Consider the following 68,763-nt stretch of genomic DNA (forward strand, 5'->3'; position numbering starts at 1 on the left):
ATCGTCTTTGTCTCCCCGTAATAGTGGAAATTTCCTTTCATCTGCACAATTATTTAGTGCACTGGACTCCAGACTTACCATTTAGCTTCTCCTCAGTAATTTCTCACATGAGGTCTTTCAGCAAAAGTGGTCATGAGTAATCATACAGAAAAGATTGTTAGACCCTGGGGACCTTTAGCCCATTCCTGCGAATGACTAACATCACGATCATCCAAACCAAAATACCAGAACCGTGCGATGTTGTGTGTCAAGGGCAGGTTCTCCTAAAGTTAAAGACATTTCCTAGAAGCTGCCCTCCTTCTCACAGATTCTCAGGGAGCCCAAGGCAGCTGGCTCAAGCATGGCTAGAGCAAACAGGGCCATGTCCCTATTCATAGAAGTTCATTCCCCTGGGCAGTGAGTGCCTGGATCTGCTCAGTGGTGAGCTGGAACTCTGCAGTTCAGTCCCTAACTCTGAAGGAGCATGTGAAACAGAAAAAAAGGAGATGCAGCCATTAGCTAAAGCCGGTGGATGGCTGTCTTTAAGGATGTTCTTCAAGATGTTGGCTACTGTGAAAGATCTTGGGGATTGGGGTGCCCGGCAAGTGAGCCCATGTGGCTTCTGATCCCCGAGGCAAACACTGACGTTTTCTAGCATGAGCAAGTTGAGTGGTGAGCACTGACTAATGAACAGCTGGTATGAATTCTTGACACTCCTGGAATCCAGAAATATGTTGATGAATTCTGGCAGAAGCCCAAGTATTTGCAAAGTAATGACTAAGGTGGTAATGAACTACAGCTGACTGGTTTGTTCATGTTCAGAGGCTCAGCAGTTTATCCAGCATTTCTGGCCCAGTTCTAGGTCACCTCTTCATGACTGGGAGGTAGCTGGTGCTGGGCAATTCTGTATTCACAGCACCACTGTGAAACAAGGACCCTCAGGAAGAACTGTGCTCTCTTACGTTGCCATATTAAGGCAATCCATATCTGGATTGTCTTCACAGCCTCCTGTGGAGCAGGTATATTTAATACTGTGAAGACAGGCATGTTTCCCAGGATGGGCTAAGAATGCAGACAACAAATTCTGGGGAGAAGATTCATGCAGCTGTCTCGAATTCACCTAAACTCAGCCCAACAAACGGTTTTGCTTTCCCTTTTCCTTTCTCAAAAGGGATTTATTCTAATGATAAGTGAATTTAACTGGCAGGCAAACCACAGATGGGTGAACATGAAAGATTGATGTGGCCAGATGGAGTCATGTTTGATTTAATCTGCCATCAGCAGGCACAGTAGTGACAGCCTTTTCACGCTGTTTTACAGGAACCGAACGCTCTGAAACTTGATTGAAATTATATCACAAGAAATAAGAAACCCCAAGAGAGACAGCAGTAACAGCGAGTGTGAGGCAATGGTAGAGTAATACTGCTACAGAAGGGATAAAACACTTCATCTTGGCCTTCCTTGTGCCTAGATGAGTGGTCTGCTCAGGTGTGGAGCTGGAGGGGAATGCAGGCCCCAAACAGCAAAAGGCATTTCTCAGCAAGTGCCATTTTTTTTCTGCTGCTACAGCCACTTCCCCTCCTCCTGCTACAGGAAAGAGCCCACAGCTATAAACAGAGCCCAGCATGAACCCCACAGCCTACTGCTCTTATACCAGGCATGGTGATAGGACAAGGTGGACTGGCTTTAGTCTAAAAGAGGGGAGATTTTGGTTATATGTTAGGTGGATGTTCTTTACCCAGAATGTGCGAGGTGCTGGCACAGGCTGACCAGAGAAGCTGTGGGTGCCCCATCCCTGGAGGTGTTCAAGGCCAGGTTGGATGGGGCCCTGGCCAGCCTGACCTGGTGGGTGGCAGCCCTGCCCATAGCAGGGAGTTGGAGCTCAGTGATCTTTAAGGTCCCTTCCAACCTAAGCCACTCTGTGATCCTCCCCAGAGCCCATGGCACTCCTGTGGCAAAAAGCCCCGACTGTCAGTGCTTTCCAAGAAAAGCAGCAGTGTTTTGCTAAAAGTTCTGGCTGGGCAGCAGGTTGGCACTGGGTTTCTTTGTTAAAAGATGACAGAGCTTACGTCTTCCGGGAGAAAGAAAAGTCCTATTGATATAATAATATCATGCCAGGCAGACAGCCCTGCCTGTGTAATCCGCCTGGAGCACAATGGCGTGTTGTGACGCGGGCATTGTTCCCAGCTGAAAAGTGGCTGCGGTGTGCCTGCCTGAGGATGTGAGCCTGACTGACAGCTCCACAAAAGGAGATGGAGGTTGGGGAGCCCAAATGAGGGCCAAGGGACAAGGCGGGGGCCCTCGAGGCTGGAGCATCAGCTCTTTATCAGAAATGGGATGGGTGCTCTGTTTGGAAGGAACACGGTGGCAGGGAGCCTGCTCAAGCTGATGTTTTCTTCCCCTGCAGCAGCCAGACTTTCCCGTACATGCTTTGCATAGGATTATTGCTGAAATCCTGATGTTCCAGGGAAACAGCAAAGCCAGACAGAGCCTACAGTAACGAAATCCTAATGCCACTGAGACTTTTTGTCTGCCCTTCCTTGCTTTCCTTAGAATACAGAAGTACTCACCTTAAATGTCCCTTTGGTCTCAGAGAAATTGCTGAGAAATGTTGGTCAAATTGAAGTCTTAATTGTTAACTGGTCACTGACAGTTGCCAAAAGCACTCAGGTTCATAATAAGTACTTTGTTACTGAGAAGAATTAGAAATGCAAATGATAGAAAAACATTAAAATACTGCCTAGCAGGTGGATCTTGGTCATTACAGTTTACTGTTACTATTCTAGCGCTTCCTGTTCATTCAGATATCCTGGAAGCCATAGTAAACAGTGGAAAACGTCAACAAAGTTGTGCTAATTATGGGCACTGCCAACAACAGAACACTTTTTATCTTCAAAGGAAAACATACTGATTGTTTCTGCCTATCTAGTGTTAGCAGCTGGCTTTTGGGGGAACACTAATATATATAAATTCAACAACATTATATAAACAGAATTAGACACTATGCAGAAAACTGGGTAGTCTGTGGGCCTTGTGCCACTCCTTTACAGAAGCAGAGGCAGCTGGGTGTGAGAACAGTGTAGCAGTAACCTGTCAGGATGAGTGTTGAGTCTAGGTGAATAACTAGGAAAAATAACACAGGAATGAAAAGCATCATTCTCCTCTTTGGAGGCTGACATTTAATCAACACTCCTTCCCTAGTAAAACATATTTCTGCATTTTAATGATGACAACTGAACAGAATCTCCATTTCTCACCTGACTTGAAGTGCATCTGTAGCATCTAAGCCTGAGCCATCAGCACTGTCATTAGGCATTCAAGAGTTGGTATGGTGCAGATGGCAGCACACATGCTCGGTAGAGCCAAACTCCCTCTCTGTATACAGGATAGGGAATTATAAGATTTAAATGTCACTTAGCCCTGAATTTAAATGCCACATCACCACATTCTAGACTTCAAAACCAGGCTGACCTTCTCTTTCCACATGGAAAATGAGCATTAAGTGCTATGTATGCAGTTGACTCAAACACTGCTTTAGATGTTCAAAACAGCGGAGCTAAGCCTGGCTGAGACAGCAGCTGAGTACTGAGAGAAGTGCATCACCTGCCGTCTCTGAGACCACTCCTAGCTAAGACACATAATTTCTGACAGTTTTCCATCTAAGTAATGACCAGGCCTGAACACGCTTAATTAGTGAGATCTGATGAGTGTAAAGCCTGGGGTTGTATTAGCCTTGTTTCTAAATTTGGACACGCACTTTGAACTAGTAATACAGGAATTAAAAGCACCATATAAATGGGATTAGACTTGGCTTGCAAAATCTTGGCTTCTTCGTCAGAGGGAATAAAAGACAGCAAGAAAACACGAAGTATAGCAGATGTTTCATACACAAATGGCTAGCAACTGGAAAAACACACCTTTCAACATCTACTTCTGAGCATGTAAAGACATGGTTTGCCTGGGGTCCTGTGGTGGGGAGCATGACAGGTAGGAGGAGGGTCATGGGAGGGCAAAGGCACCCTATGGCATGCTGGGCACAGACATCCCCTTCAGAAGGTGGTACCCTCGGTACAGCTCACACATGCACGGGCTGCAAGGCCTCCAGGAGCACCAGCCTACCTGCTTGAAAGACACGGGGCTGCTCTGCTCCAGCACCATGGAAAGGCCTGGCATCTCCAGCTATGGAGCAGCTTGGAAGGTGCAGTGTGGTCTATCCACCCTGATGTGGGGCAGCTTGGAAAGTCAGGGCCGGTACAGGGGGCTGGAAAAATCCACCTGAGCAAAGTTTCCACGTGGAACAAAAACTATAGTAATAATGACAAAAAATAGGAAATATCCAGGAACAAACATAGTGAGATTTACCCAATGGCTCTGTGTGTTCCCTGGGTCCAGAGCTCCTATCATCGGACATGAGGGATAAGGGCAAAGTAGGCTCAGAGCAGCACTGCCACCAGACATAGCAGGGTGATCAGAGAGAAGATAAAACACCAGAGCCTTCTGCTCAGTGATGTGTTGCAGGGCTTCACCAAGGGATTTTCTGTCTCAGCAGGAGTGCACAAAGAAAATGTGGAAATTGGTGGTTCTGAAAATATGTCAGACAGCACGCAAACCCAAGCAGCATGGATGTACACAGCTTACCACCTCGTACCTGCATCAAGTGTAATTTCATAAGAGAAATTCAAGCTTTTTTGAAGAGAGTTATTTTGTAGGAGAGCATCTTCATACATATAAATTTAGTCTAGCACCTGCGAATCCATGTCCTGGTATGATCTCTTGGCATTAAATGACATTTTTTGCTGTCTTCTGAATATAATAATGGATGTGCCTCTATCTTGCAGTTCTGGGAGCCATGGGTGCTCTTAGAAATGCATGTTCATATTGTTCCTGCCTAGTCTCCAGTGCTATCTCCCTAAGCAAGGATGTCCCAAGCTAGCCAAAATCCTTTCATTGGCATTTCTACTTAGGAGAGGGCTAAATCCACTTCACATGCTATTTTGTCTTCTTTTCCTTATTTATCTACAGATCTTTCAGGACTGGAGTGCTTAGCATAAATCTCACAGCTGACAAACAAAAGACAATATTTAATGTAGTTACTTTCAAATAATCCAGTCAAGTCATCCGGATATTTGTTGCCAAACAAGATCACCAAGGCATAAGAGGCTTGTATATTATTCCCTCTTTTTCTGATGAGTTATTTGCTTTGTACTTAGAGCAGTCTCTAAACATTTTCTTTATAATGTAAAGGACTTTTACTCACGTAAAGAATTCTCCATCCTTCACTTTACAGATGTGATTAAACAGTTCTTGCCTTCAGAGATTTTTATCTAGACAGAGAAATATCTGAGGTATCTAAAATATTATAATGGAGGTTAGAAATAGCACCAAGAACATCGGGCTTTTTAGGACTCATTCAGTCCGCTGCAGAGAAAGAAATTCTTTAGCTTCAGAAAAGAGTGTTTAATGGTCTTGGACAAAGTCAAAAGCCAAAAACATCTCCTGGAAGTTTGAGAAACATTCCCTTTTTCTATTTACACGTTTGTTTTCCCACTGAAAAGTAGCTGTAGAAAAACATCTTGAAATGGTTTGCTATGAAGACTTTCCAAACATTCCTTAGAGACATTTTATATGGAGCATCTATATCGTAAAGTGGGAAGTCCGACATTCTGAAACAGTTTTTCCCCTTGTCTTATACTCTTCCACATGAATATACACCCAGAAAGTGGTTCTATTCACACGCCAATAAAAGTCACATCAGATCCTCCCTTTGTCCCAGCTGACTATCGAATGAGCTGCTGGTTGCTGTGTTCATAAAGGTGGTGGTGCTCAGCATTTGCTTCCTCTAAGAAACCATTCTCCTCCATGAGTATCTGCTGACTTGTTTCCCTCCAGACTTCTGCATTTTATCACATACCTCTGGCTTTGAGCACTGGGCTCTGTTTCACTTGCAAATCTGTGGTCTGGATCACAAAGATAAATGCATAAATTTTATTTGAGGTTTTAAGATGTGTGTGTCATGGGAGCTGCAACCAACAGAGCTGTGTTAGTGGCTCAGAGATGCAATGCTGAAATCTTTGCTTGCCTGGGCTATGTCTCTGTTGCTTTTTGCTCAGTCAAGTTTTGTAGTTCCTTTTACCTCAGTATTTTTGAATCCATTTCAAATTCATTGCTGAAAGGATCTTTTTTTTCTAGACTTGACTGTACCACTGGTAAATGTGGTGACATCAGCTATAGTTCATCCGTGTTCAAGTGCAGCAACCACTTCTAATAGTAGCCTAAAGCAACAGTGGAACAACTTATAAAATAGAAGGCAATTCAAAAATGTGCAGTCATCTTCAGGAAGATCAGTATTTTAGTCTAGAAGAAATTTCCACAGCCAAGGAGATTTTTATTTACAAAATACTATAGCATGTGGGTACTCACAGACTATTTTTTTCTTAATAAATGAAGATATTAGTACTTGAAGATAAGCTCCCTTGATACCCATTTGGCAGGCTAGAAATAGATAACAAAGCTTGTTCTCTGCTACCTCCTGAGTACATAAGTGTAATTCATAAATATGAATCTTCCACAGAAAATGAGACACTTGAGATGTTAGTGAACCTCCTGGAAGAAGGTTTCCAGAGAAGTGCCTCTCAGCTGCCTCCCTTCCAAGACTGTTTTGCTTCCAAGACCACAGCTGTGCTCCTGCCTGCACTGCTGATCTTAATTCCTTCTTCACAAAGTCAGAGTTTCTCCTTCCAGCAGGTAACCCTTCTTGGTGGGAAGGACAAGGCCCATTGGGGGGTTTATCCCAACAGCAGACTCTGACTCTCTTTGCACACATCCAAGTTTACAGCCATTTCTCTGCTCTCCTATTTCAGTGTTCCATGACAGACTGCACATGGGGGCTTTTTTACATCTTTCCCAAGCTGGACACAGATGGGGAACAACATATGCCTTGTTCACTTAGCAGTATCTCACCACAGCCATAGACCATATCAGCCAGTCTTTTCATTTGGATTAAATTAGGGTTTTTCTTCTCTCTCTTTGCACCTTTTTCCAGCAATAGCTATATAACAGGTCAGCAGAACAATCCTGCCCATCCCTTGCCAACAACTGATCTCACCTTGATATGTGTCTGCCGCACTTCCATTTTTACAAGAGTGCAGTTCCTCTTGTTTTCTGGACAGGCTGCATGTGTTGTGAGGAGCAATATATTTGGCTCCCCTTTCAGCAGTTACAGCTCCCAAAATTGAACGAGTCTGAAGTAATTCTGCCTTATCATTTTAATCTCCACATCTGCCTTTGAGCCATTTTTCTGCCTTCAATACACACAAATGTAACATTTCCTACTGATGTCACTGACATTCTCCTCCCTCCCCAGTTCATTAATAAAGTTGTTAAAAACCTTTCATTGGCCTTCAGGATGATTTACTACATGTTGCTGCTTCCATGACTAAGGGGGACTGCTAGCAGGTCTGGAACATCTCCAGTCTATCTCCATAGTTTCAAGTCCCACCTACAAGATAGACTACTTACAAGACAGAAACAACATAATATCACAGTTTTCAGCAGCTACATGTTGATTAATCCTTTCTCATTTTCCTCCCTTCTTTCAGAAGCTGTTTCTTCGTGATGCTACTTTCCCCTCGAAGTTTAGCAACAGCCACGAGACTCCCCTGGCTACAATATTCATATACTTGGAGAGCCGTGGCAAAGAAATTCTTCATTCTTAAAGTATTTCTTTTTACTTCTTTTGCTGTCAAATTGGGTCTTGCTGGCATGTTCTCGACAGTGATTCCAACCATGTTAGATGGTATTTCTCAACAGCAATGCTGAAAATTACTCACTTCTACGAAGCTTTTCTCTTGTTTCTGCATTAAAATTTGTAAAAAAAACTATCTAAATTTTCATTATCTACCACTATAAACCAGACAAAGACCTTATAAACCAAATGTTTTGCTCTTTCTGATCCTAATGTTTACACTTGAAAATCACAAGATATATGTAGCAAAGGAAAAATACATGAACTTTTTCAAGATTCTCCATGTCTCACTCCCATCTTGTTAGAAGCAAGAGCATCATCTCTTGCTTGTAGTGACAAAGCTACTTCATATTGCCCTTGTTGGATGTTTTGGATGAAGATTTCTTTGTAAGCATCACTCTCTAAGCTGGAGGTGTGGTAACAACTTCAGGTTGTGCTTTGAGAGCAGGGTGAGGAGCAGTGCTTAGGCTAGGAAGGAGTGGCATCTCAGAAATGCCCATCTACCATCATCCAGAGACACACGGGGGTGGGCAGGATCTCATATGTAGTTTTTGACTGGGACAGAACATCACGGTGTAGTTCAACACAGATGGATTTTAAAAGACAAACTGCAGAGGACAGTGAATCCTATGTCCTAAAGTCATATTTAATAAGAATCATCCATCTTTTCTTAATTTCTTTCCCCAAACTGACACACCGATCATGATGGCCTGGTCAAGCCAAAAGAGAAAGTGAGAGAGCATTATAAAAATTAGACCCAGAACTTCAGTGCTGAATTACTGTCTTAAGGGTGGACAATGTGAGTGTGTGTTCTCTGCTGATGACAGCCTGCATCCTCCTCAGCAGCTGTGGTTTCATTATAGTATCATATGACCCCCTGCCGGCCTCATTTTTCTCCTGAGCATTTCTTACACCGCCAATTTTTCTGCTTTTTCCCTCAGGATTCTTCACAAAGTCACTCTCTTTTGTGAGGAAAAAAGTCACTTTTTGCAGCAGAGGATCACCCCGCATCGACCAGGACTGCCCAGTATTGTTCCTCTCCTGCTGCAGCGTTGGTGGCAATCCCTGGCAGAACCCGACTGTATCTCTGGCTAATGAGTTGTCAGAAATTCGGCTCCGTCCCTCGCCTCCCGGGCAGGTTATTATTATGAGGGCTGTCAGTGGCGGGTGAGGATGGGGCAAGCCGTCCATTCTGCAGTCAGCGGGGAGCTGCGAATCTGTTCACAGGGGATCAGCGGGGTGCTGTGGGAACTGGTCTGCCCTGCAAGCGTCCACCAAGGACGACCATTCAAGTGGGTTCATGGCGAGCTCAGCGCGCCTGCCTCTAATGTATGCCCTAATGAGCCGACGGAGGGTGTTCTGCCTGCCTGAATGTCTTTAGTGTGGCAAAGTGGAGTGGACATTCCCATACAATAGTGGGCTTAAATTCAGCTTCTCACCGACGCCTAATTCATGGGCGGAACGGCTTTTGTGATACCTATAGAACAGAAGTACAGTAGGTCATTTCACTAACTAATTGGAGTTGACAATTGCATATCTGTCCATATCTCAGAGCCATTCACATCATCGCCTCTGAAAATGGAGGAGGCATTCTGAATTTCCACATGTGGTCAGCTACTGGGGAGGGAAAAACATAGGTATCCTTCTGTGCTTCAGACAGCAACAGAGCTTTGCAACAAAAACCATACGTCAGACAATGTCTTTTTCACTCCCTGAATGGCAGGTAGAGCATTAATGGTCACCACTCTCACCTCTGTTCTCCACTTCTTGAGCGACGCTTCATTTTCCCCCTCCATTTTTTGACACCCACGCAGGGAAGCCTGGCACCCTCATCACACTTGCCAGTGATCCCACACAGGGCAGACTGAGAGCCTTAGTCTTGCGCACACCTCCTAGGTGTCATCAGTCCCTCAACAATACGATGGATTAATAGTCCTAGCAACAATGAAAAATGTTCTTGCTTTACAAATAACTTCACAGCTTGCTGAAGACCGGCAGCAGGGATGAGACCAGCCCCAAACCCACACCTACATTGGTATGGTGCATCCAAGATGGCATGTGCTGTAGTCTGTTTGGGCATAGCATGAATGGTCTTCAGTAGACCAACTGGTCTTTAAAACATCAGCCACCGTGCTTGTGGCATTCAGACATTCTTTTGGAAGAATGAACAGTGGTTTGGGCTAACTTGGGAGTTTTTTCCTATGATTTTTTAAACAAAACTTTGTTTTTGTCTGCTTGTCATGCTAAAACCTTCAGGCTTACTCAGAGCAGCCCTCAACCCAGTTAACAGTCTACTATGAAATCATATAATTAAATTAACGTCTTCTTCTCTTCACTGAAAGTTTATTCCACATAGGATCTAACACCTTGAAACTGTCTGATTAATAATTTATGATGATACTGAAGGAGAATGGAAATTGATGTTTCCGTATCTTGGAAGGAGACAAATAAACTTTACGCATTGACCCTATCAACCCAGAAGCGATTCAGTTGTTCTTGATTTGACATGGGGGTTTTCTAAGATGTTGTAGAGACAGAAAGCTGTATACAGCCACAGAACAAAAAGAACAAAGATGAGGTAAACTGCCACAATGTTTTCTTAAGTATATTCAATAAGGGCATTACTTTGCCTAGAATGAAAGAATTTATGATGTTTTTGCTCTTAGGAAACAATGACCTGCTGGAAGTGTGGGAAATACGGTTAATAACAAAAAAAAAACACCCAAAACAACAGTAAATGGAACACGCGTCAGTAAAGACAGCTCAATTTCGTTACGGTGGTGTGATCACAAAAACATTTTCTACCATGCAACTTTTAATTAGTCTCGCAAAAATTATTCTGCTTCACTTATATGGAGTACAGTAAATGGCTATGTAAATGCAGAAGGAATGAAATAAATACGCTTTGTTCAAACGTGGTGACCTTTGGGTGGGAGACAAAGATGATAAGAGAATGAGGTTTCTTTCTGTTTCCCCTTGTATTTATCATGCAGCAAGTCAATGTTCCCTCATGAAATACAGTAATTATGATAAAAAATAAACCGAAGTGAACTTCTTCACTTCACACTTCAACAATCTTCCAGCCATACAGACGCATTCATGCATGTATGGCTGTCATTTCCAATCCAGACAATTTTTGATAAGCTTTAGCGATTCTGAGGTGCTGCCAGTTTGAGTGACAACCTTGATACCTGCAACTAAATGGTTAATCTGTTCACCATTGTTAATGCAACCAGTGCTCTCACACACAACAGAATCCCACATTTTTCTAATGTCTGAAGTAAAATGGTTGTTAGTAAATAATATAGGCTATACATACGCATTATATGTAGTACATAAATATAGATCAGTACTAATGGCATCGACTGCATTGTTTTGCAGTACTGCAGATATACTTATAAAACACATATTAGATCTGAGAAAATATGGAAAGTGCAACATATTTAAAAGTGATATTGAATGGATCTGCTTTTGCCTTAAATATAATTGCATGATGCTTTTCACTGCAGCAACACTCCAGATGTACAACGTAAGTCTGACTCATCTGCGCTCTATGGATTTTTAGTGCAATTCAGCACCCAGTTCCCATGGAACTCAGGGGCATTCTGCCCTTGAAAGTACAGTGATTACTCCCATCCTGCTGCTATTTAAATGCACTTGAGATGATGTGTACTTCCAAATGTGAATAACACAAAAACAGCAAAGGCAAAGGTTATGTAGACAAAGGGTATTCCATTTCCCTCATTTGCTAAACCTATTACAGCTCAGATCAGTGTGCTTAGCATGCACCTTTTGGCCCATCATCTGAGGTTAGAGTCCACCTCGCAACATTACAAATGTTATACTTTTCATTTCTGTAAACTATTGTATACCCACATATTGATTCTGAAACATTGAACTGCAGTATTCCGCACTGATGCTGCAGCATTTTTCATGTGCACTTCATTTATTAATGACGATAACTTAGTTAAAACAACAACAAAAAGTCCTGCAAAAGAACACCATCTTTTCAGAATTAAGGCACTGGAATTCTGACAAACTCGGGACTACAAAAAATGGACCCATAAAGAAAACCTACTGAATGAATTCTATGTCAGAGAAATGGAGATTGGCTATTGATAAACTCCTGAGATACCTCAGTAAATACAGATTCTTAGTTCTGGTATGTGTTGTTTCCCAAACACCTCAGGGAGCAGAACTATAATGTTATGAAGGTCACTGTCAGCATGGCCCGTAGAAACACCCTGTGTCTGGATGGATACCATGTGGTGAGCAGCACTGTGGCAGCCAGGCTTCCAGCTGAACATTGCTGCAAAGTAAGCTGAAGAAAAGACTGTTCACTTGTGGATTTGATATCTCTTGTTAAAGACGTTCTTCATTGTATCATTTAATCCTCAAAATCACCTTTCCCAATGATAAAGAATGATAATAGGATCTTTTTGGAGTAATTCAGGAAGAACCCACAAAACCACAGGGGAGATGAAGCGTTTTATGTCCGCTCCACAGAAGCATCTAAATCCATAAAGTGTTACAGGTATGAACCAGCCCCTCTCCCCTTCTAATTACTTATCTTTAACAACCCGTCAAAACAAGTAGTCGCTTGCCTTCTGAGAAGCATCATATAAAAGGAACACAGTATCAGCCCATCACAATCTACAACTCATCAAACAACCTTAAGGAGAATTTTGGAAGTAAAATGTGTCAGAAAATACTTGACATTAAGCACAGATATTGTAAACCTTTGCCTGTTGTACATTAAAAAAAAAAAAAAGGTACAACAATTTCACATCAAAGCTAGTGCTCATTACATATAACTTACGTTAAACAGATACGTTTATTAAGTAAAGTTGGTAATGCTGTTATTAAGGTTTCACTGTTTTCCACCCTAAGCTCCTCCTTTTTAGCTGCTTATGGCTTTGGCTGGCTTGAGCTTTCTGCATAAACATTTACAGGAGGCAGATCTCTAGAAAAGCTTTCCTGGAAAGAAGGAAATCTGTGCCAAGATGATATTTTTAAAGAAAATTTCAGCCAACAAGGTCACTTCCAAGGATGTGACTTGGATGTCACAATAAATGGTCCTTGCTAAGGGTGTACCTTTGGAAATGCCTGTGAAAATCTGCTTGAGATGCGGCCACCATGCTAACCCCTGAATGTACTCTTCTCCAAATAATAAGTCTGCACGTGCTGGTGGAAGCAAGCTGGCTCAGATAGTGCAGTCTGTTTGTTGGCAGAGAGGCAGGCTTATTTCAGTTGTTTTTGTTACCCAAACTAGCTTAAGTATCTCTATCCTGCACTGCAGTAAACAGTGCATTGAGGTCTAATCTCCTCACTCCTCTGTCCCTGTAAGTGCATCTGCTGCCATGCTCCTGTGCATAAGTGTTGATCACCTACTGACCATCTCCAAACCCTGTTTACCTCCTGACCCTTCCCACAACCTATGGAGTCAGCTGCTAGAGCAAGAATGAACAGCAAGACAGGGACTGGGAAGAAGCAGAAAGTGGGCAGGGAATGACTCATCCTCAGAGGCAGAAGCAACAGGAGGTTGTCTACCCGAAGCTTTGATCTGCAGAAGACACCACATTGAGGTGAATGTCTCTGGCACAACTCAATGCTGCTGAGCCCATTTGTGCTCCAGTGTAGGCAGGTGCCAACAGCTGCTAAAAGGGCCATAAAGGACTCCCATCTTGATTCCCCATGTTCTTCTCCATCCTTTGTGCCATTTGCCTTGTGTGCTAAGTTCTTATTCTCTGGCCATTCCCACAGCCAACTCCTCATTCCCACGACCCTTCCTATCTTGGGCAGGCAAAGTCTCTGGGGTTTGTGGGGTCTGGGAAAAGCTTGCCCACCTACACAAGCTCGGACTCCCGCCAGATGCAGAATGGCAGCAGAACTCTCAGGCTGCACTTTCTAGTTGCTCTGTGGAAGCTCTTCCTCCACTCTGCTCCATGGGGATGCTCACTCAAACATACCTGGCACTACAGTGGGCCCTTGCCTCTCCCTAACCTGGAGATGCCCCCACAAAAGCCCCACCAGATTAGAGAAAAGGCAGAAGGCACTGCTCTCAGATGTACAACTGAGACTGCTGCCTTCCATCTGAGACATGGGCCCTGGGCTCAGGTTCAATCCAAACATGAAATGCAGACATAGCCTCTGGAATACTTTCAGAGTCCAGGGGGTTGGGGATTTTTTTATCTGCAGCCCCTTCCTGGAAGGCAGCTTTCTGCTGCCCCAGGACCAGCACTGGCTCCCCGAGGAGAGGTAAATGCAGCCAGCCATGCACTGCAGAGGATCCCACCCCAAATCCCACTTCCCTTCAGCTATCACAAGAATAGACATATCTGGCCAAATTAATAAAGCCACAACACATTCAGAGCCTCGCAATGTCATGGAGGTTGTTCAGGACATATTTGTCCCTACAGCTGCCAGTCAGTCTTCATGACTCAAACATTTCTTTGGAAACCACGTCCTTATTTCTCTGCCTCATCACTCCAGAACATTGCTTGGGCTCAGAGTTTTCAAAGAGGTTCAGGAATCCCAGATTTAACTCCTTCTTTTAAGCCAGCAGCATTTCTCTCTCTAACTTCCTTCTCTAGAGCTAGTTCCCCCTTCCCTTCCCTTCCCTTCCCTTCCCTTCCCTTCCCTTCCCTTCCCTTTTACCGTTCCCTTTACTTCCTTCCTTCACCCCTCCCTTCCCCTTCCTTCCCTTCCCTCCCCCCTCCTTCCTTCCGCTTCCAACCAGCGAGAAAATATAGACTTCCCTTCGCCTTCCCCTTCCCTTTCCTCTTCCCTTCTGCCTCAAATCTCTTTGAATCTCCTCGAATCTCTTCTCCTCACATCTCCTCTCCTCACATCTTCTCGCATCTCCTCTCTTCCCTATGCCAAGATGCACCATTAAAAATGGCTTTCCTCTGTTTGTCAGGGTAGCAGTTGGTTTGAGAGAACTTTGACATGGATAAATGACTGTCAAGGTTTAGAAACTACTGGTAGGCTTATATCTCCATCACTGGAATTTCAGCCATGGGTGGAGGTAAAAGGACAACAGAAGAAGCAGATAAGCTTTGTTAATACAGTCCACCACCAAACACAGAGCCTCCAACATCAGACAGGTTTGCTGAGCCCTGCTCAGATTTCTCAAAACACTACGTGATTTGAAGCCAGCTATTAGTTTCTGTTAAGAAGTCTGTGTGAAAGCACAGTTTCCAAATTCCTTCTTCACAATGCTTGTTGTCCCCCTTTCCCTTTTATCCCAGTGTACAGAAGAATTCCAGTTTATTATTTATACAGATCACTTTGTTTTCCTCGGTACATAACCTCCAATTCATTAATGTCAAAACATAAAGGAAACAAAAGCACATAAAGCAACAAAAGTTTTCCCCAAACCAGAAGATAACAGCTGATAATTAAGGAAGTCCCATTATTTCTTGGCAAAGGAGTCCGTGTTTTCAGAAGCACATTCTTAAAGGGCTTCCCTTTAATGTAGCTGCATAATTCACATGAATACTATTTGCACGAACAAATAAAGGTTTTCAATAAGCATAAAAGAAGGCTTTAATGTTCTCCTAATTCCTGTACAATACCCATTCCGTAGCATCCCCAGTACAGCTCGTCCTGGTGAAAGGTTCATGGCACAGCCACACTAGAAATCTCCTCATAGAGAGCAACAGATTTTTATGACTCCCCCAAGAAATGGGCTCTTGTTAGTGCACCATCCCCCAGCCTCATTTCAAACCATCAGCATCTAGAAGAAAAGGCACAGTGATGCCTTAGATTCTGGATACCTACCTCTGAAACACAGCTTGGCTTGGTTTTCAGTAATGGGGGTCTCAGAGATATTACAGGGACAGTAAGGACAACAGCATGCTCTTACACCATTTTGTCAGTTTTAAATCAGGGTCTCAGGCTCATCCATCATGTACCAGGGTTAGTTCTGTGCTGCCCTGACACACCGAGTTTATCTTCTCCCTGAAGGTGTCATCTCTGGGTGAAGGCAGCATGGGAGCTTCATCCCATGGTGTCTTCAGTGTGATGGCTACAACTCCAGTGGAGATGAACTGTCTGGCATCACGACTTGCTCAGTGTGGTAGAACAGCACAGCAGAGCAACACTCTTACAAGGGCATCAAGAAAAATTCTGGGATGTTCAGCCAAGGCACAATTAGATGTTGGAACACAGGATAACTCTGGAACTTTCCTTAAGCAATGTGTTTATGACAGGCAGCACGGGGTTATCGCAGGGAGCTCCTGAATATCTCTGGACAGCTCAGCTTTCTCTCAGCAATGAGAGAGAACAGGAGCCAGCCCCCTCTGCTGAGTATTTGGGTGATATGGTGTATTAATGATGTCAGTGAGCTTTTGCATTTAGACATGTAACGCTGTCTAAGGTATTCCTCCACCAGACATGCTGCTGCTGTCAGACGTCCAGCAGCTCAGTGAATTTCCTTAGGAACAAAGTGTGGGCAGTTGTGCTAAATTCTCAACTGGGCTGTGCAAGAGAATGCTATCCATCCACACAAGCTCTGAGGTTTGTATTAATCTACTACAAAAGCACTTTCCTGTTCATTTCCCGTTGAGCAACATCCTAAATATCCTGGGCCAAAGGTAGAAAAGAATGCAAACTATTACTTCTCCTATTACATGGGGAAACACATAGAGGACAAAAGGTGAAATTCACCCCTCTGCTGAAGGCCACAAGAAGACTCACGTAAGCAAACCATCCTGTGACTCAGAATGATTCAGTCAACAAAGTAAACAGCAAATTCCTCACAGGGGGAAAAAAGGAAAAAACTATTTTGTTTCTTGATTAACCAAGTTATGCAGTTACCTACAGCAGACGCAGTCATCCATTCTGTGCTTTCAGGACATCTTTCTACCCTACCAACAGGCAACACCTCATCTGTAGCTGATGAGGTTACTGACACATGAATTCTTGCACTGATTATGAAACTAGAAGCTAAGCACTCCTACTCCCAACTATGACTCCAATACTGATACCTATGACTTTGAGAAATGCTTCTATTTTCTGGTGATTTTATAACAATAGGGCTGGAATACTTAATCATCAAATCATAGAATGGCCTGTGCTGAAAAGGACCACAATGATCATACAGTTTCAATCCTCCTGCTATGTGCAGGGTCATCAACCACTAGAATAGGCTGCCCAGAGCCACATCCAGCCTGGCCTTGAATGCCTCCAGGGATGGGGCATCCATAACCTCCTTGGGCAACCTGTTCCAGTGGGTCACTACTCTCTGTGTGAGAAACTTTCTTCTAATATCTGACCCAAACCTCCCCATCTCAATTTAAAACCATTCCCCCTTGTCCTACAACCATCCACCCTCATAAACAGTTGTTTCCCTTCCTATTTCTACCCTCCCTTCAAATACTGGAAGGCGACAATGAGTTCTCCCCGGAGCCTTTTCTTCTCCAAGCTAAACAAGCCCAATTCCCCCAACCTTTCTTCATAGGAGAGGTGCTCCACCCCTATGATCATCTTAGTGACCCTCTTATGGACCCATTCCAAGAGTTCCACAGCTTTCTTGTGATGACGGCTCCAGGTCTGGGCACAGTACTGCAGATGGGGCATCACAAGAGCTGAGCAGAGGGGGACGATCACCTCCCTCTCCCTGATGGCCACCCCTTTTTAATGCAGCCCAGCACACCATTGGCCTTCCAGGCTGCAAGCACACACTGCTGGTTCACATCCAGCTTCTCATCCACCAGGACCCCCAAGTCCTTCTCCAAGTCATGCATCAGAGGAACTGACTATATGAAGAAAAGAATGTAGCTGGTCCTGTACTTCTTGGTACACAGCTTTCCCAACACAAGTAGGAGACATGATAAAAGTTGGTTCCAAACCTAAAAAGTGCTGTTTACAGACAAAACACTCATATTGTTCTATTGTCATTCACATATACACCATTAACAACTGTCAGAAAAGTGCAAGTCTTCCATGGCCTTTAACCCAAAGGACTCATGCTGAGCTCATTGCATTCTGACGCCTTGTATGTTTTCACTCCAAGTTCTCTATTCTTTGCTGCAAGGGGCATGAAAACCGTCCATATACACGATTTCCCACATTGTTTATTATTTCCTACATATCCTCAGCACTAACTTCCTTGCAATAAACTTATAAGCAATTCTCTTTCAACTGGCGCCCAGTGAGTTTTACTGTCAGAAAGAAAAAAAAAAGCTTTATTTTAACGTTATCTCTGTTCCCCAGCCAACACATGAGGACAAACACATCCATTATAAATTATCACAGAAACAAATACGAGTGCACTTCAGATAAACATTTATTAAGAAGAATCGTAATTGCTGCTCTTATCCTATCCATCCATAAAGGTAGGGATGTGAGGGGGGACATTCTGGATCTGCAGAAGACACGGTGTGAGGCAGCCGGGGGCTGAGGGAGAGGTGGACAGGGAAGGGGAGGAGAGGGATGGAGGGGCAAAGGCCTAACAGAGCAGAGCGGCGGCACAGTGCTGCGCTGCCACCCCCCGGCCACCACAGACGACACAACCAGAGGTGGTATACGACCATTGGCTGGAGCAATGAGGAGGGCGGCCATTCCAACTAATAAGATTGAGCCCACAACCCCTTTTCCCTTCGCGCTCCGTGGCTCCGTAGCCAATCGCGAAGGCGGCGCGGCGGGGTGAGAGGTTGGAGGTCGGCGCGGCGGCACGGAAGTGGAAGTGGAAGGTATCTCAGCGCTGCCTTCCATTCTGCCTCAGCCCGCGGCGCGCACGAGGCGATCCCGCCTGGCTCTGCGCTTCTCGGGCCGCCATCGCGCCCCATCGCCATGGTGAGGGCAGGGCAGGGCAGGGTGGGGGGAGGCTGTCGTTAGCGGTTGGGATGGCGGGCGGTGCTGACCATTGCTCTCCCCTAGAGCCTGCCGCTCAACCCGAAGCCCTTCCTCAACGGGCTGACGGGGAAACCGGTGATGGTGAAGCTGAAGTGGGGGATGGAGTACAAGGGATACCTCGTCTCCGTCGACGGCTACATGAACATGCAGGTGAGGGATGGAGGGAGGGACCCGGGCCTTGCTTGCTTGTGGGAGGGAAGCAGTAGTGAGGCTCCTGTTGGTGTAATGTTTGTGCTGATTTTCGTTCCAAGCTTGCAAACACAGAAGAGTACATCGATGGAGCACTGTCTGGACACCTGGGAGAAGTTTTGATAAGGTAATCGTGGTGCCTGAGCTGGGGAACGGGGTCTTGTGGGGACTTCTGTGTCTTGTGTTACTGCTTTGTTGAAGCTGGTGGATCTAGGGGATGTGCTTGTGTTTTAAGTTGAAAGAGGGAAGATTTAGGTTGGATGTTAGGGGAAAGTTCTTTACTAGAAGAGTGGTTAGGTCCTGGAACAGGCTGCCCAGTGAGGTTGTGGATGCCCCGTCCTTGGAGGTGTTCAAGACCAGGTTGGACGGGGCCCTGGGCAACCTGATCTAGTAAATGTGTATGTTTGGTGGCCCTGCCAGACAGGGGGGTTGGAACTACATGATCCTTGAGGTCCCTTCCAACCTGGGTAATTCTGTGATTCTGTGTGATTCTGTGTATTGGAGCACTAAATGCTGCTGTAACTCCCATGTGAAGTGAACATTGTATTTGCGAGGGAAATTAAGACATTTCAACTAAGGGAGCTCTTGATTCTATTTACAGGTGCAATAATGTTTTGTACATCAGAGGTGTGGAAGAAGAGGAAGAAGATGGAGAAATGAGAGAATGATGATTTGTATATCTGGAAATAAAGGGTTTTTTTTCTTTTTTTTTTTTTCTTTTCCACAACGTTGTCATCAGGTGTTTATTTTGTTCTTGTATTTGACTATGGGGGGAGTTCACCCAGAGGCTATAAAGAGTCATGAATTTCAGTGGCATTCATAGAGCTAAAACAGCCTGTGGAATGGGAATGCCTGATCTCAATCTGCAGTATTATGGAAAGAACACACAAAACACTAACAACAGGCCACTCTTTGTTATCAGGCATCCAGATAACTGAAGTTTTGGCAGGAACATAATTGCTTTCTCAAATGTTAAGAGCAACCATTGACATTAACCGAAGCTGTTCTGTACCTATCAGCATTTCCTAAAGGTAACCATTGCTTTGCTGATGCTGCTAGTCAGAGCCTCCCCTTGTGAAGGATCTACTTGCATCTCTAGGCTGGAGAGAGGTTCTACAAGCCAAAACACAAATGGCTGTACCTCATGGATTTGTGTGTGACTTTGCGCTGTCTCATCAGTGACCATTTGTCTTACATCTATTCTCAAATACACAGGTATACTTTCAGTGCTACAGATGGATTAAATACAGCAAAAAGGCAGTGACCCAGCTGTGGAGTTAAAACTCCCCAGCACAGTAGGTGTAAACAGAACCTGCTCCCATATCAGCGTGGCTCACTGAGCTGTGGGTAGGGCACTGCAACTGTGCCTCATCTTAATGCTTCATCAGCAGGTGGTGCCATCATCATGAAAACACCTGTGTGATAGTGTTAGCTTTTCAGTGTAACTGGGAAGCTCCAGTATATGCTGGGCAGGACTGACCTGCTGTGCTGAGCTCCACCACAGTGTGCTGTGCGACATGCTTGACACATTGGCTCACACTGTTGCCGCTCTTTGATTTCTGTTTTCATTCATACTGTGATACTGGTGGGGAAGGCCAAAATAAGCAGCAGGAACTCCTGGGAGCAGCACAGCATCACCTTCCAACTCTTGTTCGCTTTTTGTGTGCCTGGTGAAGGAGAATGCTCTGAATGAAGATGCACATTGCTCGGTGGTGCGGCATTTGAGCCAACGTACCCATCATACCCCATAACCAACCTTTTGATCAAGGGGTTGGGCCCCTTGTGTGTCCCAGAAAAGGAACTCCTGCCTGGATGCTTGGAGCACCGCGAGGCATTATGTTCCCATGGGGCTGGGATGTGGCCAGGCTGAGCACACCCCCAAACACACCCATTCAGAAACACTCCATTCTGTTGTCGGGAGAGCGTTTTGCTGCCCACCTCTAGGGCAACCCTGGCAGGGCAGGAGGGGTCACGCTCCGCCCCGGGGGACTTTGAGCTGAGCAGCAGCTGCCTTCATCTCCGGACACTGTCTGTGCCATTGAGAGCCATGGCGGGGGAGTACCGGCTGCTGCTGGCCAATGCCCGGCAGCTGGTGCTGGTGTGCGGCCACGGCGAGCAGTACTTGCTGCGGGAGGGCATGGCGAGGCTGGACGTGCTGCATGATGCCAGCCTGGTAGTGGGGCTGTGAGTAGGGCTGGGAGGAGGCAGCGTGTCCCTGGGTCGGTGCCGGGCCTTAAGTGTGGGCTTGGAGGTGCACCGGTGCGGTTCTCCATATCTTGCCCTGGGCTGGGAGAGCTGGTGCCTCAGGAGCTCTGCCAGCAACTCAAAGCTTAAATCCATATCACGCTCAGGCTTTTGTGTGCTGCCTCCTGTTTGCAGAGATGGTTCTATAAAAGCCGTGGGCCCGGCAGATGCAATCCACTGCCGCTTTGCAGGAGCAACGTTTGAAAATGAAATTGACTGCACTGGGAAGTGTGTATTGCCAGGTGGGTGTGTTTTGCCTTAGTGGTATCATACAGAAGGGCTGCAGGCCTGGGGGCTTTGTAGGGAGCTTCTGCTGTGTTTAACTTGTTTGTGTGCTCCCACAGCTCTGTCATACAGTGAAATAATGGGAGTGTATATGTGCTGTGTTTCCTTTAGGCCTGGTGGATGCACATACACATCCCGTGTGGGCTGGTGATAGGGTGCATGAGTTTGCAATGAAGGTAATGGCATGCAATCCCTCCCCCTTACCCCCCTTTTTATTTATCTTTAATGCATAACCCTTCCTTCTTTCCGATGACACCTGCATTTGGTAGAAAATGATCTAATTTCTGTCACATAATCCAACAAAGGGGGGAGGAGTGATGTCTGAAGACTGTCAGCTATGAGGGCACCACTTTCCAGAATCCCTGGGATAGAAAACTCACATTTCATGGCTAATTTTATGTGTGTGGTGGGTGTTTTTGTTCCCCCTTTTTTTCCCCAAGCTGGCAGGTGCTTCCTATATGGAAATCCACCAGGCAGGAGGAGGAATACATTTCACCGTGGAACACACCCGGAAGGCCACAGAAGAAGAGCTGTTCACTACTTTCAAACACCGACTTGAACGTATGCGCAGAGCAGGATCTACTTTGGTTGAGTGCAAGAGTGGATATGGTTTGAACTTAGAAACAGAACTCAAAATGCTCCGAGTGATTGAACGCGCCAGGCAGTCCATGGATATTGGCATTTCTTCAACTTACTGTGGAGCTCATTCTGTGCCAAAGTAATATAACTTGTTTTTTCTTGCCATTTTTGTCACCACTATGCATTGAAATTTGGCTGTTATTTTGAGAAAAATAACTTCTGACCAACCCTCCTAAAATATAACAAGGTGTATTCAAAGCTATACATCTGTGTTACCCACTTTGGGTCTTCTTAAATCCCATTCTCTTCATTCACATGCTCATATCCAGAATATCTTGGATTTTTGGTGACCCACTGAACTTAGATTCTGCCTCAGGCATTTATTCTGGCCAGGAGGAATTTTGCAGCTCTTCCCTTATCTGAGACCTGAATGTTCAGAGCACAGGCCCTCTGCTGGCTCATGAGTGTCTGCGTGACATGTGGAGTCTTAAGCCTTAAGAGGAGCCTGCCTCCAGCACTAGTCATTCTTTTTTACCTCGTGGATATCTGAGCAAATGATGAGAATTGCTGTGTTTATCTGTTCATGATTTCTGTATGCTATGTGGTAATTCGATCTAATTTTCAGCTTCTAGAAGGAACACTGGTGCATGATTCAAATTGATCTCGTTTTTGCATCAGGGATTGATGCAATGAGATGAGCTACAGATGTCCCTACAAACCAAATAATCCTGTGAGGCTATGATGCAGTGCAGCAGTAATAAACAGTGCTTACTGAAGTATGCACTAAACCTTGTAGGTTACTTCAGTCTGAGCCATCCCAGAGAAAAATATGGCTGCTCAGCTCATAGCAGTTTTTGTTCCTCCCCACCAGCATGCATGGATAAAAAGATAGTTTTTTATGCTACACATGCCCTTTGAGCTTTGATACTTGCATAAAACTATTGCATGAATATCATTCAAAGCATTGAAATAATCAGTTACATATTTTGAATAGTTGTATGTTAGGAAACAAGATAAATGGATCAGACTGTATGAATAGGAAAGCCAAAGAGCTGGTTTGTAAATGTCCCATGTCTTGGTTAGCATCCAAAAAAACCAGCCTTACAAAAATGAATTGTAATGTTATCTTAATGTTTTTTAAATGGGAAGTAAGTCATGTTTGATGCATTTTCTGAATCATTTATTAGTTTATTATACATGGTTTGAATGTTTGCCAAGCTTCAAAGTTGTTATTCTTATGGTTCTGTAACGTTTTCTTTCCATTAGAGGGAAAACTGCTACTGAAGCCACAGATGACATTATTAATAACCATCTCCCTAAACTGAAAGAACTCCAACAAAGCGGTGAAATACACGTTAACAATATAGATGTGTTCTGTGAGAAGGGAGTCTTTGATCTGGATTCTACCAGGAGAATTCTTCAAGCTGGAAAAGATGCAGGGTTACAGATTAACTTCCATGGTGATGAGCTGCATCCAATGAAATCTGCAGAGGTACTACTGTCTTAACATACAATGAAGCTACTTTTTTGGTTTTGCCTTGCTTTTCTGAGACTTGAACCTGTGGATGAATTGCATTTTTCACTGCCAGGGGTTGTTTTTGTCCTAAGGCTTTGTAAAGTCGATCATTCGTAGATAGTAGGAAAGTACAGCCATTGTGCAATTTTGGAGCTGAGGACATGGAGAGAAACGTTGACCTCTGTGACTAACATACACTGCCTAATCAAACATTGACTTTGCTCATCTTTCACGTGTGATATGGCTGGGGAACCCAGTGGGTATATGTGAACCCAAGGATGACAAAAGCACGGTTTATATGCAACTTGGAAAATGCTTTTTCTTTCAGTGTGTGTCTAGCTGTAGCAAGATGTGCAGTAAGCACACTCAGAGCTCTGCTTTAGTCAATGTAGACTCAGGACTATTTTGTTAAAGACAGTCTGTCTGATTCAAAGTTTTGCCATCATTTAAAGAACTCTTCTTTCCTGTGGGGAAGTTATTCTTGTATTTAAAAAAAAAAAAAAAAAAAGATTTTAAAAGATTTTATTGTTATTATTTTCATTATAAAAAGTCTTTTAGCTGCTTCACTACTGAAAGAAGCAGGCATGTTTTTTGTTCAGCGACCAGTGTCTGTCTTGTCCCCCTATTTCTTCTCCTTGCTTTGTGGGCAGGAGTTGGTGATAATTTTATTCATGGCAGTCCCATAGTTTGCAAATTCATCTGTTAGAAATGCCGTTGAAGGTGCACTTCCAGTCTGTACTTACTTAATACCTTGCCATGATTAGCTTTCCATACAGCAAGTTAGAAAGTATCCTGCCTGTATTTCATTGGTACTTTCAGGCATTCTTTATGATCTTTCTGTTAGTAAATTTTACATTAATAATGAATTGTCTGTTCCAGTCACTTGATGACAACATTGTTTCACTGAATTAACTCCAGTGAGTAACACTGACTGTTCTCTCAGCTCGGAGCTGAATTAGGAGCCCAGGCTATCAGCCACCTAGAAGAAGTTAGTGATGAAGGTATCGCAGCAATGGCAAAAGCTAAGTGTGCAGCTGTCCTTTTGCCAACCACTGCCTACATGCTAAGGTAAGGCCACCTGATGGAAGGAACCTAAATAAAACACCCCATGTTTCTGGTTCTAGCCTCTGGTAGTGCCAAGTGTAAGCTTGTCTCTGTCCGTGCATGAGCAGAATGGATCAGTGAAGACCATCACAAAGAGCTGAACAAGTCTCTTCATTTCTTACTTCTGGTACACATCCTTCAAAATGAGGCAACACTGGTTGGTGGTTGCTCAGTGGTTGAGGTACTTTCTAGCTGCCAAGTGACTGGGGCATCACATTCTTAATGTAAGTGAATGGTTGGAGGTCAGATCGATGAAGCAGAATCCCTGTGCTACCTAGAAGTTACACCACCCCAGTGAGATACTTACATAGACATCAGTGGGAGAATGGGCTTTGATGAAGCAGCTCACCATAGCAATTGTTTGCATTAACATTGCTAAGTGACAGAAATCCAACATATACTAATTAAATTCACAGCCTCAATCTCCTGTTCTGAATTACCAACAGAACTGGGATGAGACAGACTATTGTGTTGGTTATGCCACTGCTTATGTTTGCAAGCCTGTCTTTGAAGCTATACAGACCAGAACATTCCTTTTTTGAGACATGGAGATTTTCATCATGTAAATCCTGCAGTGGCTGAGGCCTGGATAAATAGCAGCATTTTAGTAGCCTGCAGCCTGGTGCTTGATCGTGGCTGTTGTCACGTGCTGTTACTGCAGAAACAGTGGATCTCAGTTTCCATTTATGCTACTCATTGGATGATTGGTAGCCAAGAGCAGAATTTGGCCTTTCATCTCCAAATGGATTGATGTAACTGAATACATCAATTTAGCCAAACCGAGTGATGACTTTTGCTTTTGTAATTCCTCATGTGATAGCTAAGTGAATGGTACTGACAAGCGTCTTTTTCCCACTAGGCTGAAGCAACCTCAAGCCAGAAAAATGTTGGATGAAGGAGTTATTGTTGCTCTTGGCAGTGACTTTAATCCTAATGCATACTGTTTTTCAATGGTAAGCGATCCCTAATACTTAGAAGAACATGAAATGACAAAATTTTCTGCTAGCACAGCTTGTGTGTAGATCTTACATGCCTAAAACATTCTTTGTATCCACAAAGAGAGCTGCACACCCAGCGTAGACATTTGATCCTGCCCGCTTATGTGGGGTGGTACTATTCACCAGAAGTTCTTGACATTTGAAGGGGTTTGATTTTTCAAATGCACCGAGAGGCTTAAAAAACAAGCTTGCAAATTCCTGATTTCACATTACTCATTTTGGAAATGGCAAGATTTACATTGCGCAAGACGACTCCTTTTGTTGCTTGAGGTGGGAGGAAAGTGCTTTGGGATTTGAGAATTAAACAGCTTTATTTGTATATTGGAAACTCCCATTTTCTGCTTAATTTTCCCATTAGCCTATGGTGATGCATCTGGCCTGTGTAAACATGAAGATGTCAATGAATGAAGCCCTAGCAGCTGCCACCATTAATGCAGCTTATGCTCTGGGAAAATCAGACACGCATGGTTCCATAGAGATTGGCAAGCAAGGGGATCTTGTTATTATAAATTCACCAAGGTATGTTCTTCTGTTGTTGTTTGTAATGTGATTTAACACGAGGGACTTCGGTTTTCTCCATATCATGAAGAGTGGAGATCTTAATGTATTTCTTGTACATTATTTCATTGTATTCATGCATGATCAACATGTAAACATGGAATTCTGTCATCAACATGGTGTAGTGCTTTCCCATGGTTAAAGCAAACATAAAGCAAATACCAGGTGTGTGACCTGCTTTTGTGCAAGTAGGGATATTCTTAAACATCTTGTTGTCTTTTTAGGTGGGAGCACTTGATATACCAGTTTGGGGGACACCAAACATTGATCGACTATGTTATAATTAAAGGAAAAGTTGTCTATAAAAATGAGAGCTGTGGGATAACGAGCAGTTACTGAAAGAAGACAATCACGTGCATGGATTATTTCAAAGCCACAGACAAATCAGCTTTGTATTTACTAGTAAATTGTTTCACTGCTCATCTTACCACCCCTTTTATTCAAATGCACTTTATCAAGTAAAAAAAAAAAAAAAAATTAAAAAATTAAACAAATCAATTCTATCTGTTTGAATTAAGACAGTTTCCTGAATGCTTCAATCTGTAAAACTTGAAATAAATAAATAAAACCACAAAACCAATGATTTATGAATGAAGAAAGAAGTTTGGGTCCAGGTAAGATTAACACAGAAGAGTGATGTTGTGTAACCTATGCCTAGGGCTGGGGTCTCAGGCATGCATGTTTGGAATGGCCTTGGCAGTACTAGGAGGATGCAGGACCCTTTCATAGCTCCCAGGTCTGCTGAGTCTTGAACTCAGAAGACACCAGGAACCACAGACCTGGTAGGAAGCACAGTGTCTTACTTTTCTGAGAAGTCAGGTCAACCCAGAGGGGTTTCTTCAGACTTGAAAATCAGTGCGGTCCAACAAGGTATCTCTTATCGGCTGAGCTGCAACATCCTGCCATGTTTAGATCTCATAGCAGGTATTAGAAACAGGAGGGGGAAATGCAAAGTGGTACAGCACTGAGTGGATTGCTGAAAGTTTGAGTGCACTGTAGGACAGGCACTGAAATAAGATAAGATGCACTAAACCTTAGAGATTACTCCTACATGCATTGAGGTTATGGTACCATCCTCTGGGGATGTGATATGTAGAAAGAAGATAACACAGCTTTGAATTCAAGCTGTTACAGTGTTCTAAGCAGAGAATCTTGGATAGAGAGGGTCTCCGTGCACATTGGCTGAGGCTTTTCTTCAACTTTTCAAATGGAAGGTGGCTATAGAAACAAAAACACTTACCTTTCTCAAGAAAAAAATCATTAAACAATACTTGATAAGCATGAAGAGCTTTGCATCAAAAATGTGCTGTCAACAATAGCATCTGACCTTGACTGTAGACAGAGCTATTAGTAAACCAGACTCTGAATGAAGGACTATAGTCTTATTCTGGTAGGAGCTTTATCATGCCCTTCTAATCTCCTTGAGCCATGGGCTCATCTGTTAACATACAAAATGTAAGCCATGTGTCTCTGTTCATGTTTGGTTTTCCTTACATTCACGCTGCTCAGGTGCTGTTTCCCACATCTGAGGTTATAGCAGCAGCCAGCAGAGAACTGTCTAGGGTAGCTGGTTTTGCTGTTGGAGAAACTGCATTATTTAGCCATACCTTGAGTCTGAAGGCAAATGTTATAACAACCAGATTGTTATACAACAACCAGGCTTGTGTATTGTAGGGGGGTCATCATCACAGCTGGTTTCAATTAACAGATGGCTGGCTGTAAGATGGGAGAGTTTCAGCAGGAGGTTGAGATAAGCTTGTTGCAGAGTCTGTAGCTGGAAGAATGGAGACAGATTTGGCACATGGGGGAAGAGACAGAGATCAGAGGAAGGACCTCACACACCATAGGGTTGTCCTAATTCCCAGGTCTGTCATTGCTGAGCTGTAGGCCCATCACCACACTTGTGTTTGTAACTCAGAGTGACAGGCCAAAAGTCACCTGGCTCTTTGTAGGGCAAGGGCAGGACCAGGCACAACTTGTGCATAATCCTGGCCAGGTTTAAAGTGTCCCTGCTGGCTTGCCAGTGGGTGTGTGTCCCATCCTCAAGACATACTTCCCACTGCAGGCCCCAAAGACACATATGGGTGACCCCATACCAGTAATCTGGCTGCCCCTTGTAGCATAGCTGATTGCCTGGAGGGTTTCCAGCCCACACTGGATCCCCCATGGCTGGGATCATCAGGCCGGTATTGCTGAGGTCACTGTTTTTTAACTGGCCCTTAAATGTCGTCACTGTGCTATGATGGGAAGCCTTAGTCCTGACTCTTCCCTTGCAAAACACACAAAGCCTGTGCCAGAGGTCGATGCTGTAACACGGAGCATATTACAACACAAGTGTCAAAGTGGAACAGGGCCGTGATCAGGCAGCTGGATGCCCATTAAGTAGTGAAAATGCAGGTCTCCAGTGCTGGTTCACATCCACTGCTCCCACAACTCCTCCTCCTGCTCTCCCAGAAACCATCAGCACCCTTTGCAGTCAATTTGCCACCTGGGCTGCTTATTTCTAAGCTAAACCTTTGCTTTTAACAGCTTTTATCATGATGGAAAAACGCATTGCTGTAGCCATATGTGGAACCTCTGCATTTATTGCAGGTGTGAGCCCATGGGTCTTGTAAAGCTGTGTTAAACGTAGTCCATTGTCAGAATGCAGTGCTTTTGTTTTGGAGCAGTAATCACCACAGTGTGTTCTTATGCACAGAGCTCTTTTGATTTGTGAAGAACCTGTCTCCAAAATACTTCTGTTATACAAGAATCTGTTGGCTTCACATAAGATGTGCACGGTGCTGGAGGTACAAAGGGGAGAAGGGTTAAGTGCTGAGATAGTTTTGCTCATGGCAGAATGAAGAGTACTGCAGCAGTTTCCCAAAGGAAAAAGAAAAAACAGAAGAAAAATGTGAGAATAACAAGTCTCAGCTGTTCAGTGTCGTTGGCAGAGATACAGAGAATGCAAGCAAAGAGCTGACAAAAATACAGAAGGCACTGAGTAAGACACCCACTGATTTCAGCAGGAGGCTGAATGTTTTGTGTTTGAAAGCTCAGGGTGTTTAATATAATCCACACTATCGTGACCAAGCTCTCTTTCTCATGAGAAGGAACTAGGGAGCCATTTCTTTACTACTGCTATGTGCCCCCATGTGAGACAGACAGTTCCTTTGGGCCACCTGAAGAAACCACACTGAGTTTTGGTGAAACAGCCACACTCAGGGCAGGTCCTGGGTCTGCTCTGTGCCTGAGAGGGCAATTGTTACAGTTCATTCTGATGCCTGTGGTTGTGGCCATCGTGTGTTTTCCTTCCCAGCGATCCCAATGAGAAGGCTGTTGGTGAACCAGGTCTGGATTCAGGGATGTGTTCTCTCCTGTATTTTTCAATGTAAGGTTCAGCTACTTCCCACACCTGTAAAATCAGACAGTGAAACAGGGGAGTGAGAAGCAAAACAAAAAACAACAACAAAAATTCATGCTTGGTCAGGCATCAGCACACAACTGCAGGAAACCCTGTGGGAAAGTTAGAGGGATGTAGGTGAGAATTACAGACCTGCATGCATTGATGGTAGGTGATCAGTAGAAACAGCAGAGTAGCCAGACTGAGGGGTGGGGAAGAGCATGTGGACGGAGTTGAGGGGGGATAGAGGAAGATACAGCTCTGGGGGGACAAGGTGAAAGGATGTGAGATGAAGAAGTCAAATCATGCCTTGCAGCCATGTTAATGCTTGGCCTGTAACAGCTGGGAGAAGATCACTGCTATTTGTTACCACGTCACTGGGTCATGAGAGGGTCAAGGAAACAAATGGCATCTGACATGGCCAAAGGGAAAGGGAAAGGGAAGGGGGGGAGGTGGGGGGGGCTGCTGTTCAAGGCAGAAAAGGAGAGGAAAATGTTCTACAGTTTCATTTGTCTCTTCTTTAATAGCAGCAAGACTAATGCAGATCAAACGTTTTACAGAGGACAGACTGGGATCTTACTCCATTTGGTTACTCTCCAGAATTGTTTTGTTACATTTTACAAACAAATAAGAGAGATTCTACAGTCCCACAGCTGTGCAAACACTTGGTTAGCACCTTTGGCTGCTGTCCCCTCACTCCTGTCTCCTTACTGTGCCCAGGAGCCTCCCGGCTGGGGAGCACATGCAGCCCCTCCAAATGGGGGTCAGCACCAAGAGAGAGCCTCTGCTCCCTGGTACAGGAGCACCGCCTCTGGCTCCAGCAGTGAGTGTAGTGATGGCCACACCGACCTGCCAGAAGCCAGCACTCACCTTCTGCTCCACCAGCAGCCTGTGAACAGCTTCAATGTCCGGGGCCATGAAGCGGTCCTTTATCCAAGGCCTGCAATGAGTTGGCCAAACATTAACCACTGGCATCACGAGCAGCAGGCTCTGAAGCAATGGGTGACCCCCACCTGAGGCATTTATCAGATCTTACCTCACCACCGAGCGCACGAGGTCGTAGACTTTCTCCAATGGGGTGGTCGTCCTCAGGGGGCGTAGGAATTCAATGCCCTGGCAGGCGGCGAGCAGCTCTATGGCCAGCACTAGAAAGCACAACAGTGAGAGAGATATTCAGCAGGCACAGCTCAGTGTGAGGCTTCCTTCACCAATCTCCCTGTGGTGTTCGTTGTAGCTGGTGTGATCTGCACAGCCCAGAGCGCTCACACATATGTGCAAATGAGTTCAGTGCTGGTGTACTGCGTTCTTCCACTAACAGCTGTATCTAAGCTCATCCTCTGCCAAATGAATGAATGAAAGAATAAAGAAGCAAGAGAGTGAGCTGTTGTTTCAAGCAAGAGAGCAAAGGTTTGCTGAGCAGCCTGTAGTTAGCAGCCAGTAGTATCTGAATAGAATGGCACTAATATCTTAATCTGGTTACGTGCATCAAGTCTGCCTGGCAATCAGCATTTCGATGTTACCTTGTTCCACATGCTCAATGACTCTCAGTGCTTTTCTCGCAGACCATCCTCCCATGGACACGTGGTCCTCCGTGGCAGCGCTGGTGGACAGAGAATCCACAGAGGAGGGGTGGCACAAGACTTTGTTCTCTGACACTGCAAAAACCCCACAAGGGAATGAATGTAGGGCAGAACAGAAAATGATACCAGAAGCAATGGCCAGCCTGGAAAAAAGGGGCCCATCCACTACCACAGGCTGCAGGAGAGTCCAGCTTTGCTTCTCTTTGGAGAATGCTTCAATGTTATAGCTGAGTACTTTGCAAGGAGAACCTTGGAAACTGCCATTGTCTTTGAAAAAGTCACCAATGCCAGTGTCTGGGTGTAGCTCACTGACTAGTTTTCTGCAGGCATTTATCTACTCATTGATCCAATGCCCTCTGCTCCTGTTGTTTGCAATTACAACTGCCTCATTATAAACTGATCTTTGATTTGCCCTGTTGATACTGCTTAAGCACTCACCCAGGGCAGCCGCTGTGCAGTGTGCAATCATGAAGCCGGAGTTCAGACCTCCTTCGGTGACTAAAAATGCCGGTAGTTCGCTGAGCGAGGGGTTGCAGAGCCTCTCAATTCTTCTCTCACTAATTGCAGCGAGTTCGTGCACACCGATGGCCAAGTAGTCCAAAGCCTATAAAAGATCTCCCCGTTCAATCAGATGGCAGGAAAATTAAACAGAAGAAAAGATGTCTTTATTTTCTCCATATGTTTAATTACCTTTGCGGGGTATTCACCATGAAAATTTCCTCCAGAAATGGTCTCTGCTCTTTCAGCAAACACCATCTTGAAGGAGTTAAGGCACAAACGTCAACGAAGAGAGCTTATATGACAGATATATCTTCCTTATCTGAATGAATATTTGCACTAGTAGGCTTTTATTTGCAGATATATTCTATTGCATCTACAAAGTCACTTTTCAGAAAATGAAAGCCCAGTCTCAGTTGTCTGAGCTCATAGACACAGTTCTGACGTGTTTTTTCAAATGGACTGGATGAAGTGTTCATTTAGGGAGTGGAATTACTAGGGTTATATAGAAACATGTGTTTGGATCCTAGCACAGCTTCTTGGTGAATTCTCTCTGAGGCAGGTAGAGTATTAGGTAACAAGCAGCACTGCTTGGCAGCTCACAGTGGGATGTCAGAGCATCTTTATAGTGCTGAGAAGAAGCTAGACTTGCTGAACGACAAGGAGGCTTATTGATCACACACATTTTGTCTGCCTATCTCAGTGACAGACAAATCTTGCCCTGGAATGCAGCTTTCACTAGTGCTGCACCACCAGATGTCTCATATGACAAGTCACCATCCATCTAAGTCCATTTGATTGCTAAGCCCCACCATTCTATGTATTCAACATAAGCATGTAGAGTATTGTCTTGTACATCTTTAATCTGCACTAAACTGAAATCACAAGTGGCTTCCTTGCCTCAACACACACTTGCATGCACTGTTGGCAACTAGTGGTAGCTACTGACTGAAGTCTATAGGACTTTCCTTTTTGCCTCATATGCAATTACTTAGGAAAAAAAATGATTAAAAAAAGGACAGACAAAAGTTTGCAAAGAAATAAAATCATATAAAGATACAGGGTTGTCCGTGGCACTATTGATTTCAGTTGTCATGATGTCCTTCACAAAAGCAATTGTATCATTCACTACTCCATGGACCTGGAAGAAAAGACATTAGCATCTGTGCTGAGTGTATGCATTCAGTTCACCTTCGTGGTGCTGACCCAGTTGCAGGCACTCTCTTTCCCATTGTCACAGTCTTTACATCCACATTTGAAGATGATCTTGGATTTGCTCTTAAAATCAGAAGCAATACTGCTTTGGGACACTACCCACCCTAGGCACCTGAAAGAGCTGGTTTTCTATTATGATGGCAGTAGTGCTAAATAAGTCATTCTTTAGTTGTTTGTGTTTGTAAGAACACAAGAAGATAAGGTACTTCATCAGTGGCATAAGTGTTATTAGGGGAATGTTATTTAAAAATCCCCCCACATAAAATGAGAACTCTTATTAATTAGCCAACTTTTGGTAATTCCATTGAATTAATAGTTTTAAAACTCAGGGCAGTGAGTTCATCCAGTATGTTTGAGATTCTACAAATACACAAACATTTTGTCACTCTGTGTCCTCCCAGAAACACCTTTCCTCAATTCAAGGTCTTAACATCAGTGTAAAAGAAATACCCTACAACATCTACAAATGGGGAAACCAGCACCTTCCCCTGCTTCCAGTACTGGGCCTTTTTCAGATCCTAACACAGATGTATGCAGGGGATCAGCAAATTACACATCACTATTAATAGGAACTTTGAAGTGAGGGAGAAGGAAAGTGAGATCTCTTCCTCCAATGAAGTCAGACGAAATGCACAGGTGACCATGTTTCGGAGGTGGGAACTCTGATATCATTTTTTTCTACTGATAGGAGAGGAAACAGAAGTCAATTCTTACCTGAGGGCAGCAGCGCATTGTGTATGCGTCCTGAACTCGGTCACAAAATCGGTGGCTCTCTAGGAAGAACAAAGGGACAAAACCCAAATACTCCTCACACAAAAGCAACTGTGCTACAGCTGTAAGACCAGCCTGCCCTGTGCAAGCTGGCACGGTGAAGGCTGACATTATTTACCTGCTATTTCTGATGGATGATGGTCAGAATCCAGAAGGGACCTGAATCGAAATGCCACTTCAGCCTGCCCTCGGTGTGGACGCACAGCATGGATGTCTAGCAAAACAAATGAGGTTGTTTGGCTCTGTCTCTCTCCAGTGTCTGCCAGCAAATAAAGAAAAGCCCAGTACCCACCAGTATCAAAGGCCTTAGTTGTACCCTTCAGGACTTCAAGTGTAAGGGCAGCGACTATATCTGCTTGCCTCGCAATGGCACTAGCTCTTTCAACTGCTTCACATCCCAGCGAGGTGATCATTTGTGTCCCGTTGATGAGAGCCAGACCCTTCAAAGAGAGAACAGATGTTAACTGAGTCCACATGCTGCGCTCATTCCCCATCTCTGTGACAATTCTCTTTCTCACATAAGTTATTTAAAGACCCTTGCTGAGCTCCCTGGATTTTCCTGAAGAAAATCCTAATAAGCACAGCTTGACCAAGTGTCTTTGCTACATAAACTGTCAATGTTCACGACCCAGCTAAGTCATTAGAGACACCTTTGGAATTCCAGCAGTTCCAAGAAAGAGGTTTAGTTCATCTTCCCTCAAACTTAAAATGAAAAGTCTTTTCCAAGTGCTTTGGAAATGGAATTTAATTTATTTTTTTTAATTTCTTAAGTCATTAAACCAAAGAATTGGTTTTGTGGCTTGTGCAAAACGGTCATAAGAAGGAAATGGAGAGTTGAAACAGAATTAAAAGTTTTAACTGCTTCGAAAGATTTGTTGAGTGTAATTAAAGCTAAGTACAGCTTTGTTCTACACAAACATGAGTTTTCTGCTTGCCTGTAGGAAATACTGGATTTGGCTTTTGAGGCCCAATACCAGAGGATTCCACAACCCTCAAATCTGCAGTGTTCCCGTGTAAACTTGTTACTTGAAGTGAGGTTAATCTCACTTGATTTTAACCACCTAGAAGTCAGCTGTCTGGCTCAGGTCTGTCACATGAACTCCAGCTTTGGTTAAAGGGCAGAGAGGTGCCTTCAGAGAGCTTCTTAGTTGTTCTGGGATGAGATGAAGTGTTTTTGCAAGGTGGCTGTCACATCACATTTGGGACTGACATTTCAAGTCAAGCAGGGTGATGCAACGAGAGGTAAATTCCATTTGTGATAGATAGTACTTTATCAAGTACGGCTTAATGCACCCATGTTACCATTAGTGGCTGCACATTAAGCACCATAAGGTATATTTTAAAAGTGAAATTGATGCATTTTTTCTAAAGCCATCCACAGCGAAAGCCTTCAGATTTCTGTGACCCACTAATAGGAGCCATCTTCTCTAAGGATGCAATACAAACCTATGTGTAAGTTCATAGTTGTAACAAATCACAAAGCCTAGGCTGCAAAATGAGTACAGATGTGAATACAAGACCTCTAGGTTTTGACAGCAAAATGAACTACTGGTTGGCAATCAGAAGGATGGATCAGCACTGGTGCTGCAAGGAATACATCTACTATTACTATTTGCATTACTGTGGATTCCATCAAAAAGAATTCTCTTCTCATTGATGCCACCTTCCACTGACCTGCAGACACATGGGATTGCTACTGCATTAACTGCCACTGATGGTCAGGAGCATTGGAAATACAGATCCATTACAGTTACTGCTGGCAAAAGGGCTGGATTCCATCACTGGCATTGAAATGGGGGCAGGAGGCAGGATGAGACTTATCTGTCTGCTGGCCTAAAGCCTTACAGTCAGAGCTTCTGTTTAGCTCTGGTTGTACTGAATCCCACACAGATGGGAGCTGCAATGGAAATGCTACCATAAGCCCTGCTGGTGAATGAAGTCTCTGGCATCCCTCCCCATGGCTGACTTCAAATACCTTTCTGAAGCTTGATCTAAAATGACTGTTGGCTCATGTCAGGCTTCAATTGCAAGTATAAAGCAACAATTGACTAAACTTGTTTTTCATCAGCTGACATTACCCTTTATTACCTCTTTTGGTTTCAAGGTAATTGGTTTCAGACCGTGGGCTTCGAGGACCTGTGAAGGAGTTCAACAAAAAGAGGTTTATACATCTATGTATTTCAGTAACTCAATACCCCAAACTTTAAAATCTTAACCGTTTCTGTACATTAATACAAAGTAAAAGAAAAATCCCCAAGTGAAGGAAGAAAAAATCTTTATATTACAAACAATTTAAACAAATTTTTCTTCCGGGCTAAATAAGGGACAGCATTTTGGAGTTTCTAAACTATCATTAAAAGAAGGCAGTAGGAACACTGAACACGAGATACTGCCACAGCCCATTAACATCTACCATGTATTACCTGGTGGGAAGGAGTAATAGTAGAGAAGGCTGGAAAAACCTTGTGATGATAGCTCTGTCTGACACAGGTCCATAAAAGAATGAGCCAAGGTCCCTCTAACATCAGGAAATGGGAGGTCCAAGACATGCTGGCCTCTTTCCTCTCTATCTCCCCTCCCCATGTAGTTCTCACTACTTCTCCATCTTACTGTGATGGATGATAGTTATCAATCTACAAATAAAGCTGGTATTCAAACATTTATGGATTAGACTGGTATGTTTGAAAGAACAAAGTACCATGAAAAACCCTGGAGAACCCAGTCTTGGAGATGTTAAACACCAGATCAATCTGCTGATGTATTGTGACAGGATAACAATTAATTCATTAAAAAAGAATTCCATTATAAGGCATCTTGCTGTAAAGGAGGGTGCTGCAAAGTTTCCCAGTGACTCTTGTTAATCTTTCTAAAATTGAATGTCCAAATCTGTGTTTCTGCTTAAAGCCATCGTAAATGCACTAGAAATGTTACTGATAAATTCCTGTTTTCAATTAATCTCCAGTTACTACTTGCAGTTCTGAATTGACCTTGGGTTCGTTGGAACAGTGCTGATGTTTATGGAGTCAAAGATGTACTAATAGCTCTTTCACAGCTGGTATCACACTGCCCACCTCTAAATGGTGTCACTGCAGTATTTCACATTGTGATAACATAGCATGATATTATTTTTGGACATGCTGAGCATCCATTTCTGCTACAGGGACATGAGCCAATTGTACCATTATTATGGATCCCTCAAGGTAGAGGATGAGCTGCTAAACACAACCTAGACCCAATACAAACTAGTACATGAAATCCAAATGCTCTTAATTCTTACATATTTAGCATCAGCCCAGCCACTCTTTGGGGACCACATCTTTCCCTCTCCTGTCAATCCCAACGCAAGGTGAGAGAGGGGGGCCAAGTCTCCACTGGCTCCAACTGTTCCCTTCTCAGGGATATAAGGCAGGCAGGAAGCTAGAAATAAAACAAATAACAGCTAATGTTAGAACTTCCCCTTGATGTACTCCTTGGAAAACAGTGAAGCCAGTAAGAAGGTGGTCAGTTATGCTCTATAATTAATGGCTAAGGTCAGTGGCAGAGATAGGACTACTCTTCTTGCAGAGAGGTTTTGTGCCTGCTCCCAGACTAGCTGCAGTTTGTAAAGAAATTGGTTCCCTTCTGAATTCAGCTCTGTAAGGAGTGAGAAGACCATGGGTAGTGGTGACTGCATCTTTAAGCACAAGGTACAACCAAAACGTCACTCTTCTCAGATCCCCCTCACAGGCTTACCACCAGTCAAAGCTCAAAGTTCATTCCTCATTCCACTAAACATTGAGTAACTCTTAGAAACCATCTCCAAAGCTTTTTTCCCTGCCTCATCACAATGAATATGAGGATTTAATGATCTTGGAGGTCTTTTCCACCCGTTGTGTTTCCAGGATTCAGGGCATGGTTTAGTGGGCATGGTGGTGCTCACAGTTGGACCTGATGATCTTAGAGGTCTTTTCAAACCTTAATGACTCTATGATTCTGTGAAATGAGGAAACCCAGGAAATCAAGGGAAAAGGAGGGAAGAAGCCATCCAATTTCTTTTCTTTTAAAGTGCTAAGCAGCACAAAGCCTTGTATTCTTCAGGCCTCATGTTTATAAACATGGCTCTGTTGTCACAGATGTGTCACAGTGTTAGAGCAATCTTCCATTCTACAGGCTTTGCTAAAAAGAAGGGAAATTAAACTCATACAGTGCAGAGTCCTCTCAAGAAGAGCCCCCATTTATCCCAATGACAAGTCCTGCAGAGATGCTCTTTGGTCACAACTGCCATATTAGAATGCCTCACCAGGCACTAAAGCTGAGTGTGAACCAGGATCTACATTATTCAGGTTCAGCTCCTGCTTCTGCCAGAACCTTTCTGCTTAGTCTTGAGCTGCTCAGGTGAGTCATTAACCTTTCCTGACATTCCTGCTCACACCCAAGTTCTTCAGTAAAGCTTGTACCCATGAGCTTGTAGGGGAGTGAGTCCTGGTTTCTCACAACTGCCAAGACAAGAGAACAAAAGAACAGCACCCACAGCTTGACTCACTGAACCCATTCTTTAAAGAAATAGCTAAAAACAAACAAAGCATACAAGAACATGAAAACAGTAAATGTAAACATAACAACAACAACAACAAATGTGAGCTTTCTGTAAGTATCTTTTTACCATTAAATGCTTCAATAACTTGCTGGAGGGTTTCTAGGGATATCCCACTGTAGCCCTTTGCGAGGACATTGATCCTCAGTGCCAGCAGCATGCGGGACCTCTCTGGGGTTAAAGGTTTCCCCACACCTGAAACAGCAACGGGCTCAGTTACCATCCTGCTACCAACTGCACAGAAAGAGAAAGCACTGAGCTTTCTCCCCTTACCTGCAGAGTGTGAGCGAACCAAGTTCATTTGAAGCTCCCTGCAGAAAGTAAAAGAGTTACGTAAGAAACTCTTTCAAAGATGATTTTTGTTTTGCACAAAACAGATACAGTGAAGCAGCCCTCTCTCCTCTAGCCACAGGAGAATAAGCATGTGGTCAGCAACATGCTTCTCTGCAGTCTCTTCTTTTTTTCCCCAAAGGAAAGGAGAGAGAAAGCCGCATAGGTAACTTACATCAGTTTGCTGTTTGGAATGACAGTTCTGGCAAACTTCCCAAAGCCTGTGGTGATTCCATAGACAACTGCAAGAGCCAGACATTTCTGGTTAGGGAGAGAAAGTCATCAAAGTGACTGACAGAAACAGTGAACAGAGATAAAAGTATTCACCTGTCTGCTCCTTTACAATCCTTTCAATCACTTCTCGTGACTGCTTGACTTTAGCTTCAGCTTCAGGGGTGAGCTAGAACATGTGCATTTTAACATTAATTTATGTATCCTCACGTAGTTCTAAATGTAGAAAGATCAACATGTAATTTTTAGCCATGTTTGTTCAGAATCTTTACCTTTATCTTGTAGAGCCCTTTTCCTAAGTTGACCAAGTCCCGTGTTGTTAAGCTGTTGCCATCTAAAGAGATATACTACACCGAGAAACCACCTTTTAGTTTGGGATACATAACACACATCACATTGCTCAACAATCAGAGTTACAAAACAAAACAAACAGGCAGAGTTCAGCAGTGATGGGAAGCTCGTGCATACTCTCATCCGTAAGACAAGAACATCATAACAAAAACACACTAAGGAAATTGTAATGCATGTTTCTGGGCCCAGCAGAACTGACAGCCACCAGCACCATGAATAGTGCAGTGGCTGAACTCTCAACAAGCTCTGATAAATACAGATCACTACTGGGCAATCATTGGCTATTCCTACCTGTTCTGGTTCTCGATATTTGCTATATCTGAAAGTTTTGTAAAGGAAAACAAAGGGTGAAAGGGATGTCACATGCAGTAGTGTCTGTTTGATTAGAGCTGGCAAAATGTTTTAAGAATGAAAGAACACTTCAGGAACATGGAAATATAGCAAACTGTCTATCTGGAAATATAAAATGTTCAAAGAAGATTCCGAAAAGGATACAAATGAACTCCTTCTGGCTGAGATGGTATGAAGTCTGGAGACATGATATCTCCTTCTATAACTGGAAGAGATACGCAAAGTGAATAGGAACAGGATCTAACCGTATTCTATGTATAGATGAATATGTTATTAAATACAGTACATAACATTAGGTAATCTAATTTGCAGTTGTCAGCACCAAACACATTTGTACGCCTCCAGGAAAATAATTAGCATTCATGCAGTTTATTTTATGTACTCTAAAGGTGAAAACAGGACAGTCCAATGCTCGGACACATGCTCCATATCCTTATCATCCACAGCATATGACATCTCACACAGATGATTGTACACAACAACACGTAACTCCTAAACCTTAAATAGTTCTTACTAACAAAGGTTGCATTTGGTTGTTTTTCCATGCAAATCTTTGACACTGTCTCGGATACAACACTAGATGAACTAAAACACAGCTGCTGACTCAGGCTCCAGCTCAATCATTCTGTCACACATCGCCTTAAGGTTTTGCTTACCAACTTCAACAAACTCATTGTCCTCCAGGGCATCCTCCACTGCATCGTCAAGATCCAGCAAGCCGAGACCCTTGCACCTCCGAACGAAAAACTTTACCTCTTCCACTGAGGTAAATCCACCGTTATCAGGTTTGTTCTTCACATACCGCCTCACAGCCTCCTTTCCCAGCCATCCGACTGTATTTGTGCTGTGTGGGCATGGCACTGCCAGCCATTCTCCTCGGACATGCACCGTGTATCTTGGCATGTTTCCTCCCCAGATTGTTTTTTGCCTGAGAGCAGCCACAGGGTGAAGCAGCCTTACATTCACACACGGCAGCCTGGAGAGTGGTGTCTGGCTGGATTGCAGTGTCCTGATCAGATAAAGGCAAAAATCCTCCCCCAGAGATCCCCACCTTTGTAAATAAGTGAGATCGATGCATTCGGTTAACTTTATCCAATCAAAGCAAATGGAGGGAGCACACCCTTTTATGGGAAAGGGAAAAGAAAGCTACTGCCACAGGAGTTTTTTAGGCCAAGATCAGGAATATAAAAGCAAAAATGTAGGAGCTGGAGTTTATGATGTATCAAGAATAAATAAATCAGAGTGAGAGGAAGCGCAATTGTTCTGAAAACTGGAGGGTTTTATGAGAGTTAACAGGCCGTCACATGGCATTAGGTTGCATGAATGAAAACCTCCATGAGGGACAGGGCTGTGATGGATTGGATTGCTCATGGCTGCTGGGATGGAAAGGAGATTGGACTACACCCTTAGCTCTCTATCCAGAGAAGGATGAAGGTGAGCAGTGTAAGACACTGCTCACTCCTACACTGCTCACTCCTGTGCTGAACTTTTAGGACACAATATTCTATTGAAGGTGAGAAGATGATTCATGAACTTGCTTCCATTACCTTCTCACTTGTGCTTGGGATGATATTGTTAGAATGATGGCACAAATAACGGGCCACATGTGCACACCTCCAGGACTGGTGCTGCTATAACAAATTTCTTCTGCAGTCAGATGCAAAGAAACAAAAATGTGCAGAAATACCAATTAGAATGGTGCAAAAACGACGTTTAGCAACGACCGTGTCCACACAGAAGACTGGTGGAAGCCAGTGTGTAGGAGCCATCACCTCAGCAAAGCAGGACAATACCAAAAGCCATATCTGCCACTGCCTTTTTCCTAGCTCTGGCAGCAAGAAGTTAAGATCAGGTGGTAGTATGAACTGCTAACATTTAAATCACTACATAGAATATCATAGAATCATAGAATGGCCTGGGTTGAAAAGGTCCACAGTGATCATCCAGTTTCAACCCCCCTGCTCTATGCAGGGTCACCAACAACCAGACCAGGCTGCCCAGAGCCTTAACAGTTTAGGTAGTTTCTTTGCTCTTTGTTTAATGCTATTTTGGTTCCAAAAAAGCCAGTACTTTAATGACTTTGTTAAAAGATGTCTGACAGAACATTAAGTAAGACGTTAAGCTCATTTCAGCTAACAGACATATGTAGATTAGATCAGAATGGAAGAACCCAGAAGACCTTGATTTAGTAAAATCTAACAAGATGCATTCAGGCCTTGATTTATGTTAGAGCTGCTAACAGGAAAAGACGAATCTCCTGGTGAGATTCATCTACTTGAAAGCCTATACTAATTAAAACTCAGATGAGAAATAAATTGAACGAGTCTCCATTTCCATTCTAAATGCAACCGTTCACCATGATTTATGTTCAGTTTCCTTTCTTCTTTAGAGTAGCACTTTCCTGCTCTCCGTTACTCCTTGATATGGGGTCATCTCTGTGTCTAGGGATTAAAATTATCATAACTGATCATTTCCAGGAAAAGCTCTTCTCAGATTCACTTCCAAAAGTAACCCATAGATGGCAGTATTCACAACGGCTTCACCTAAATTGACAATTAAAGGTAAAATAACAGGAAGAAACACAGACAGCCCTCTTCCTGTTTTTAGCCGTTTCTATGTCTAAATTGTTATATTAGCATAGAGTGGTCACAGCCAGAACTGTTTGTAAAATAGAAGTATTAGAAAAATTCAAAACTGTGCAGGAACTATAAGTTCTAAAAGTATCATAGAATCAAAGAACATCCCCAGTTGGTCAGGACCACAAGGATCATCAAGTTCAACTACTGGCTCCACACAGGACCATGCAAAATCAAATTGGGCTGAAAAGCCAAAGGACCTCAGCTACTCCTCATCTTGCCCTTAGACCCTTCACCATCCTCACAGTCCTCCTTTGGTCACTCTTTAATATCTTTATGCCCTTCTTACATTGTGACACCCAAACATGCATCCAGTGCTTGAGATGAGGCCACAAAGCAGAGCAAGGCAATACCTTCCCTCAGCCAGGTGCCAGTGCTGGTACAGCCCAGGGTATGCTTGGCCATCTGTAGTGCCAGAGCACGCTGCTGGTTCATATTCAACTTGGTGTCAACCAGAACCCCATACCCTTTTACATGGGGCTGTTCCCCAGCCTCACCCACTCTGCTCATACAGTCTGGGTTGCCTCATTCCAAATGCAGAACCTGGCATTTGCTCTTGTTAAACTTCTTATGTTACTGATGATTTCCTAACCTTCTCACTTGTCAAGATCTCTCTATGCTGAAGGGAGTCAGCAGCACCTCTGAGTTCAGAGTCTTTCAAAAATGTACTTAGTGTAGTTCCAAGTCACTGACAAAAACACTGAAGTACCATCCCTAAAATGGAGCCCTGCAAAACTTCACTAGACTGGTCACCAGCCTGATGGAATCCCATTTACAGGAACCCTTTGAGCCCAACGTTCACTCACTGCATCATATTTTTGTCTAGCTGTGTGCTGGATGCTTTGCCCAGAATGCTGCGTGAGACTTTATCAAGTGATATGCAGAAATGCAAAAAGATTACATCAATTGGCTTCCCTTGGTCAGCTGGGTGGGTAACCATGTCCTAAAAGGAGATTAAGCTCATGAAATAAGACTTTTCCCTCTTTGACTCTTCCCTTTTGACCAATGACTGCACTGCCTGGTATTTTCCACAACTCCCCAGATAATCTTCTCCCAGATTCTGCCAGGAACCCAAGTAAGACTGACAGGCCCGTAATTAACAAGGTTGTTTTATCTATTTCATGAAAATCGCAACAGTGTTTGTCAGCTTCCAGTAAATAAGAAAACCACTATTTTGATACAGATCAATACACAGACAAGTGAGCAATAAAAAGATTTATTTTTCGGTTGTCAGGTACTCAAAGTTTTAATTGCATTCTGCTATGAAAAAGAAAGCTGTGCACAAAGAGCCACGCTCTTCCCAGAGTTTTAAGTTCCATGACAGACAAATGGCTACATCTCAGAACACTTTGTTGTGTTCTACACATTGCTTGCAAGGAAACCCTTCTCCTAGTTCCAAAGATTCAGTGATTTTTTGCAGTATTACAGGGAAGTGCAAAATAAAAAGTATTAAATTTGATCAGGAAGTTCATTTGGAGCTAAATTAGTACCAAAAGCAGCAGAACGTTTTACGGCATAATCAAGCATGCATACAACAGTTTGTACAATCAGTCTTGTTTCAGCAGTAAGAAAACTCCAAAGGAATCAAAGTTTGTCACTGATCCTGCTTCAAGTCCCTGCCCACAAGCATTGCTGTCACTGGGTGCATACAGGCTCTATGCTCCAGGAACGTTTTTACAGCAAGATCTCGAGAGCTGTCAAAATTGTAAAGATCCCTATGAAAAGAAAATAAACATATGAAAAAAGCCTGAACAACAGTACAATGGAAATCTCCCTCCACGTTTTACTTTTCACATTTAGGGATGTACCGGGAGACTAAATTCACATGAAACAAAAAAAAAGCCAGAAAGCGGAAAGTGACTGCAAAGATAATCTGGTTTGCAGCATATAGAAAATTCTGTGCTATATCGCTATAACTCATAACATAATGCATGCACAATATCTAGAATTGCTTATTCTGTTACACTAAAAATGCCAGCAGCGCGAGCTCCCACAACATGGAGATAACTCCTACCTGAACAAGGGTCGAGTAAACTTCATCCTGCCCTGCTCCGTTGCCATTTTTAGAGCCAGAGGAATTGCTTCTTCCCACTTGGACTGGATGCAGAGGCGCAGCCATCTGGAACAAATAAACAAATGGAACTTTCATTTGCTGTAGTTGGCCAGTCTGTGATTCTGCTCCTGTAAACTCCCCAAGTGGTACAGCTCATGGGAATGGAATTATGGCATAATTTCAATATAAGATATTTAGTGTCTGAATGGCATCTTACAAAAGCAGATTTTTCTACATTATATTAAAGAAATGCTTCAAAGTTTCTCCAAAATATCTGCTAGTTTTCCCTGAGGTGACATATTTCTACTATATTACTGTAGCATCCTCTTGCATCACCCTGAGCTGAATTTCATAGCACTTGTCACATGGCACCTAGTTATGAAAATATTCTAAAACTAAAATACAAAACCTGCAAGCAAAGCCTCACAAAGCTGACATGTACTTGTCCTAAGTATAGGAAAATGACATTGCAAGAAACAAGAGAAATACCATACGCTTGAAAATAATTAGGTTTGTAATAACAAGGAACAAAGACATCCAAGTTAGAGGTAAGGTAGAATAACCATCACTACTGCAAATGTATCCAGTACATAACAGTAGCAAAATATGTGAGTCATCATGATATTTGAAAAAGATGATGACCTCAAAAATACATTTGTTAAAGACCAGTGACATATTTCAACAATGTGTAGATATCATGTAGAAGTAAGAACTGAGACACACAGCTAAAGCCTCTCCTACCTGTTTACATACTTCCCTTGATACTTACACTTATTTTAAGAGATAAAAGCTCTGTAATAGCAGGTGTTAAGATGTACCAGCATGGGTTTTCGTCAGTGTAATTTGGAAAACTTTCTGTCACATCAGCAGAAGACCTAGAACTCATTAGGCCATCCTACAAGATCTGTTCCTGACTGAATACTGAAAAGATGTTTTAAGCATCTCAGAATCACAGAGAGTCTTGTGATTATATTGTTCAGTACCACCCTTAAGATAAATTAAAAGGTCATCAGGTTCTTTGCTAGCCTGACAGATGAGAATGAGTCACAGCCTCATTCACACACTGTTCAGTTCTTGCTCTACTACACTACATTTACCCAACTCATAAGTAACAATACCACTTAAGTAAGCATGTTTACACAAGCACGTACAAAATGTACAAACAACTGCATCAGTTTAATGAAGCAGTGTGGCTCAAACCATTTATGAAGCAGGGCAATTTGTTTTATGAAAGCAGCTAAGGCTAGAAAAAGTATCCATACTAGAACAAACCTGAATCGTATTTCAGAATTGCCGATAGCATTGAAGTCATACACTTGCTGCATTCGTTTGACATGTGACAGTGGAAGGGGAGCCTGAAAAAGGCAGTTGCATAGTCAGAATAAGGCAGGAGCACACCCCAAACCACATACTTCAAAAGCAAACAGGATCATTCTAGAGGACTGAAGTTACATGGGATTTAAAAACTTTAGCTGACAAATCTGTTCCTTTCACCTTTTCAGAGCAATAGGGAAGGTGCAATGAGTAATCATGAGCAAATTCCCACATTCAGAACTACTAGCCCTATCAAGTCTTGAGGAACATTCATCCTCTTTCATTAACAGCTTTTATAGCTTATTTGCAGGTCACAAACTTCAATAATAGAACAAATTCAAGCAACTTCTAATATTCTTTTTATCTTTCGATCCAAAATAGCCCATACATCCCCAACTCAGCTGGAGAACCAAACATAATCGGGGGGGGGGCAGGGCTGAATGTTTTAGTGACTACACACAGCAAGAGCAGGTTACTGTAGCATGACTTAAGAAAAGAAGATGGACAATTTAATTCCAAAGAACATCTGAACCTCTGCGTCTGCTTTAGTGACTCCAGAATCAGTATTTCCCAGGCTTGCATTTACCTCCAGGAGCAACAGTGCCAGGAACTCAATTAACTGATGAGACGATATTCCCTTCAGGTCTGCTGAGCTGAAGGAACCCAGATCACTCTCTTTTGCCTAAAAGCAAACAATTTCTTAAGTTCCTAATAGATATTCCTAAACATAAACAGGCATAACTTTCTGTTTGAACATCTGCATATACATGTCACATAGAGCTGGCTGCACACCTTTTAAAAATGTGCTGCACTTTACAGACAGAAGCCATAGCAAATCCACCAACTCTATGATGAAAGGCTACTATACATCATGCAAGACCCCTGGCAGCAATACTATCATCATATATGTATATACATATGTATATATATACAATCTTTCTAAGCAAGTAACAGATTTCAGAACAGAATCATAGCCATAGAAATACCCAGGTTGGAAAAGAAGAATGGTTCACTCTGTAAAACAAACAAACAAACACACACTATTTCAACATACCGACACCTCAGTTAAATTCTTAAACTACTCACTTTGATCCATCTCTGGCTCAAGGCAACACAGGCATTTGTTAATGTCATATCATACCTGTCAAAGATTATAAGGAAAGGATCACACCTAGGAAACAAGAAGTTTCTGCAGTGTTTTTACAAGACGCTTAGCGATTATTTGCTAATGGTTCCACTTCCTTTTTTCCTTCACTGTAGGCTCCAATTCAGTATTGGTATACAGTTTACAAACTTCCTGTTATCATAAGATGTATTTTTGCTTTATTATAAGTGTTCCATACATAAGTGACAATATTTATTGATCCCCACATTCCTAAAATGATCAGTATCTGAGCATATGATGCTTTATTATCTGTATGTTACACAATGGACAAGAAAAGAGAATGTTGTAGCAAGTTGCCAAGAAAAAAATAAAAAGATACATTCCCTGGCAACTTTCAAAGCAAAACGAATTTCCACCAGCATAAAAACAAATAGGAATTTTTAATAACACTTCTCCCTCCTATATAAAACATGTATCGGTATTGACATAGCACAAGTCTGCTTTCTAATAAAGCATTTGTGGGAAGACTTTTACCCTGCTTACAAACTGCTTTGTTATCATTTGGAACACGAAGAGCTAAGGAAGGAATAGACACACTGTAACAAAATGTAGCTTACGTAGGTTTCACAGGTGGCATTCCTGGAGCGTGCAGCCAAGAGTTCCAGTCAACTTTATCAAGAATATCTACCTACAAAACACACAAGTTCTTAGTGAATTTTAAGAGTAGTTTCTAGAGAAAAGTGTACCCTATGAAACCAGCTTCAATTTCTTTTAAGTACCTCCAACTACCATGCAAAACATTCCAGAAACAGAATACTTCCAGAAAGCAAACCAATCCACAAACATCAAAACGCAAACCCATCTTTGTAAGAGTGTAAGACTGCGTAACATTAAGATTTTGAGATAAAAAAGTGAAGTTAATTCCCGAGTTGTGTCATAGCTTCACACAATCAAAAGGTTTTAAATACTACCCAACCTTATCCTTGAAGTAGGAGTACAAGAATGTCTTCCAGTCATCGGTTACTATGCTCTTATAAGCAAACTGCTGAATATAAGCCTTCAGGAAGCCAATGAAGACATCTAATAGTGAAAAAGAAACAACCATTTCAGTGTTTGAAATTAACACGGAAAAGAATTATATATGAAGTCTAACTAAAGCTTACCTGGTCCTCCAAGAAGTTGTTCAAGGTAAAAGAGCAAAGCAAAGCCTTTCTCATATGGAACAGATGAATAGGCAACATCAGGATCTACTTCATTCAGATTGGGGACAAGGTTACCGATAGGATTTTCATCTCCAAGTGCTTTTATCTGCAACAAAAATATAGTAAGATATTCTTGAAAAAAATCACCGCTAATCCTATTTATAAAGATACCATCCATCCAAAATTGAGACAGCCTCATTCCAAATCACTGTCTCATTTTTAAGTTTTGAATCTGTGCAGTTTATTGAACTTCTTTTTCCTCATTTTGCTCTATGAATGTCCAACCACACAAACAAAAATACTTTAGGATCAATTATTTCATGCTCCTATTATTCCTAAGTAGTTGATTACTGTCACATGTTGCAATGATGAGAACCTAGGGATTATTTATCCATTTATTAACAAACTACTTGTTTCAAACAGGTGGAATAACAGATTAAAAAAACACAAAACCCAACAATGTGGAAACATAATCAAAGGGGTAAACTGCATTACCAGAGTGAGATCATGTATACCAGAGTGCCAAATAATGTATTTGCATTTGGCACTAGTGATTCTGATGGTGATGCCTACAGATAAGCTTGAGGTTCTAAGGGACATAATTTAGTGATGGGACCCAGTAGGTTGTGTTGATGGTTGGATGGTGGTGTGGCAGTAGAGGTTGAACCTTCCTGCCAACATTTTGTTACACCCTTTTGCTGTGAGACAGATGGCAGCAAAGGGGCAGTCTGACAAAGTGACATCTGACAAAAGTGCATATGAAGCAAAGGTGCATGGAGTGGATGTGAGCACAGCGAGGCAGTGGGTGATGCATTCCAGCAGTAGAGACAGTGGGTCAATTCCACCAGATTTTTAAGAATGCAGCATGCAAGCTCTTGTTTCTTGCTGCCAAAAATGCACAGCTAATGGTGGTGACTATGTTAAAAACAGTGTTTTCTAGCTGAGAATTTGGTCTATCCAATAGTGTTATTGTGCTTATGGTATCTCTTGTAGTTTCACAGTCCTACTTTCAGAGCAATCTATGTAGGTGTACACCTAGATAAAGTTAACAAGACCTTGAAGATATTTACCGTATTCTGCAGTTCCCTCCAACCTCCTAAGGCTTTGAAGTGCCTGAACTGCTCACCAAACAACCGACCACCAATCCTGCGTTCCAGATACACAGTATGTCCCTCATTCAGCCTGGAAACATAGTGATAAAGTCAGCACTGCTAGGATGACAAAAGAAATTTCACTATTCTCTTTGCAGACTTTAAATACATGTTTTGCGCTGTACTGAACATCATACCTACCAGAAATGCTCCCATGTTTTGTTTGTTACCAAGTTTCCTGTCCAACTGTGAGAGATTTCATGAGCAATAACCTAGAACAGAAAACAAAGACAGATTTACCATCTAGACTCTCTTGAAAACAATGAAATCCCAAGGGAAAGGAAGAATCCTAGCAGGATTACTGCACTACGTTCCCAAGACCAACAGATAGACACAGATCTGTAAGCTTTCCTATTTAAACATCAGCTTGAGGACTAACCCTATGCAATCAAACCTTCATCAGAAATAATTTTGGATTTGTAGCTTGCAAATCATAAACTGTGCAGGCACTTGTTTGTGAAATCAAATTACAGAACACTGGATGCATGTCAAGTAATGGACTAACATTACTTCCTCACATTTGTTTGACTGCTGCAGGGCTGGTTTGTTCTAAAGTAGCAAACAAGAAGAAAACAGTTGACCCCTAGAAGGATAATGATACATTAAAAAGCACCCATGTCTAATATTTCAGTGCTCTTAGGACAACCATCGTATAAGGAGTAATATTCATTTTTTAAAGCACTGTATCAGTCCAGTAGTGAGACTTATGAGATAAAACAGCTTCCAGAGTATTCAACTTACTGGACAAAACTAGAATTTATTCAACATGTACTCATTATTTCCACTTTACAAGTAAGTCATACACAATGCAAGTTCTGACTCATAGAGGCAGATATATTGAAGAAGTTCCCTACAAACAGTTTGGAAGAAAACAATTTGGTTGTAATTTTAAAACATATATATGTTTAAAACATATCCATGCTCCTGTATAATACTGGACAGGAAAAAAAAGCTACTGAGTAGCTGACATTGGTCCCCTACGTATTAAGTTGTTTTCATCTGTTCATTATGCAAAATGGTTGTTCTAGAATTTATTTAGAACTAAAACACATGGCGTAAGACTCTTTGAATCACTGTGTTAGCTTTTAATTCTCTGGATGAACAAGAGACCAAGTTTTCGGACATTCATTGCAAAGCTAAGATGCAAATTCAAGCTATAACCTAACTGAAAACATGAACTTATTTTGCACTTACATTTGACAGAGATCGATCACCTGCCTACAAAAGAAGAAAAAAAGGCAACTGTCATTTCAGGTTAAACTCAAAACATACTAGACAAATCTTGCTGGACAAAGGATTAATATAGCCTGCAAATAAACCTCCATCATGTGATGGATGAGTGAACTCTACGGAAAGGTTGACTTTTAGCAGTGTTACACTTACCAGTAAGGTTGGAGTTACAAAAGTAAGGCAAGGATTCTCCATACCACCATAAGGAAAAGAAGGTGGTAAGACTAACAAATCATACTGTCCCCATACATAAGGCCCCACCAAATCTTCAGCTGTTTGCAGCATAGCTTCAGTCTGAAAGAAGAATTCACATTGGTTTATGGTAAGACTTCTGACTACAAACACTAGAGAAGTTATAAGCTATTGACCCCACACTGCATTCTCTCTCACCTGGGTATGTCCCACATGCAAAACAAGAAAACACTGTGCAGCAATAATTATGTTTCGTAGTAGTTGTGTGTTGCACTAGAACAGCAGCATTTTTGGGGTGGGAAAAGGGGAGAGCAAGGCTACAGATGAACAAATCTCTAAGCCACATCCTGTTCCTTTTTCAGCACTATGTAAAACAATTAGTTTAGGAAACATTTTTGTTAATTACATACCTCAGCAAATTCATAGGCTGATTTATCCACCAGCTCCTTTTCAGCCCACACCAGCGTCCTTGGACCAACCTTCCTGTTGGAAGTGAAAACATCAGTAAGACACTGTGAACTGGAGAATATTCTATGGGAAGCCAACACAGAAAACATTTAATGTGCTTGAGATGATGTTCAAGAAACTCATTACAGAGTCTTCCTCTCCTTTTTCTCTCCAATGCTAAAGTGACACTAGAATAGGCTTTAGAAAACAAAACAAACCACAGTCACCTACTATTCAGGACAAACAAATAGGGGATGCATTTACAGATAATAAAAATGCTGTAAAGCCCTAATATACAGGCATTATTATCAGCTTGACTAACACATCCTTGCACAGATAAGCAAAGAGGATGAAGTCTTCATTTTCTGCCTTCTTTATGTCAGCAGGTATATTTGTTACCAAGGGGAAAAATATACACTTATCCTTGAGCTAAAAGGAGCCCTTAGTGCTCCAATCAGCTCTAAAACCTGCACAGTTGACCTAAATGCAAATGTATACTGAATAGAAAAGTGATGCAAGAGTGAATTAAGATACATATAGGCTGATTCTGTGACTTTGGAAGGCAGTAAATAATCAATAAATTCAGTAAGGTGCAGAACTGAAGAACAATGAAATTCAGATCCAGGATAAAGAGAAAGTTTACTTACTCATAAGCCCTCTCAGACTTTTAAAAACTAGAAATTCAATCAAATGACCAAAGAAAAACTCACAAAAATAACAACAAAAATAAAACCTGTTAATATTTTTTCTTACCCATTATTAATACTTATACTGTGTGCAGATTCACTTACTCACCTGCTTTCTAAATCTCCAACCACTAAAGCAATTAAGTAGGAAGGTATGGGAACCTAAAGGAGAACATTAAAAGAATTACCTTATTTAATGTGAGCTGTCAACATCATTGATTCAATCAAAATAAAACAAAGGTACATAAGAGGATCCTACAACCCTCCCTCATCCATTTCAGCAGGATAAACACTGTTAAATACATAAGACTTTAAAATACAATTACTTAGAGACAACCATTCAGAAAACTGCCACCACTTATTAGCCATAAACTACTTCAATGTTATTTGTTCCTCTACATAAGAGGTACAACATCGCACTGAAGAGCTCACAGATGAGGTAACTATTTGTTTTCCTCTCTCAGATTTCACATAGCAGCCAAATCAGTCCAACAGCTGCTGCAGTTCAGAGGTTCCACTCCTCTCTCCAGCCACTCAAGTCCCTACCTCTGTGCACTCAGACCCTCATCATCCAGATCAGCTTATTGCATTTCTCTTTGCTTAATTTTTTTTCCAGCCTGTTGAGCAATATGAACTAGGCTCACCAAGAGATCCCACAGACACCAAGACTGCAGCCTAAAAGGCTGTGAGAACAAAAAAGCCAGGAGAATACATTGAGGCTGCCACATTAGGAACAGTGGAATCATTGAACTAGCCGCTCTACGTAACAGAACATCAACCTTTAATTGAGCAGTAAGACCTCAGGCACCCCTCTACTAGCCTGTAGCACTTACATTCTGACTGAATCTGTAAATCTTCCGACTGCTGTCCTCTGGGTCAGGCATCTCTCCATCACGATGGGCACTCATAAGAGCCACCAGCTCCTTGGGAACAGATATCTGAAAGAAGGCATTGCGACTGTGAGGAGCTCGGTTGGCATACAGAGTTATATAGTATACTCAAAGCAGCAAGAGAATAGCCCAGATATGTCCAATTGGAAAACTTTCCCCCTCAGATAGAAAATGCTGCCTCAGGGGCTGGCAATACTGAATTATAACCAAAAGGATGACCTTCAACAAGCATTCAGAGTTTCACTTTCTTTTCACTACTGATCATCACAATGCACACCTCCCTTCTTGCTTCTTTAAAACAACCAGCGCCGCAAAGATACCCCAGCTATGTACCACATTACTTAAGACACACAGGAAAGCCATTTCTGGCCACTGATTTTGTTGGTTTTTTTTGGCAGCGACCACAAATAAGCAAATAAAAATCCCACACTGTAGTGTTTGTCTTTATTTAGACACGTGCCTTAGGTTCACCTACCTCAGCATAGTATGTTAGTTTCACAGCAGGTGTGTCTTGGCAAGGCAGAATGGCTCTGCAATGGTTAGCCTGGAGGAAAACAACAAAAAAAAAAATCAGCTAAAATAAAAGCATTTTTCCTGCACAAAGAACTGGGAATAAATCAAATTAATGTATTATATTAGAAATCTACACAGCTTTTGCAGAGAATTAATTAACCATAACCAATACTTGGTCATTTGTAGCTTACTAAATCACAAACATATAATAAAATCACAGCAATACACTGACTACAGTGTTTTTGTTTACAGCCTTTGACATGCACAGTATTAGGCTGCTGTACTTTTCCCTATTAGATCTACTTCTCTGCTTAGAAACTGAGGGAATTACAGGAATACATAATAAAAACTAAGGCAACTTGACCTGGCACTGGCTGAAGAGAAATGGGTGTTTCTTTCCAGAAGTTTGCTCTGGGGTAAACCACTGGAGAGCTGAAGACTTTGGAGAGCTTTCAAAGGAAATCTCGATAATTGCTTCTTGTCCCCTGTACAATAAAGAACAGTCAGACAGTTTTGACATGACTTGCAATCGCTTCTGAAACTCCTCTACAATGCTTTAAGGAAGAGAGTCAGCCACGCTGTCTCAGAAGCACTGAGAACAATAAGAGCAAACAACTACCCCTTTTCAATTATGATAGCGAAAGTCATTTGTTGTATTTCAATTTGAACACCAAAAGACACTTCCATTCTCCTTTTCTATAGTTTGTGGAGAACAAAGACTTTTTCTTTAGGTTCCTTAAACCAGCTAAGTTTTTAGATTCCCCAAAACTACGAAGCACTGTACACGTAAATATAAAAAAACTCAATGCAATAAGCAAACAAAAAATCACAGATCACACAGAATCACAGAATGACCTGGGTTGGAAGGGACCTCAAGGATCACGTAGTTCCAACCCCCCTGCCTGGCAGGGCCACCAAACATACACCTTTACTAGATCAGGTTGCCCAGGGCCCCGTCCAACCTGGTCTTGAACACCTCCAAGGACGGGGCATCCACAACCTCCCTGGGCAGCCTGTTCCAGGGCCTAACCACTCTCCTAGTGAAGAACTTCCCCCTAACATCCAACCTAAATCTTCCCTCTTTTAACTTAAAACCACTTCCCCATGTCCTGCTATTGTCAGCCCTGCATAATAACAAAGGAGTTGAACACTCTGCAAAAGCAAGCTTTAAGAAACTTGTTATGGTTAGTAATCGCTGCGCACAGAAGTACTTGCATGGGTTACCTGAAAGTTGCAGGCTATACAAACTGCTCTTGGGAATTAACAAATCAAGCCTAACTCAGCACAAAATCCAGCTAATTAGAGCTGTTGGACACTAGGTGAGCTGACTGGGTACACATATCTAATTTATTACCAGCATTCCAAAGTACATACTTGAGAGTGAAAGAAAAAACCACCTGTATTATCATAAGGCACATATGCTTGCTGAACAGTCAAGCTTCCAGTTGTAACTCTTCACTTTCCTATCACCACTTTATTTTGATTTCCAAGAATGACTGTGTCTAACACAACATTATAGATGCTTACAACCAAACTTAGGCTCTGTTTGTGACTTTGTGCTACAATAAAAACCAAAAAGCTGGAAGTCAGACAAAAGAAACAACTCCCTATGAACTTCCTATGTCTCTGCTGTCACCTATTTGCTCCAGGACTTCATTCTTTCAGTCTGAGGTTGACCTGTGAGTTGACTTGTGTCCCAGAAGAGACGGATGCCTTATGGCATATTCTTTATTCTTCCACAATACTACAAATCAAAGATGAGTTTATAGAGCTGGGAAGCAGTTTTGAGTGTGAGACGATAAGAAACAATTTACTGGACAATTTAATTCAAACAAAAGGACCTATTCATAAAGCAACTCTGTCAGGTGAGGTGATACCAAGTGGTAATGACACAGCCTACCTCCTCATCTCAAAGGGCAGCGTGATTTCCAGGGGGCTCCCCTTGAAGCTGTGCTTCTCTCCAAAAGCAAACTTGGCATCCTGTCCGTTTGCAGTCACTTTAAATACCTGGAGATCTTTTGTATCCAAGACCTGGAAGGAAGCGAACAGCGTAAGGACCTGCAGGGCCTTCCTCGTACCTTTGTACCTTCAACACGAGTCTGCCTTTAGAGGGAAGCATTCTCAGGTGGAAGCAGGGAGGCAAAGCGACCACGCTGGGAGCTGGGAGCTGAGGACAGGAAACTGAGCCTACACATCCCAGCAGACCCCAAGCCGACCCCGCATCCCCCCTCAATCCGGGCCCGGCCGCCTTTACCAGGCAACGCAGCGCATCCCGCTGTGCCCGCGCCGTGAGAGCCGCCGTGCCCCGCAGCGCGTGTGCGACGAAATCCACGCGGCAGCGCAGGTGGAGGTGCCGCGTGAGGCAGCAGGACGGCGACGAGAACGAGCTGGGATCCGACGCCGCCATGGCTCACAGCAGCTCTGCGCCCCGAGCGGCCGGGCCGGTCCATGCCGCCGTCACCGCCCCGCCCACACAGGGCAGAGCCAGGGCGGCGCGCGGGGCTGTGGGAAGCGTGGTGCTGTGCTGCTAAGGGGGGTTGGCAGCAGCAGCAGCAGAGAACCACAGCTCTCATGGTGCAGTGCGGGAGAGAGGGGGGAGGGCGGAGCACGGCCGGAGTGGGAGGGATGTAGTGCTGACTGCCACAGCGCTCACTGTACAGTTCCTCGTTAGTATAGTGGTAAGTATCCCCGCCTGTCACGCGGGAGACCGGGGTTCGATTCCCCGACGGGGAGGTACACGATTTTTTTTCCACCTTTCTATCTTCTCTGTGAAAAAGCAATTTTTTGTGAAATGAAGGCTATGGCTGCAGCAAATATAACCCCCCTACCACACCCCCCCACCCCCCCCACCCGAAATAGCACCCCAATTTCAGGGAACGGATATGTACAGAAGAAAGGCATTACAATCCTCTCTGCTCACCTCTTTCAGCACCGCATGGCCCGCTTGGTTTGCAGTGCAGCCTGTTCAGCTGCTTATCTGAGCTACCATCTCTGAATGCACTTTCATATTTAAACAGCTCAAAACAGCTTTTGCAGGTGAAGACACTTCCCCCAAGCATGCATACAGATATAGAGTCAGCAGTGTTATAGTTGTATGTAAATGACTAATTAACATTAAAGAGGGTAGGCTTGGAAAATTACTAACTGTGCAAGTTTTGTGTACAGGTACAGCACAGATAGATAATGGCTGTTTGGTGGGCTTGATCTGTGGGAAACCACCAAGCATTCAGAGTTCTGCAAACCTGATATAAATAAGCAATGCCTCTCCTGAGTGTGCGATTATTGACCTATTGCACGTGAACAGCGAGTCTGCTATTTGGCCACAAATGTGGTAAGCGTGAAGATTTGTTCTGACACAAGGTTTGGCAATGCGGGGTGATTGCTTCTGAAAGGACATTGCAGAAACCATGGGTGTGAAATGCAGGCTGCAGAGCTTAACCCCCAAACTGTGGTGCACAGCAAGGCGATGGATGTGGGCCTACTGGAGCACCTCAGGGCCTCAGCTGGTTGCAGCCTTGAGAGGAGCATCTTCTCCAGGCACATAGAAGCTGTGTACAAAGCTGCTCTGGAGGATCCATGCAGACAGACAGAGATAAACCCAGCAGGAGAGGAAGGGGGATCTCAGCAGGACTATTGCTTGCGTGTATTGCAGGAGGAACAGAAACTGATCTTTGTTTTGCAACATCTGAATATTCTTCCATGCCTGCTTCCCTTTCTGAAAATCCACACATATGTCATTGCAAGCAGAAAGGCAGTGCTTATCTGTTTGTTTCAAAGCTGAGAATGGACCATAAAATAAGATCTAAGAACCATTTAGTAGCTCGTGTTATGTTGGTATCAAGTTAGGCAATTTCAGCTGTCATAAAGCAATAACGGATTAGAAAAGCAATTCCTTCCAGACAGAAATATGCTGACAGTGCTCTGCAGGCAGAAGAAAGTCTTGCAAGCACTTCCAGACCTGCTTAGTTGGGGTTCCTGTGTTCACATTACACGTGCAAAGCTACACAAGAGACGAGCTGCTGTATAAGTGCAGCTGGAATGCCAGTCTCCTTGCTGCATGGGCAAAGGTAAAAGGAAGGGCACCTGTTAGCTGCACCTGGTTGGAATACTTTGTTGAAGCACACTGAAACCCTGGGAGATTGGAACTCTGAGTGTATTGTATCCACGTGCATGTCTAAATACGTGCCTTGTATGTGTGCTTAACTCTGCCAAACTTCTCAGCTAACCTTTGTCAAGAAGGCTTTTGGAAAGCAGAACAAGTTGTCTGCAAATGTTGGAAACTGCTTTGTGTTATTAGTAATGAGGAAACATGGGTTCGTGAGAACTAGGGAGTTTTATATTGTTGGTTACTCCAAGGAAGCACCTTTTAATCCTTTTAAATGAAAGCGGTAAGTTCATGTTTTAAGCCTAGCTGAAAATAAGTTCTGGCAGTTGTTCTAGGGGATATGTAAGAATAATGAGGTGCCAGAATCATTCTCATTGCTTTGTCACTTAGAAAGAACCTAATCAATAGAGGGAGATTGGTTAAAGCAGAGTAAAAACCATTTCAATACATGCTCTGAAGGACTGACAGAAGGAACAGACCCAGGAAGACCTGCACCACATTGGGTGCTGTTGCACTGTGTTGTATGAGTGTCAGTCAGGAAAGGTTTGTCTGTTGTTACCAAAACCATTTTGCAATGGTCAGAGGGTTGTGGTTGTCCTGTATTTCTTCATATGTGTCAGTACATTTATAGCAAGAAACAAGTAACTCATGAAATAATGGCTTGCTGTTTTTGATGGAATTATTTGGCTTTTCTTTCTTTTGGTTCCAAAAATGGTTTATAATCACAAGAGCAGAAGGGGTGAAGAAAATGCCAGTTTATTCTGTACTGACTGCAGAACAATAGGTATATTTGAGGGGCACTCTATCCCCTCGTAATATTACATGATGTGCAGTGAAAAGGCTGCTCTGAGGCTGTAAAATTCACTATTTTTAAAGTCTAATGGGCACTGCAGCCTCATTGAGCACAGAGGGCCCTGTCTGCCCCTCACCAGCCCTATGATAGGGCCAGCCCTGGATCTGCTCCTGGGAAAACATAAAGACAACAGCTGGTCCATGGGCACTGCCGCTATCTCTGCTTGCCTCACATGGAACTGTGCAGCTGCACCCATTGGTGACAGTGGCAGCAGGGCATCCCAAGCCTCCAGGAGCAGCCAGCTGCCATGGAGCATGATGTGAGGTCTGCAAGCACAACGTGCTGCTGAGAAGAGGGTGATTGAGCCCTTTCATGTACATTTTCCAGGTCTGAATCTCCAGGTGGTACATGTTGCTGCAGCCCTGTTCAGATCAGTGCAGCAGCACTAATCAAAGCCAGGCGCAGTGCAGCCATACCCACCAATCAAAAACCACCCAGGCCAACATCAGGCATTCAATCCCAATGCATACTGAAGTTTTATGACCTCTCCAGACTAGCCTGGCCTCTTTCCACATTAGCTTATAACATAGGTAAATTAATTGTCCACATTTTCTCCAGTAGCTCTTAATGTATTGAGTTGTTAATATTCAAGCATAATGGCTTGCAGAGAACTTTATATTTTTACTACATGAATGGACAAGAGTGGATCCATGGACAGGTGCATAATATTTGAAAGCAACGTTTTATTAGTAGTTTATCCTTCATTTATTTTTGAGCAGTTTCAGAAGGCCTGGAAGGACTATCTTATTTCTGCTGGATTTTTCTTTTTTTTCCTGAGAAAGAGTGTTTCTCAGTCCCGTTGTCACCACAGAAGCCTTCATACAACCATTTCATACAGCTGTATTTCCACATTTCAGATGGGCTGTTAGACATAATTTCCCTCATCCTTCCCTTCATGCAGAAGGAATCTGTTTTGTAATTTTTTTCACTTCCTTTTTTTTTTTTAAATTTCTTCTAATTATTAAACACTTTTGCACATTCTTCTTTAAGACCCTCCCATGTTGCTAGACATGCACACAGTCGACACCACCAGGATGAGGAACTTCAGCTTTTGGATGCTCTGCCTGAGGTACCATAGAGTGGACTCGGTTATTTCAGAACTTAAGCATCTCAAAATCATGATGCATATTTGAAGACATTAACCCAGAATCGTGGTATATACTATTAGGTAACTCACTTTAAAATTGTCATTTGGACATTTCAACACACAATTCATTTTTACCCACTCAAGGCGTGAAGTTTATTTTCCTCTTCAGGAACTACAGGCTGTGTAGTTTGGTATCCTCAGTGTGTCACTGAGCTGTGATCATGAAAGGACGGTTCCCATCAAAAATCCATACGATGCACAGTTATCAGTTCTTAACTTGAGCCTTCTCAGCATTTTTCTGTTTGCTTTTCAAATATTTTCCTTGAAAAAGGTTTTGAAATCTCCTGGATGGCAACACTTCCTCTTTCCAGCCATGTTATTCACACTTACCAGTGGTGGTGGCAGCAACCTTATCCATCTGAGAACTGTAGTGCACACACAACTTAAGTTAATGAATAGATGGAACTGTTGGATGTGAAGAAATTGCCTGTGTTTTCGATAAATCTGTAGCTGTTATTGGCTTCATAATCCCTCCTGATGTTCATTTTAAAGCATCTGCTTCTGAGTGATTGCACTCTTTCTGTGCCTTGAGGTACAAAGGAAACAAGCTCATGCTAAATCTTAAATATCAGAGAATCTCCACTGAAACAAAAGGGATGGTGTATGTATTTAACACAAAGCATGTTTGTGAGTGCTTTGCTTGAGGAGAACCCAGATGCTATCTTCACAGAATCATACAAACTCTGCAGCAAGCTTATCTCAGCCTCCTGCTGAAGCTCTTCCATCTCACAGCCAGCCAGCTGTTAATTCAAACCAGATGTGATGGTGACCCCCTACAGTACAGAATCGTAGGGGTCAGAAGGGACCTCCAGAGATCATCAAGTCCAACCCCCCTGCCAAAGCAGGCTCCCTACACCAGGTCCCACAGGTCCAGGCGGGCCTTAAATATCTCCAGAGAAGGAGACTCCACAACCCCCTGGGCAGCCTGTTCCGGTGCTCCATCACCCTCACCGTAAAGAAGTTCTTGCACACATTTGTGTGAAACTTCCTATGCTCCAGTTTCTGGCCATTTCTCCTTGTCCTGTCTCCACACACTGCTGAAAAGAGTCTGGTCTCGCCACTTTGCCCCCGACACCTCAAAGGGGTTTTTATTTCTGTTATTTAGTATCTGGAGGTTTCCAAGAGGTGGCTTCATGTCTGTTTTTATAGGGTTTGGCATTAAGTGACCTTTCCCCTGGACATCAATACAAACTGACCCCTGGATAAACTCAAGGTGTTGTTTTAGGGGTAGGAGTGATATTTAATTGTGCCTGGATCTGATGCTGGCTTCCACCAACATGCACAGAAATAAGTCAGTCTCCTCAAGATCCTGTGTGAAGCAATGTCTTCAGTGTAATGTGCAGTAACTAGGCTCTTGAGTTTATTGTCAGGTCAATGGTCCACATCTATAGATTGCTAGGTTGGATTTGCTGCCCATCCTTTTTTGTTTTGCCTGAATTTGCTTCTTTGAGCCTTTTTGATTCCTCTGTAAGACGTGCAATTCCTTTGCATGTAAGTATCTAGATATTTGTCCCTTACATCCAATATCAGACCAGAAATGCAAACCAGAGCATGAACAAAAGCAGAAACTAAGTAACTGTGCAAGAAAGTACCATATTACCCAGAGGCTTTGGCAAACAAAAAGAAGTCTTTCCATCTCTTCCACAGATGCCTTTACTCAAAAGTAGAACAGAGAAGAAATATTTACTAAATAGCATAAGCCTCCATTAGGGTTTTGGAAGGAAAATGTAATCACATGCTTTCTTTCTGGTCAGTGTGACAGTATCTCTCTGAACCTCATATATTTATGAGGTTGCTGAGGGCTCGCTTACTTCTTCCTGGTTTACTGCATTCAGATTTTCTGCAGAATTCTCCTGTTAACACAGCATCAAGTAATGGAAATTTTTATAAACCATTTGATTTTATGCTTCCGTCCCCTTATGAGTAGACTTTGAGTGTGATCTGAAGACTTAGATGTTGCGTCACATCAATGTTTATATTACTGTACTTGTGTATGTGGTGTAACCAGTCCCTCCGAATTTCAAAGACTTTCTGTCTGCCACAGAAGAATTAAACTTTCAGATCAGAGTTTGTCCCTGTGACCCTTGTGTTAAGCTTCGCCTGACAGCAACATTGGCTTCAATTTCTAGAGGCCAAGCTGTGAAAATTGAGTTATTTCCGTATTGAGTTATGTCTGTAGTTTCCCCAGTGATCAGTGAAAGAGATTTAATTACACGGTACTTTGTTAGAGAAGGAAAACCAGAGATTAGTCAAAAGAGACAAGGAGAAGGTCTTTCTTCAGAATCTCTGAACGGTGTCTTCCATCGCTTCTCTGTGAAGTACTTTAAATATGTTTCTTCCTAGGTGTGCCTTTGCTTCTCCTTATTTAGGCATTTATATTTATATATTTATATTAGGTTATATATATATATATATATATATATATATGTTTATATTAGGTTAACAAGTCTCACAGTTAGTTTTACTTAGCCAGGATGAATTTCTCTCCTCAATGCTCTTCATTAGGTGTCCCTGCTATTCCTTCTCCTCCAAGCTCTCAGCTTCACGGCAGGAACACCACCATAGCCTGCACAGCATCCTTACCATAGACTCCCTAAATAGATGTGCCAGCAAACTTCCCTCTTTGTCTGGAATGGGGATGCCCCAAACCAAAAACAACTGGAGGCAATGACCACAGACATAGACATATCATTTCACAACACTAACAGCAACTTCCATATTTTTCTCCCAGTTGTTTTTGCATGGCAGAAGTGCTTCCTATCTGTTCCCCAGCTTGCTGCATAACACGCAACATGATTAAGTCTGCTCTTCATGTGGCAAACTCTAAGAACCCACGGAGCACATCATCCATCCAGCTTTCCTTAGCTGTGGTGCTTCTAGCAGAAGTATTGGCTCACTATTCATAACCTCGGCAAAGCAAGACTGGTCCATTAAGATACCTGTAGTACAGTAATAACTCCCACCCTGTGAAGTATGACTTCCCAGGGAAAGGCCATGAACCCAGAAGAAAGGACTTGAGAGTGTGCAGAGCTATTCGGGGCTATGAACTGCAGACCTTTCGCCCTCTCCCCTTTGGCTTCCCTGCCGACATAGGCAGGATACATCCCTCACTCAAGGGAAAACCTTAGGCTGCATCATTAATGCCTCACACTGGTTAAGTTCAGATGGCTGAAGGCTGACTAAGAAGATTTTTCACTGTCCTTAGTACACGACCTAAAAGAAGGTCTTTACTGAGTTGTCTGAGACCATCTTTAGCAGAGAAAAAGGTTCAAGAAAGCTCAAGAGATCAGAGCTGAAAATTTTGGCTGTACAAGAAAAGCATGGAAGTGCAGGAAAGCTCTCAGGCATGTTAGGAAATACTGCTTGTAACTGGTGGAACTCCTGCCCTTATCAGGACACCTGGGCAGGCAGCACATGGCTTGGACTGAAGAAGAAGGGTAGATGGCTCCTTCTGGCAGGAGCTCCTGTCACTTTGCTCAGATGGACTTGCTAAGGGGAAATAATAAATTTGAGAGACCTTTTCAGAAGACATACACAGATACATTTGACTTGTATGTTCCTGCCTTCTGCACGTTTCTGGCTGAAGTCCCAGGCAGCCCATCTATGCGTCAGGATCTGGTTTCAGGCACTCTGGAGTGGCCAAGGGAGCTGGTACCTTTGAAGGAGCCAAGGGATCTGGGGAGTGTCACAGCTAGCAGATAGATAGCCCTTCCTGCACCCATACCCTCTGCAATCCAGGGGACCAAAGAGTCAGCAGTGAAGGATTTTGGATGTGGTGAGAATGTAATGCACACCCCAGCCACTGGGCTCAGCACCTTTCCCCCTCCTGCTTCCCATTAGCCAGCAAGCTAAGTAGTCCCTATTTCCTCTGGTTCCCATAACGTATGTCTTATCAAAAGGAAATCCTGCATACACCCTTTCATACTACACAGCCTTGCTCTCAAAATTCAGCAGAAGTGAGCAGATAGTGCAAGCATTCATTTCAGCTTGCCATTTAATGTATAACTGTGCCCTGCACCTATATCAAGGCAGCAAATCTCAGAGCTGGCAATTCTCTGTCTCATATCCCTCTGCACAGGTACTCTGAGTACCTGAGAGAGTCTAATGAGGGGAGTATTCATCCAGGTTTTCTTTTAAATAAATACTTCCTACTAAGCAGTAGAAAGGAGGGAGCAGTATTGACAGACAAATACACAAGATAATGCACAAGGCTTGGCTGGACATATTTACTTTTGTTGCTAAAATATGTATCTGGAGAATAGCCATGGCAGGCTTCAGCCTAAGTAATATGAAACAGGTTGTAGGTTTACGTGAGGACATTGATAAAAGCTCAGGGAATGCATTTTTAAACCTTTTTTAATATAGATGTCTATAAAATCACAAGTGGTCTGGGAAGATGAACTGGGAATGGTTATTTATCGCTTCTCATAAAATAAGAATGAGGAAGCACCCAATGAAATCTCTGGCAAGCAGGCAAGCAAAAAAAAAGAAAGCTTTGTTTTTCATGCAATTATATGTGTATGAATCAAATGCAGCCAAGAGGACTATGAAACTCATCATCACAGGATGCTGGGGGCACTGAGAGTATAAACAGGGCTCAACAGAGTCAAATAGGAGGACAGTGGTCACTTCAGCTTCCTCCTGTGGTGGGAGGCAGGTGGTAGGCAGGATGAGAAGCCTGCTGCCATGGGGCTCTCGCACTTGGTCAGACCAGCACAGCACTCCTAGTGCCAGGAAGAGGAAGCTGATGGCATGGCCTCAGGCCATCGTGGCCACAGTTAGCGTGACAGAGAGTGCACCATCAGCAAAGAGGATTAACATTTTTAACTCCACATTGTGACTGGTGTTCTGCCTTCAGTTGCTTGCCTGAGTCACAAAGCAAACACCATCTACAAGGAGGCTTCTACCACAGATTTCCAGTGAATCCTGGTGTTTTGAAGGTGTTGGGCCAACCACTGGGACGTTCCCCCTGTGGGCTGGCCTTTACCTTGCTGAGCTAGGTTCTGGGGCTCGCACAGTCCCATGCAGCAAGGCCAAACAACAGCACTGTGAGCCAGCAGCGTGAAAGGCTTACTTGAGTCTTTGTTAGAAACTGGTTTGTGCTGATGTAGATGGTGTGGTTGTTTCAGCCAATGTTTTGCATTCGTGGTGAAAAATTCTGAGTAAAGGGTTGTTTTGGGGCAGATTACTGGCCATTAATGGGGGCCAGTTAACAAATATTGCTGTGGTTTCCAAAATCTGTTTTGCTTGTCCCAAAACTGGTCTAGTACTAAGTGCTTAATTATTCCCTGTAGTGTAGTCTCTCCTTGTGGGGAAGCCACACAGCTTTGCTGTACATCACACAGAGAAGAGAGCACAATTAGAACTGCATTTTACCCACAAAACAAAGCTAGTAGTGCTAGTCCCATCTTCACTTTGGGCTTTGTGAGCCTGCAGGTGGACTAACTGTGGCCTGTCAGACATACACGAGCAACATGGAGCCAAACCGAACAACGTGCTGGCTGTTTGTCCACTGGGGACAGTTCTAAAGGGTTAGTCCCAGTCATGAGTGAAGGATGAACAAAGGAGCTGGGCTATTAAGGCACCTTAAAGGCCTTAATGTATTGTAGCTGAATGTTCCCAGTAGTTGAACCTCAATATTATGAGCCACTAAACCAAACTTCCAGGCTCTGCCCAGTCTTATCCAGCACTTTCTTTCTGACGCAGTAGCTCAGCCTGCTACCCAGGAAGATGCTTTTGTAGGAGTTGCCAGACGATGTTTCAGAAAGAAACACCACACTTGCAATATTAGACCAGACTTTCTAGAATTATTTCTTCAGGAATCTACTGCTGTGGACTGGTGACACCTAATGGCAGGGACACGGTGCAGGACAGCAGTGGTACCACAGAGCTAACAGAACTCTGTTGCTGGTATGAAATGAGTATCAGATAACTTAAACAACTTACAAACCAAACCGTAGGGTTTTCATCCAATGTCTCATTTTCAGTCTTTACTAACTTGACATATTATTAAGACCTGCTTATGGAGTTTTTGTTTCATGATATGGTTTTATTACTAGTCCTTTCCCAATCCTGTGCTATCCTCCACTTTGCTCATTCTGGCCTATCCTTTTTATTAAGCCTTGCAATTTGTAGCTTGTCTCAGAGCAGCTTGTTCAGATTAGGTCTGCCTAGGGGCTAGTTTAAATTGCTCACATGACTTCTTGTAAGAAACATTACGCACATGTTAAATTCATGAGCCAAATTAGGCTTGTGTATGTAGTGCTCTCCATTTCCCTTTGCCCTTTCCAGGTGGCTTTTTCCTCATCTTTCCACATTCCCTTTTGCATTCCCCCAATCCCTTTCAATGCCTTTGTATGGAAACAAAGAGAATCTCATATCTGTTCAACAAGATATAGCACCCCAGTCTGACTATTTAAATATTCAGGAATGGAATCTGTCCCTATAAAACTCATTTGTATGTAATCGTAGTACTGTATACAAACATGGCTGAAGTGCAGAAAGAGAGCAGAGGGAACCATCAATATATCCAGTGCATTAATTCATGAAGGAATCATTTTTTGCCCCTGGTTCTGGAAAGCAGAAGGTAATTGTAGTTTTTCCCACTTGGATTTTGTTTCAGATTCCTCTGAATTGTTCCTAGTGCAGAGAATAACCATAATGAGGCTTTCTGCAATGCTCAGTTTGACCCCAGTGCTGAGAGCAGGACTCCCACTGTTTTGATTACTGGGGTACATTTATTGCACAGGGCATCCCCACAGGGTCAAAAACACCCTCTTATGGCTCTGTTACTTTGTTGTGTGGGGAATACAGCTTTCTAACTGACTTCTTCTTGCTCTTTATTGAGACGCTAACAACAGGTTGGCTATCATGAAAGGGTTCTTCACCAGGAGGATGGCTGGGCAGTGGAACAGATTCCCCAGGGAAGTGGCATGGCGCCAAACCTTATGGAGTTCAAGAAGTATTTGGACAACGTGCTCAGACATGTGGTCTGATTTTTGGGTGGTCCTGTGTAGAGCCAGGAGCTGGACTTCATGATCCTTACAGGTCCCTTCTAATTCAGGATATTCTATGCTTCTATGCTTTTATGATCAGTGTGCTGATGTGGGCAGGCAGGTATCTGGCTTTTCATCAGACATCCACTAAACAGGATTTCTCACAGGGACTAGTCATAACAGGGAGGTAACAAAAAGCTACACGTAACCCTGCTACTATGCCCAGGAGAAACAATGCTCAGTAACTGAAAATATGTAGCTACTAGTGCCCCAACTGAAGTGAAGGCTGTGACACTTTGACTGCTTTAGGCAACATGGAGGAGACCCTTCTGAACCATTTCTACTTAACAAGAGGAAAATCATCTGCTAGAACTCGTACATCCTTAGATGCCCAATAATTCAAATGTGAGACGCTACCAGGCCTTCCTAATTCCACCTTACATAAATGTATCCCTCCTGCTTTTTCTTACTTAACAGGATGTGGCTATTTCAAGTACAAGTAAGTGGCAATACGGCAATGCAATTAAGGCAGACGTCCGTTCCAGCCAGCAGAGCGCAGGCAGGCAGTGGGGAGAGTCAGCTGAAGGAATTACATGGCCACGCCATTTCCCCATCTGGATGTAATCTGAGCTGCTGGCTCTGTGTAAAACGGTATGGTAAATGCTTTAGAGCCTGGTCCTCAAGGACCACGTTTCCCCCCACAGACCTCCATGGAAACTCAGACAATTGGAGGCATTTTTCTCGAAAGCCTATAAATGTGTGCCCAGGACATGAGTTATTTTCAGAGGAAGGTCATCAGCTGTGCATCCTCCTCCTCCTAGCAGTCGGCCAGACCTTAGTGGTCTGTAGTAATGTTTACCTGGCTGATACGCCTTGATTCTCCATCTGAATAAGTCACTCTACAAAGGCTGTGAAGTTGCTGCTGTGTTTTTTGGTCCTGTGGCGAAAGATCTTCCACCATTAAAATTCAATTACAGGGAATTCTTCTACTAGAAAACTTCCACCCTCTTTCCTAGGGCAGGAAGATCTCTGCCAACCTCAGGCCTATGCACACAGTAGGTAATAGTAAATAATTAGTTACCATTAGTGTGCCTTAAAAATACACATTCACATATGTGTTCTGGGCACCTTAGCCATGGTAATGACAGCTGAGCACTGGGTCTGAGCAACCACAACAATAGATAGAACACTACACAACAGTAGATAGAGGACTACACAATGCTGCTACAAGGCTATACTAAGAAGACCAAATTCTCTGTTAACATAAATCCCATTAGAAGGAGATCACTTCCATGTGCCAATACCCTGCTCAGTCTGGCCATAACCAAGTCTTTCTGATGGCAGCCAAGTGATATCATGCAGATATCACCGTACTGGATGGCTGTATTTGATATTAAGTACTTGGGTATTTCACAGAAAATTGTGACTGCATTGCAAAGTACAATGGCAGAGAGAGTGTTTTAAGAATTTAGTTCTCCAGGTTACATACAAAAGCTGTCTGGGAATTCAGAAAGATAGTAGGTGTCTGTAAGAAAAGAAGGCAGTTTTCAGTCAGCCATAAATCTTGTACTGAAGTATGTGCAAAAATACTCCTAGCGTCCTCATGGTGTTATTATTAGATGTCCCTTAATTCACATTTGTGGATATGTGCAATGCTGGTTATTTTGTTTGGACTGTTTATCTACTATTATCTACTATTGCACAAGTAACAGAAAAAAAAAAAAACCAACAAAAAACAACCCACACTTTTCCTTATGGACGTTTCTCTGGAGAAACAAACAATTATACTTTCCATTTCAGCACATATTGTTGTGTACATCCCAAAGATTTATATTCCGGCCATGTTTTTATTGGATGTACTGATCTATTTGGCTTGGATGCTGCCCTCTGTATAAAGAAGTATTTTGTCTTTTGATGTCCTGATGGTGGCAGTAGGAGATTTTACAACAGAGTTCACAGCAAACAATGATCCAGCAGTAAAAAGCCTCATTGCATCTTGGAGAGGAAAAGCTGCCTGAGACATCATACCATTATTTATCCTGTTCTCTCCATCCAAACACAACCCAAGTGACACATGCTCATTTACACACACCAGGTAAACAACTGTGAATCATGAACTACTCAGGAAACCCTGGCAGAAGTGAATTACTGCCTGAAACATACAGACATCTCCCTCTGTAAAGTCTTCTCACAGAGAAAGGAAGATGCTTAAAGCATTGGAAGAGCACTGCAGACAGGGAACCCCTGTATGTGCTCTCTCTGCTCTGCAGCTCCCGTCAGGCAGCAGAATCCAGCAGTCAGCAGCTCTCTCTATGAGCACTTCACCACTTATGTCAAGATGCTCACCCTGCCCCTCCTTGTGGAAAGGTGGTGTTACATCCCCAGTGATCAGAGGATGTTTGTAAGTGAAAGCTGCCATGCACACATGGGATTGTTGTGGGAGGCAGCAGCAAACCTGCACTGCTGTGGACATGCAGCACCAAGTGTGAACTTTCCCAGTGTCCTTGACTGCATCACAGCTTTTCACAGCTGGCTGCTGTGAGAATGAAACCATTTTTCCCTCTGCCTCCTCCTGCCTTGAGTTCTGGCACGGTGTCTAACCTCACTGACTTGTATTGCTTCCCATTGGGAACAGGAGATGGCTGGTCAGCCCCATGATCAGGATGGATGTCCCCAGCAACACAACCAGTGCTTGGCTGGTGCCCTCGTATCCTGACATGACACAAGTAGAGCAAGGGGTGTCTCAGTCATGCAGACCTAGTGGTACAAACATGTCTGTGATGGAATTGAAAATGGATTCAAAGGGCAAAAAAAGGAGGAAAGCACAGGTACAGGAATGTTATAAAGGGACATAGGTGGGTAGATGCGTGGTTGCTGCCTCTGCTGTCCTGTCTTTCATTGAGTCT

General features: G+C 43.1%; 4 protein-coding genes and 1 non-coding gene across 6 annotated transcripts; 3 read left to right on the top strand and 2 right to left on the bottom strand.

Moving 5' to 3' along the window:
- Positions 1-18,366: 18,366 nt before the first annotated feature.
- SNRPF (small nuclear ribonucleoprotein polypeptide F) lies at positions 18,367-19,499 on the top strand. The gene is made up of 4 exons (XM_015858625.2): positions 18,367-18,523; positions 18,608-18,733; positions 18,835-18,899; positions 19,374-19,499. The coding sequence occupies exons 1-4, from the start codon at positions 18,521-18,523 to the stop codon at positions 19,438-19,440; spliced, it is 261 nt and encodes an 86-aa protein (XP_015714111.1). The 5' UTR covers positions 18,367-18,520; the 3' UTR covers positions 19,441-19,499.
- A 116-nt stretch (positions 19,500-19,615) lies between these two features.
- AMDHD1 (amidohydrolase domain containing 1) lies at positions 19,616-26,573 on the top strand. 2 transcript variants are annotated; one of them, XM_015858615.2, is made up of 9 exons: positions 19,616-19,987; positions 21,152-21,258; positions 21,413-21,477; positions 21,742-22,019; positions 23,147-23,372; positions 24,340-24,464; positions 25,360-25,453; positions 25,857-26,017; positions 26,281-26,573. In XM_015858615.2, the coding sequence occupies exons 1-9, from the start codon at positions 19,917-19,919 to the stop codon at positions 26,393-26,395; spliced, it is 1,242 nt and encodes a 413-aa protein (XP_015714101.1). In that variant the 5' UTR covers positions 19,616-19,916; the 3' UTR covers positions 26,396-26,573. The 2 variants fall into 2 exon arrangements, with proteins under 2 accessions (XP_015714101.1, XP_015714100.1); XM_015858614.2 differs by lacking the exon at positions 19,616-19,987 and adding an exon at positions 20,750-20,956.
- Positions 26,574-28,613: 2,040 nt separating this feature from the next.
- On the bottom strand, positions 28,614-40,475 carry HAL (histidine ammonia-lyase). The gene is made up of 20 exons (XM_015858602.2): positions 39,995-40,475; positions 39,483-39,543; positions 39,279-39,306; positions 38,909-38,983; positions 38,733-38,805; positions 38,581-38,647; positions 38,349-38,386; positions 38,145-38,270; positions 36,780-36,919; positions 35,591-35,638; positions 33,795-33,942; positions 33,621-33,716; positions 33,446-33,504; positions 32,577-32,657; positions 31,709-31,774; positions 31,457-31,622; positions 30,959-31,093; positions 30,475-30,583; positions 30,309-30,378; positions 28,614-29,450 (listed from the first exon to the last, which is right to left on the bottom strand). Exons 1-20 carry the CDS (start codon positions 40,239-40,241, stop codon positions 29,301-29,303), a joined length of 1,983 nt encoding a protein of 660 aa, XP_015714088.1. The 5' UTR covers positions 40,242-40,475; the 3' UTR covers positions 28,614-29,300.
- Positions 40,476-43,174: 2,699 nt separating this feature from the next.
- Positions 43,175-55,232, bottom strand: LTA4H (leukotriene A4 hydrolase). Its single transcript, XM_015858638.2, has 19 exons — positions 55,012-55,232; positions 54,658-54,788; positions 53,122-53,242; positions 52,720-52,788; positions 52,188-52,292; positions 51,464-51,516; positions 50,632-50,704; positions 50,183-50,323; positions 49,994-50,017; positions 48,941-49,011; positions 48,719-48,830; positions 47,610-47,754; positions 47,423-47,526; positions 47,064-47,134; positions 46,428-46,482; positions 45,928-46,023; positions 45,300-45,382; positions 43,989-44,093; positions 43,175-43,689 (listed from the first exon to the last, which is right to left on the bottom strand). Exons 1-19 carry the CDS (start codon positions 55,162-55,164, stop codon positions 43,569-43,571), a joined length of 1,833 nt encoding a protein of 610 aa, XP_015714124.1. The 5' UTR covers positions 55,165-55,232; the 3' UTR covers positions 43,175-43,568.
- A 186-nt stretch (positions 55,233-55,418) lies between these two features.
- On the top strand, positions 55,419-55,490 carry TRNAD-GUC. The gene has a single exon. It is a non-coding gene; the product is annotated as a tRNA-Asp (tRNA).
- The last annotated feature ends 13,273 nt before the right edge of the window (positions 55,491-68,763 follow it).

This window comes from Coturnix japonica, chromosome 1 (genome assembly GCF_001577835.2).
Source record: "Coturnix japonica isolate 7356 chromosome 1, Coturnix japonica 2.1, whole genome shotgun sequence".
Taxonomy (NCBI): Eukaryota; Metazoa; Chordata; class Aves; order Galliformes; family Phasianidae; genus Coturnix; species Coturnix japonica.

Excerpts from the sequence above, each read along its gene's own strand:
- SNRPF (XM_015858625.2), top strand. Across the intron at positions 18,734-18,834 it reads ACGGCTACATGAACATGCAG|CTTGCAAACACAGAAGAGTA; the intron begins GTGAGGGATGGA and ends TTTCGTTCCAAG. Across the intron at positions 18,900-19,373 it reads CTGGGAGAAGTTTTGATAAG|GTGCAATAATGTTTTGTACA; the intron begins GTAATCGTGGTG and ends TTCTATTTACAG.
- AMDHD1 (XM_015858614.2), top strand. The coding sequence starts at position 20,820 with ATGGCGGGGGAGTACCGGCTGCTGCTGGCCAATGCCCGGCAGCTGGTG. Across the intron at positions 21,259-21,412 it reads TGGGAAGTGTGTATTGCCAG|GCCTGGTGGATGCACATACA; the intron begins GTGGGTGTGTTT and ends TGTTTCCTTTAG. Across the intron at positions 23,373-24,339 it reads ATCCAATGAAATCTGCAGAG|CTCGGAGCTGAATTAGGAGC; the intron begins GTACTACTGTCT and ends CTGTTCTCTCAG.
- HAL (XM_015858602.2), bottom strand. The coding sequence starts at position 40,241 with ATGCCAAGATACACGGTGCATGTCCGAGGAGAATGGCTGGCAGTGCCA. Across the intron at positions 38,984-39,278 it reads AATATCGAGAACCAGAACAG|TATATCTCTTTAGATGGCAA; the intron begins GTAGGAATAGCC and ends TTCTCGGTGTAG. Across the intron at positions 31,094-31,456 it reads CTGCACAGCGGCTGCCCTGG|TGTCAGAGAACAAAGTCTTG; the intron begins GTGAGTGCTTAA and ends GGGTTTTTGCAG.
- LTA4H (XM_015858638.2), bottom strand. The coding sequence starts at position 55,164 with ATGGCGGCGTCGGATCCCAGCTCGTTCTCGTCGCCGTCCTGCTGCCTC. Across the intron at positions 51,517-52,187 it reads TTTACAGATTCAGTCAGAAT|GTTCCCATACCTTCCTACTT; the intron begins GTAAGTGCTACA and ends GTTCTCCTTTAG. Across the intron at positions 45,383-45,927 it reads TGGCACTGTTGCTCCTGGAG|GCTCCCCTTCCACTGTCACA; the intron begins GTAAATGCAAGC and ends TGCCTTTTTCAG.